The sequence below is a fragment of the Perognathus longimembris genome, chromosome 15, assembly GCF_023159225.1.
Source record: "Perognathus longimembris pacificus isolate PPM17 chromosome 15, ASM2315922v1, whole genome shotgun sequence".
Taxonomy (NCBI): Eukaryota; Metazoa; Chordata; class Mammalia; order Rodentia; family Heteromyidae; genus Perognathus; species Perognathus longimembris.
Window position 1 is genome coordinate 25,859,917 of NC_063175.1, and position 72,089 is coordinate 25,932,005.

Here is a 72,089-nt window from a genome sequence, read left to right on the forward strand (position 1 = left end):
GTACAGGAACAATGATTAGCTGGATTGACTCTTCTCTTGAGAACCAGTGAAATTTAGTAAAGGTGTCCACTGGCTGTTTTTATTCATAACATAGGAATGCACTCATATTGGCAGTTTACAGGAAAAGACATGGTTCAGGAAAGAAGCATGTTTCACTAGGATAAATAGCCTGCTTCAGATGAATAGGGAATCCCGTAACAGAGATTTGGCAGCCTTTGTTGGTAATAAATTAGTTCAATGGAGAGAGAGAGAGAGAGAGAGAGAGAGAGAGAGAGAGAGAGAGAGAGAGAGAGAGAGAGAGAGATTTAGCATTTTTTTCTCTTCCAAGAGATGAATGATTAAAATACTCTCTATACCAGGTGCTCTGTGGTGCTCTTGACCTTCATCCCCATGCACGCTTGCAGGTCTTCCTTCAGATTTACAGGAATAAACACTGTCTTCCTATGCCTCCGTAAGGTGTAATTTCAGTGGCACGCATTGTGGATGAATGCAGTCACTTCTGTTGCCATCACAGCTCAATTTTCAGCCAGAGGCTTCAAAATCCCATCTATAAAAGCTGGATATCTAGCAAGGGAACTGGAAAGGATGCCAGCCTTTGTATACAAATTATTCATTGGGTATGGACATGTAACATGATATTCACATTCATAGGGACTTAAAGGGAAAATTTAATAGAATATACTAGTTTTATATTGAGTGTTTTGCAATGATTCCAAAACTAAACAATGGTGTGAAGAATAATGTATTTAATAAATAATGTTCTTCTTGGTTGATATGACACTATAAATTACAGTTGGAAATCCACATGCTGATATAGTAAAATGATAAAGCTAATATATTGCTTACTGTGTCTGTGCCATGGAGGAAGGAGAATGCGAGAAAGGTAATTATGTGTGTGTGCATGTAAGTGACTATACTGCATATCTGCTGCTGAAACAGAAGAAATATTTTTTCACTCTGAATTGTTACTAACTTAACAGCAAGAGAGTGGAAAATATATTATAAAAAGAATAAATCCAACCCTGGTGTTTGTTTTTTATTATTCTCTATTGATCTGCATATCTACCTGTCTTTCATCTTGTCTATCTGTCATGTATTATGTGCAAAGAAAGCTGTTGTATTGTGTAATATGGAGTTATACACTGTATTTTGGAACTGTAAAAGTCACTGTTTGTCTAAGCTGTAACTTTTAAATTTGGTTTCCTTTGCCTGGTTTTGTTAACTTTCAAATTACTTCAGATGATTGTTATTGAATCTAATAGTTAGGGGAATTGAATTAGAGCATATTAAAAATAAGAATATACCAGGGCCTTTGTATTCTTTTTCAGCCTTTGTATTCTTGTTGGACTTAAGGTGCCAATCAAAAGTACAAGTAACTAGAATGCTTTCCTATCATATCATATGTGAGGCCTTGTATTTTATCCCATGAACAAATGAAAATAATAATAATAATAGCCTTAATAATTCTTTTTAATTGTTAGTACACTTCAAATAAAAGGTAAGAGAAGATGTTAAACTTCAAAAAAGTCATTCTCTTTTGTTTACTGTGTTTACAGACATCCTAGAATGTTTTAGTACTTTGGTTATTTTACTTTCAAAATTGTTTTTGCTCTAGTCACAATGGAAGAGATGAACTTCCTAGAACTGTAGAATTGATATCACATGATTACTATGCCAAAATAACCAAAAGGAAAAAGAAAATGGGTAACTCTAAATGCAAATAAAGTAACATATAAGACAGAGAAAGCCAGGAGAAAACTAATTGCCAATGTTATCTGTAACTTAAGAAACTGAATTTTTTTTCATCCAGGAAGACAATCCATCTTCTTCTATATTCCTCCTACTTATCAATGAGCATCCTCAGAAACTAGAAAATTGCCGAATCCGTGGTCTAGATTTGGAAGATAAAAATAAAAATTAATATCAAGCCCAGCATAGGTTTTTGGAAGAATTCTAACAACTAGTATTTGAAATTTTCCAAGAAGGCAAACAGATTAACAGGACTGGTGAATAAAGTTAAATGATTTGTGCATCCAAAGGATGATCAACCATTGCAGAATGTCTTGTGAAAGTCGTGAAATATAATCACTACTGGATTACAAATCATAATACAATTTACAAAATACCTATGGAAATTTCCTAATATAAATGAACATTTGAAAGCTTGTGTAGCTTAAAATACGGAAATATGCTAGTTTGTTTTAAACAGGGAGGTAAAAATATAAGTGAAATTAGTTATGCTAAATAAGTCAAAAGCGTGACATGATTTTGTTGGGGTTGAGGGAGGGGTTACCTCTCTGTCTTCTTAGTAGGAAATTGCTATGTAATTCTTTACTTTGTGACTCTTCAGATTCTGAACTCGCCATCTGTGTCAAATTAGGACAGTATTTTTGGACTGTCATTTTGATTTTGTCAATATTTCTGAGCCTCTGCTATGGAAAATGTGGTGCAGAGAGGTTGTACAAATAGCAATGGAGTGTAAATATCAGAAGATGCAATTACACTTTAGGTTCATTTCAAAGTTTTTTTTTTCTTCTAAAATCCATAATCAGACGTACAATTTAAGAATGTACTCTGGTTCACTAAAACCTACAGACCATGAAAAATGTACTATGGAATTTGTATCTACAAAGTAAAATAGAGTGGCATACTGTGAAAGAAATACTGTGATTATGGCAGGGGAAGCCTCTCGTTGTTTTGGCATTTATTATAGGAGCAGTAAAAAAAAAAATATGTGAAGCAATGTGTGGAAATTATGGGGTTTGAAGAAGATAGAAGTGACTGGAATAAAAAGACAATGAAATAATGTGGTAAAATTGTCTAGGCTACTGAAATATTACAGCACCTGGATATTGAAGTACAATTCAGTTAAGAGGAGGCCAATTTTAGAAGCAAAAGTTAGGCCATGGAAATGAGAGTATTTTCATGAGGAGAACTGTAATTAAAAAGTGGGGGAGACAAAGAAACAGCAGTAACCACAACTCAAGTTTCTTTTTTTTTTAATTAAATTTTATTGACAAGGTGTTGTGCAAAGGGGGTACAGTTACATAATTAAGGCAGTGAGTACATTTCTTGTGATATCTTACACCCTGTTTTTTTCTTTCCCTTCCCTAGATCAGGTAGGCATATATACAATATTCAGTGTACCAAAATCATATACAGTAATCACTTAGTGTATGGCAAAGGAAATTCACCTAGAAATTTAAAAGCAACATCAACAATAGAATATTCCTGTGTCCTTCTCTTGGAATTGTTTTTGCTTATCCTTGTCTCATATGATGATGTGTACATAGCTGTTGAGCTATTGTGACCCACTGAAAGGTCTATTCTAGACCTTTTTATGTTTAGTAGTTGTTTGGTTTTAGATGCATAATATAAAGTCGCTGACCCAAATATGTGGAAATACCATTTGACAAGAAGTGTGTTGTTTTGCAGACCTGGTCTCTACTGCCTCCTCCCACAACAGTCATATATGAAGGAGACCATGCCCCTTTGTTCTCTGTGTTCTAGGCTTGTCTCAATCAAGATTATTTGTTCCAGTTCTGACCATTTCCCGGCGAATAACAATATTTTATCATTTCTAATTGCTATGTAGTATTCCATTGTGTATAAGTACCACATTTTTTTAAATCCATTCACCTGTAGTGGGGTATTTGCATTGTTTCCATATTTTGGCTATTGTAAATTGTGCAGTGATAAACATGCATGTGCAGATGTCTTTATGATATCCTAAGTCCTGTTGGTCAGGATAGATGCCTAGGAGTGGTATGACTGGGTCATAGGGTATGTCTATGCTGAGCTTTTTGAGGAAGCTCCATACTGTTCTCCAAAGTGGTTGTACTAATTTGCACTCCCACCAACAGTGGAGAAGGGTTCCTCTTTCCCTGCATCCCCTCTAGCATTTGTTGTTGGCTGAGTCCAGAGTATAGGCCATTCTAACTGGAGTGAGGTGGTATCTCAGGGTTGTTTTTATTTGCATTTCCTTTACTGCCAGGGATGTTGAACATTTCCTCATATGTTTCTTTGTCATTTTTATCTCTTCTCCTGTGAAGTCTCTCTTTAGCTCCTTTGCCCATTTAATAATTAGTTTACTGGGTTTGGAGGGGGTTAGTTTTTTGAGTTCTCTGTAGATGATGGATATTAGGCCTTTGAGAATTCTTAGAGAAGTATAAACTGCCCAAACTGAATCAAGAAAAATAAATCAACTAAATAAACCAATAACCTACAGCGAGATACAGGATGTAATCAAGAGCCTTCCAATAAAGAAAAGTCCAGGCCCAGATGGATTCACTAAAGAATTCTATAAAACCTTCAGTGAGGAACTAATACCAATACTCCTCAAACTCTTCCATGAAATAGAAAAAGGGAGAAATCCCAAACTCATTCTATGAAGTTAATATCATACTCATCCCCAAACCAGGCAAATACCCAACAAAAAAAAGAGAATTATAGACCAATATCACTAATGAACACAGATGCAAAGCTTCTCAAAAAAATATTAGCTAACAGGATCCAGAAACTGATCAAGAAAATTATACATCGCGATCAAGTAGGCTTCATCCCACAGACACAAGGTTAGTACAACATCCACGAATCAATAAACAGAATTCACCACATCAATAGAGCTAAGCCCAAAAACCACATCATCCTCTCAGCTGATGCCCAAAAAAGCCTTTGACATGAAACTGTAACCTCTTGGTACATCACTTTGAAAATAAAAATAATTAACTTATTTAAAGAATAATTTAATAATTTATCAGAAAGAATGACATTGCTCCATTCATAAGGAAATGGAAGGACTTGGAAAAAATACACTAAGTGAAATAAGCCGACCCAAAGAAACAGACTCTGTGGTTTACTCCATAGGTAATAATTAGTACAGTCTAGGATATTCCTAGCAGAAGATCACAATAGCTAAATAGCTATCTACGTACATATGAACACATAAAATGATGCTAAGTGAATTGAATTCCAAGCTGTAAAAATAAGTGTTTTACCATTGTCATTGTTATTTTCAATCTACTATGTGAAAATATGCCATTTTCTTTTGTCTTTCTTCCCCAGGGTATTACCCCTGATATCACTGTAACTGATTTTGGTACCCTGGCTATTGTATATATGTTTATTGGAACTAGGGAAGGGAAGGGAAACACCAAAATGGAGAGACAAATGGCAAAAGGTGAACCAATGCAATAGCAATACTTACAATACTATATGCCCTAATCCAACTGTACAACTCATGGGTATAGGAGGTGGGGAGAGGGGAAAGAAGGAGAAAAATAAAGGAGGAGATAACAAGTTGGATAAGAACCATACTCTCTGCCTTTGTATGAAATTGTTATCCCTCTGTATATCACTTTGACAATAAATAAAGTAATTTTAAAAAGAAAAAAGATGATGCTGGACTGGGAATGTGGCTTAGTGGTAGAATGCTTGTCTTGCATGTATGAAGCCCTGGGATTGATTCCTCTGCACTACATAATCAGAAAAAGCCAGAAGTGGGTGCTACAGCTCAAGTGGTAGAGTGTTAGCCTTGAGCAAAAGGAAGCCAGGGACAGTGATCAGCCTCTTAATTCAAGCCTCAGGACTGGCAAAAAAAAAAAGATGATGCTAAACAAAATGAACACCAATACATGGAAAAGAGGTTTTTCATTGTTGTTGTTATTTTTAGTGTACTAGGAAATATTTTTTTCTTGCATTTTTCTTTCCTATGGTCCTCTTCCTGTCACTATATTTGATTTTGGTACACTGGGTATTGTATATACGTTTATCAGAACTAGTGAAGGGAAAGGGAACATCAAAATGGTGAGACAAAGAAGATATTCTTGTAGAACAATATGTAGTTCTATCTAAAAGAGTGGCTGGATGAATTTCTCCAGGTGATTGTGGTCAGAGTAATGGTGTCATTATTCACATGGTTTGTTCTTATTATGTAGTCATTTATATCTTATTGGCTTTGCATCAGATAGCAAGGTAACTGCCTTCTATTTGGGTGGGTTCATCACAAGCAGCAGTATACATTCTCTAAGTATTGGTCAGGCCTAAAACAAAAGTGATGTGTGGCATCAAAATAGGCCATTCTCCTACTGTATTGGAATGCCCTGCAGAATTTATCTCCCAATCTTGTTCACATTTTCTCCATTTGCTAAAACTGGATGCATGTTGCTATTCTGCTTTCAATAATGTGTAATATCTAAAGAAAATAGTCACTGTGCTTTTATTACGAAAGCATAGGACAAAATGATAATGATCTGATCATGCACATAGACTTCCTCTCTTTGTGGACCCATACAAGTGTCCAATGCCCTGATTTTTTTTCTGGCCCTATGGAGAATTCCAATTTCTTAAATGATACTTTTAATTCTGGACATATATTAGATGTCTACAATTCTTTATGGGGGGGGGGGGAGAGCGCACATGCACGTGCATGAGCACACTGTATATATATGGGTGTCAAATTTGCTGAAATACCTGGAGCTTGAATTCAGGTCCTGGGTGCTCTCCATGAGTTCTGCAAGCCACAGCTCCACTTCAACTCTTTCTCGTTGGAGGGGGGAATTAATTATACATAAGTCTTGTAGACTTACCCAAGCAGGTTTTGAAACACAGTCCTCAGAGCTCTGTCCTCCTGAGTAGCTAGGATTACAGACATGAGCAAATGGCCTATGGTCCCATTCTAACATTTTTATCTCAATAAGAATGGATAGTTTTATTTAAATAATAATACTGGCTAAAATACTGGTTATAGAAATCCATTACAGTAAACAATAAATGATGGAATGTGATTTTTATCTGAAGTACCTAGCAAAAAAATCCCTGTTAGGAAATGGCCAGGTCATGGCATATGGATAGTCAATTATCATGTTTCCAAATATGTACTGACAAGTTTTCAATTAATCTATAAAGAAACAAAATGTGTCACCTGAACATGATCACGACATTCTTCTGATTAGCTTTTTCACAAATATTTGTGCTAAAAAGATTTATCTTACCCTTCAGATCACGCAGAGCTAACATTCAATAAACTTGTAAAATATTTTAAAAGAGGTATTTCTCAGTACCAATATTGCAGATTGTTAAATTTCATACAAAGTCAATAATGTTGTTATTGAGTTCCATGTAAGATTTATTCAGATAATGTTCTATGAAATAATATTTATGTCTAATGATCTCTTTAATAGACTGCAGAAATTCATAATGACCTACCAAAGCCCTCACATTAGGAGCGTATGTTTGTACTGGTCTATGTTTACAAGCTCTATTTCTATGCTTCCTATTTATACTTTAACCCATTCCAAACTGTTATTTCTTTCACTTATTTTAATGTCAAAGACAAAATATTTGTTTATAGCTTAGGCTTTTTTAAATAAGAAAAAATTATTCTTATTTCACATGACATTTCAGCAAATGTGTCCTTCTTTGACCTTCCTGTTTCATGGGCAATTATATATCTGTAGTGTACAAAATGCTGGTCAGTTTAGGATCCAGAATAGAAATGATATAAAGAAAATGAGTAAAAAGAATGAAACACAAGAAGTAAGCAAGTTAAAGTACAGCTATGCAGGTACAAATCATAGTACAAGTGCTAATCATATTAAGCATATGTACTTAGTGAATGAAATGTACATTTTTCAAAATAACTGAATAATACTGATTAATATATTTGGGAAAGCAACATGACAGCATTGGAATAAGATTAGAACATGAAAGTGTCTCTTTTCTGCCAAAATAATAACTATTCATAAAAAGTGGTATGGGGGAAATATATTCAGTGTATTCATTGCACATTCTAGGAAACAAAGAAAATTGAGGAGAGGGTTTAACTTGCAAGGGATGGGAAAAGTGGTGAAAAGAATGACATCAAGTTGTCACCTGTTGACACTGTATTTGATTCTGGTTCCCTGGGTATTGACACTTATCTGAATTAGGGAAAGGAAGGGGAATATCAAATGATGAGACAAAGGACAAAGGGCAAACCAATGCAACAGCCATACTTACAAGACAATATGTTGTACAACTTGGGAGGGGGAGACTTGGGGAGGAGGGAAGGTGTGAGAAAAATGAGAGAGGATGTGACAAGTTTGACAAGAAATGTCCATACTACCTAACATATATCCGTAACCCCTCTGTACATCACCTTCATAATAAAATTTTAAAGAGAACAATCAATCAAGTTGATTGTACTTATAACCTGACTTATTTAATGGTAAATCCTTTGTATAACTACTTAAAGACAATACAGTTATAATTTTAAAAATTCATATACATGTTTGCCTATATATGAAACTATGCAATGTAGGAAATTGAATTGAGGAAATGTCATGGCAATCACATCACCTGGTATGGGTTGTCCTTGTCACTCATATCATAATTTAGTTCACACAGTACATCATCTCCGGAAGGTTAATAGCTGGAGGCCTGAGGATACTGCCAACCTCACAACGAAAGTCATAAATATTTATGAGCCCACAGTAGTTTATCAAGATACCCTTTGACAACTTTCGACAAGAACTGAGACCTTGTCATGATGTCAAAGATCATATGGTTGATGATTCTAGAGCTTTGTTATAAATATGCAGCATGTGTTTTGGGGGAAGGAGCATTTTCTGTTCACTAGATGTTGCCAATAGACTTTAGAAGCAGGTGTTTTCTCACTAATAGTATTCACTGAGGATTTCATTACAGCACCTTGTATGAGAAGCTGACATGAGTGCACTTGCATACATACATGCATGCATACACATATGCATATATATGTATATGTGTATACATACATATATAATGTGTTTGTATGTACATAAATTAAAGCATTTGTTAACATCTTGTGTTCTGAAATAATTGTTTGTATCTAGTTGTGTATCACTAAGATTTAAGTCAGAGTCTCAAATACAATGAGTCAGCAGATGCACTGTGATAAAATGCTTTCAGGTAAAATTTCAATGACCCATGTTTAACCAAATTCACTTTCCATAAGAAGATAGAAGCTTACTTTTAACAACAAGGTAACTTGTATTACTCATTAGAAATTTTTATTATTCATTACTCAATGGGGACAATGGAATATAAACCTATGTTTTCATGATCCTAGTAACAATAACATTGGATTTAAACTTTTTGAAAAGTATTTTAGAGTATTCAACAAATTAATATCCCAAATATTGGATAAGGTAAAGTGCTATGTAAAATGTTAAGGCAGCATCAGTTTTCTACTCAACAAGTGGAAATATTCTTAATGTCAAGGAGTAGAAGGATTATTTCAATTTATGGTAGATTTACATTTTCAAATATTCAAGTAACACAAAGACTAATCAAATAGATTAAATATTTATAAACTTTTATTAACATGAGCTTCTTCGGTCAAAATAAAGGTAAAAACAAATGTCAACAATACATATAGGTACCCCACATTTATAAATATAACTGCTTGATATAGATAGATCAGTTCCATGTTGAGTCAGTAAGAAAATTGAGTAATCCTAAAGCCCTGAATTCAAAAATTCAAATCTGAAGACCAGCAATAAAATGTCCCCTATCTCTCTTTCTCTCTCTCTCTCTCTGTGCATGCAGATTATAGTTCCACATAAGTCCACATGAGTTCATGAGATCTCATTCTCAACCAATAGCTGGGTGTGTGATACATTAGTGTAATTCCTTCTATTGAGAAATGTAAATACAAGATCATAAATGAGAATTGCTTTGGAAAAATGTGTGATCCTATCTCAAAAATAGGTAGAGAAAAAAGGTCAAGGGGGTGTGGTTTGGTGATGGAGGACCTACCTAGCAAGCAAGAAATCTTAGATTCAAGCCTTAACTCCAGGAAACATAATAATTGTAGAGCCAGGGTGAAGGACCAGAGTAACTCCATATTGTACTAAGACCCCATTCTGTACCTGACTGACCTTCCCCTAAGTCCTACCCCTCACCCCTCGCTTCCTGGTAAAGACCATATCCAACTGTGAGTGTGATTTCCAGTATTTGTGAGAGGAATTTCCAGTATCCAATTGTGAGTGCAATTTCCAATATCTAATCAAAACCCTGCAGCTGTGCACATATCCCTCCTTGCTACACCCCTATGGCTTAACCAATCAATTTTAAATGCGTCTGTTCCTTGGTCTGACCAATGACCCTTTCCAGATTCTTTCCCGCCACAAAATGCGCCAAACATGCTTTGGGATTATTTTTTTAATTTTCGCGCTGTGTGTTGATTTATTAAAAGATGCTATGATGTATGCTAAGTCCCTGCCTTCCCCCCCAATTATTTTTCTCAAATTTTTATTATCAAACTGATGTACAGAGAGGTTACAGTTTCATACGTTAGGCATTGGATACATTTCTTGTACTGTTTGTTACCTTGTCCCTCATACCCCCCTCCGTCCTCCCCCTTTCCCTCCCCCCCAGGTGTTCAGTTCACTTACACCAAACAGTTTTGCAAGTATTGCTTTTGTAGTTGTTTGTCTTTTTTTACCCTGTGTCTCTCAAATTTGGTATTCCCTTTCAATTTCCTGCCTCCAATACCAGTATACACGGTTTCCAATATACTCAGATAAGATTACAAAGATAGTGTAGGTAAAACCACAGGAAGGTAATACAAGAACATCATCAATATAGAAGCTACAGTTACACATGGGATGTTGAAAGTAGTTACAACTGTGATATAACAATTGTTTCCATAACATGGAGTTCATTTCACTTAGCATCATCTTATGTGCTCCTAAGGGTATAGCTATTGGGCCTTGTGATGTTCTGCTATGACTTGCCTAAACCTGTACTAATTATTTCCAATAAGGGAGACCACAGAGTCCATGTTCCTTTGCTTCCCCCAAAATTGTATAAAACAGCTGGGAGCCGGCGGCTCAGTTCCTCTTAGCGTCACCAGTGTGCTGAGTGCGTGGAGGACTGAGCTAGCTTGAAATAAATGCCCTTTTTGCTGCTTGCATTGATCATGGTCTCTGGAAGTCTTTCGGGGGATCTGAACTTGAGCATTTCATAATTATACATGAAAATTAATAAATTTTGTATGAAACATAGTACTATTAATGTAAGTACATACATATAAAATGGAATAAAATATTGATCTGCTCAATATTCTAGACTATTTAAATATTATTTATATATGTATAGAGAGATACACATATATGCCTATATGTGCATATATATTGTATATATATATGTATATATTGAGAGGGAGAGAATATTATATTACTGTTGCTGATATATGGAATAGAATTCAGGACCATAGGCTTAGTTTTCTTGTTTATTTAGCTAGTGTCTAATCACTTGATTTATGTCTCCAGCCTGGCCGTTTTTCTAGTTAATTGGAAATGGCGTCTCCACTGTTTTTTCTACCCAGTTTGTCTTTGAAGCACAGTCCTACATATATCAGAATATTGAGTTTCTAGGATTACAGCCATGAGACACCAGTACCTAAAAATAATATTTTATTATAAACAAACAGACTTTATTCATTCACTCACTTACTCATTCACTCTCTCATTCATTCATTCATTTATTTCTGGTCATGGGGCTTGCACTGTGGGCCTGGGCACTATACCTGAGTTCTTCAGCTCAAGGCTAGCCCTCTACCGCTTGAGCCACAGCACCACATATGGTTTTCTGATGGTTAATTGGAGGTAACAGCATCATGGATTTTCTATGAAAGTCCATGGCTGGCTTTGAATCATGATCTTTACATCTCAGCTTCCTGAATTGCCAAGATTAAAGGCATGAACCATCAGCACCCGGGAAGAGAGATGATTTTTAGAATCACTTCAATTACATAATAAAATATTTTATATTAGTAGTGTTCTTTAAAAAAAAAGAAATGCATAAAATCTTTAATGAAGTTGTTCATCCAATATAACCGGGGAAGTGTTCAGTAAACAGCCACATTTTATATTAAATATGTTCATTCAACTGACAAGAGCCAAATGAAATTTTAAAAGGAACTGTCTTATAACTTGCGCTTTAAGTGTGAAACAACATATCAACATTACTAAATATTTTTGGTAATAGTATTTGCTGGATGTGGACCCTAAAACCATGAGAATGGAGGCAGAAACCAAGAACCCATAGAGCTTGAGGCCACCACAGGCACAGGATCTGGGGACTTGTCCAGCTAAGGCATTTCCTACAGTCTCCCACTCTTCCACCAGCTCTAATATTGTGATGGGATTTCACCAAAATAGTTGAACCAATACAACTGATTTGCCTTGCTTGTCCTTTTAAGATTTGCTTTTGTGATGTTGTTTTGCCTTCATTGTTCCTTAAACAGCATTAAAAAGTAGAACATTACATTGTAAAATTCCCAAATCCTATCAACACATTAAACGTCACCATCATTGTGAGGTTCCTCAACTGAAAGAGCTCAAGGTCCTAACCAATGAGTTCTTTGTGAGTCATCTCAAAATCCTGGGGTGGGAGGCAAGTGGGAGGAGGTTAGACTCAGTAGGCTGGGTTCAAAGATCCAGAATGATCTCAAGCACTCCCTTTGTCAGAGACTATTTTTAAGTTACTTGAACATAAATTATAACAACTTGATCCTTACAAAGCAGCAAAATGTTTTTGTGAATTAATTAACACTTCAATATTTCTTCAGTATAAATCTTTAATTTTAAAAAAGAAAATACAGCTATTTTCACTGCCTCTTCTTTGAGTCTAAACTAGCCAGCCATTTGCTTACATAAATATAGATGCTCATTAATATCATACAGAGAGGCAGGCTGCTTTAGTATATCTTAAATGAAATTACTCAATTTAATCAATTAGAAGCTTCCTTGCTATCCACTATTTACCTACCTACCCACCAATCTATCATCTGTAGATAGATGACAGTTGGTGTAGCCTTAAGCAGAGTATTTTAAGTTACTCATTTGTGACAACCACAGGAAGGGGATACAAACAGAACATCAACAAAAGAAGCTACGGTTTTACATGGCATGTTGAAAGTAATTACAACAGTGATATAACACTTGTTTCCATAAAATGGAGTTCATTTCACTTAGCATCATCTTATGTGTTCATAAGGGTATAGCTATTGGGCTCTTGTGATCCTCTGCTGTGACTAGCCTATCTCATCTGAGTACCCTGGATACTGTATATAATGGTATTAGAACTAGGGAAGTGAAAGGGAATATCAAAATCGAAAGACAAAGGATAAAAAGACGAATGACTCCATAAACAATACTTGCAAAACCATTTTGTGTAAACCAACTGAACAACTCATGGGGGGAGAGGGTGAGGGGGAGGGGGGAGGGGGAGTGAGGAAAGTGGTAACAAATAGTACAAGAAATGTATCCAGGGCTGGGAATATGGCCTAGTGGCAAGAGTGCTTGCCTTGTAAACATGAAGTTTAGGTCCTTAATTTCAGCTACTTGTGAGGTAGAGGCAAGAGGATCCTGAGTTTGAGATCAGCCTGAAAGAAAGTAAAACCAAAAAGGTAGTGAGAACATGGTTACAACACACAAGGTCTTAAGTACATTCCCCATTACAAGAAAGAAAGGAGGAGGATTGGGAGGAGGAGGAGGAGGAGGAGGAGGAGGAGGAGGAGGAGGAGGAGGAGGAGGAGGAGGAGGAGGAGGAGGAGGAGGAGGGGGAGGAGGAGGAGGGGGAGGAGGAGGAGGGGGAGGAGGAGGGGGGGAGGAGGAGGAGGAGGAGGAGGAGGAGGAGGGGGGAGGAGGAGGAGGAGGAGGGGGGAGGAGGAGGAGGAGGAGGAGGAGGAGGAGGTAAAGATAGCATATATTCAAAGGGTAAAGGAACATTGAAATGTCTCCTCTATATCAGCAATACCTACAAGTACACTGTGAAAGAATAATAGTCAAGATCATAAAAGAAAGTCAGAATTTCAAGTATGAAAGTTCAGAAACTGACACAATAATAGTAACAAGTAGAACAAGAAATGTACTCACTGCCTTTCATATGAATCTGTAACGCCTCCATATCATACTTTGACAGTAAAAATTTTTTTTAAAGTAGGTAGAAGCCAAGCCATGTATCTGTGGACAGGAAGAATACCCCTGGCAGCACTTTCCCTTCATTCTTTTCTACCAATGCCACATACAGCCATACCAGGGAATAGAACAATTCACTGTTAGAAAATTTTATGCATAATTATATCCTTGAAACTCGGTCATATATATATATATATATGTCTGTCTGTCTGTCTGTCTATATATTTATAAAGCAAGTGAGTGTTCATTATCTATTACTTCTGTATATGTATATGATATATCTTTATAGTTCTTTTTTTTTTTTTTTTTTGGCCAGTCCTGGGCCTTGGACTCAGGGCCTGAGCACTGTCCCTGGCTTCTTCCCGCTCAAGGCTAGCACTCTGCCACTTGAGCCACAGCACCGCTTCTGGCCGTTTTCTGTATATGTGGTGCTGGGAAATCAAACCTAGGGCCTCGTGTATCCGAGGCAGGCACTCTTGCCACTAGGCTATATCCCCAGCCCCTATAGTTCTTTTTTTATTATATATCAGCATCACTCTTCAGTTTGTAGTAAAGTAAACTCTCTTTTCTTCATCTTTAAATATTAGTAGTATTGGTAGTTGGAAATTACAATGTTTTACAGAGAATAAAATTTCAAAAAGAAAAAGAAATATTAATCAATACCTGAGTATTTACTGAGAATATACTCTGTGTGGAACACTGTAAACTGTAAGAAATAAGTAGGATCCTTTTCCTGATGAAGTCTTATTGGGCAATCTGTCTTAACAACACATGAAATAATTAGAAACTATTAATTGCGTTAGTATTTTGCATAGATTATGTTTAATCTATAAGCACACCGAAAGTAGAGGAAGAAAAGATAACCTGTATCGTCCCTCTGTTGCTGGAATTTTACAAATAAATTACAAGCAACTGAGGTTAGGATAAGCATTGAGAGGAAGTGGTACATAGTTAAGATCTTAGTGGAGCACTGTTCAAATAAAATGAGGTTTTGGGAAAGCCTAGGGGAAAAAAGTAATAGTCGTCTTTTTTTTTTCTTCTTTTCATTGTGGGATTGATCTCTGGGGCTGTTCTTGAGCTCTTTCACTCAAGGCTAGCATTCTACCACTTTGAGCCACAGCACCACTTCTGGCTTTCTGGTGGTTGATTGGATATCACAAACTCTTACAGTCTCATGGACTTTTTTACCTGGGCTAGCATTGAATCACATGTCTCAGATTTCAGCACCTTGCCTACCTAGGATTACAGTCATGAGCCACAGGCACCAGGCTTAAAGTCTTTTATCCTTTCCTGGGCATCCTGAGCTTTGCTAAATTCTCTCTGCGCAGATTGCTTTGAGCACTGCCACAGGATCATGGATCTTGCCTACAATGTGCACTGCAAGAACAAAAAATCTGGCATGTGCTGTCTCTGATGGCAATTTCTTCCCCAGCAACCTACAGTAGGGAGTGACATCTTGAATCCCACCTTCTGGCCATTTATAAACCCAGGAAGATTGCCACATCAGGTCAATGATAATTAAAATTCCCCTTGAATGTTGTTTATGAAGTGATTTATACATGTATAAAGAAATACATTTTGATCTCTTCTAATATTCTGTGTAATTATTTAAGCTGTATGTACATTATATGAAGTTCTCACAGCTTTCAAATTAATATATATAAGTAAAAATTCACAAAGTGAAAATCTATGCTATATGTTATATGTATACATGTACAAATCCTGAAAGCAAAATATCCAGTCTTATTAGTGTGCTTAACCAATAAAATTTCATGCATTGTAATAATTTCTTAAATGGAATGTTTTATTGGGAACATAAATATCATTATTATAATATTCTTAGTATATATGTATTTTAATTCTGGACTGAAGTTGACCTAATAATGTCTTATACTTTAAAAACATCATTTATGATTCCAAATCTGTGGCAATACTCCCTGTGATTTTCATGTGAATATTCCATTTGAAGGAAAATATTACCTGTACTTAAAAGAAAAAAACACACAAAAAAACTTTTTTTCTTTTTGTGTTTGAAGGGTCAGTTCCAGGCTTGTGCTCCTGCTCACAGGCTGGAATTCTACATGTGAGCCACACCTCCAGCCCCTATACATTTATTCTAATGTATAATACTTTGTTTAGTGTTTACATTCCTTGCTATAGTTTACATTTTGTGTTTTAATGGAAGTACATAGAGTGTACTATCCCACACACAAATAAATGGAGAAAAACCAAAACAAGGATTAAGTTTTTAAAATCATACATTGACTATTTCTGAAATAGATGTGCTTGGAGCTAGTAATTTTATATCTTATCAAATTCAATGTACATAAAATTGAGTTGTGATAAATATGGAAGTCTAATAGATATTCATTGAGTGATAGTGCAGACATTTAAAATAAAAGAGATAATTTTAAAAATCAGACTTTTTTCCAAAACTTCATAATTTGTTTAATCTTTAAGTGAAATATGGTATTTAATACAGAAACCACCTCTGTGTAGCCACTTTCAGAGAAATAAAAGTGATAGTATTATCGAGGTGATTTCTTTAAATAGCAAGCAAAGCTTATCTGCTTATCAGCTTTCCTCATTCAGACTACTTATGGAGCATTTTACAATGTGTCATTCCCGTAATGACACAAAGCCACTGGTAGTAATTTTGTGAAGTTTGTGATGATAAATCTGTCATTTACCAGTGGTGAGCATCTAATTTTAAGAGATCCCTAATGCAAAACATATCCCATTAAGTTTAAAAATTCATTAACGTTTCTATGTGCCAGATGGCACAACCTAAGAAATGTTTGAAGTACACAGCAATTAAAATTCTTAAATATATAATAGCCCAGTAGGCAATTTGTTATATATATTGCATGTCAGAGTACCCCAATTTTCTGAGTTCATAGCATCCATCTGTGATTATGCAGTGTTTCTAGGAACATAAGTAAGTAGATCAAGTCTGACACAAATGTGCATTCTAATTCCTAAGGACCACAAAATCTTGCAGTTACTTCTCTAACATTAGAAGGCACAAGTACATTTCAAACTGGAAAAGCTCTGAAAGAGGAAGACACTAAACATTCAGACATTTATCTTCAGAGACTAAGTCCGTGATTTGGCTAGGATTAGAAATGCATTTTTTAAATACCCTTGCAAGTATCTTGTGAGGAGTGAGGAAAGTTTTTATTCAGAGAGCAAACACAGAAATATGTAAATTTTAAATTAAATATTGAATTTCATAACTTAGATCATCTGGATAATAGTTCATTTTTATGTACTGTGATTATATTTAGCAAAAAAAATGTGTTACTTATTTACTCACAGCAACAACAAACATCTCAATAATCTATTAAACATATTATTCATCTAATACACAATTCTAAGAATTATTTCAGGAATCTGAGAATTTGTAATGTATGCTATGCATTATTGAGCTCACCTTTTCCTCACGGACTAAAATACTGTTAATTCTTGAAAAAAGTTTCCACAGTTGAGATCATATTTGATCGTTTACATACTGTTATACTTGAAATTGTATTAATGGACTCTTAAAATCTTCTCAGTTTGAGATAAAAAGGTCTAGCTAGAATAGTGGATCACAATAGCTCAACAGTTATGAACACATGATCATATAAGATGAGGATAAGCAAAAACAACTCCAAGAGAAGGACACAGGAGGATTCTATTTTTGATGTTACATTTAAATTTCTAGGTGAATTTCCTTTGGCGTACCCTACGTGGTTACTGTATACAATTTTGGTGCACTGGGTATTGTATATACCCCTACCTGATCTAGGGAAGGGAAAGAAAAAATGCGAGTGTAATATATCACAAGAAATGTACTCACTGCCTTATTATGTAACTGTAACTGTACCCCTTTTGCACAACACCTTGTCAACAAAATTTAATTAAAAAAAAAAACTTCTTAGTTTGAGAAGGAGCCAGATTGTGGGGCTTGAACTCAGGTCCTGGGCACTGTCCCTGAGCTCTTTTGTTCAAGGCCATCACTCTACTACTTTGAGCCACAGCACCACTTCTGGTTTTCAGGTGGCTAATTGGAGATAGAAGTGTCACTGACTTTCCTGCCCAGACCGGTTTTGAACCATGATCATTATATCTCTTGAGTAGCTAAGATTACAGGTATGAGTCACTGGCACTTGGCCAATTTTTTTTCTTTTTTTTTTTTTTGTAATTTATTTATTAATTAAAGGAAACCTTTTTACAAGGTGTTGTGCAAAAAGGGTACAGTTACATAGTAGGGAAGTGTGTACAATATTGTGATATCTTACATCCTGGTTTTCTTTTCCTTCCCTAGGTCAGGTAGACATACATACAATACACAATATTCCAAGAACATATACAGGAGCCACGTGGCCTACGCCAAAGAAAATTTCGCCTAGGTCTTTAAATGTAATGTCTACAATAGACAGTATGTTGACAATAGTCTTATATGAACATACAAACATAGCTTTTGAGCAATTGTGATCCACTGAGAGGTCAATTTTTGACCTTTATATGTTGAGTAGTTGTTTGGTTTTAGTTACACAGTGTAGGGTCGCTGACACAAACCTGTGAGAAATACCATTTGATGAGAAGTTTTTGGTTTCACAGACCTGGTCTCTACTGTCTCCTCCTCCCCCCACCTTAACAGTCATATATCAGGGAGATCATGCCCATTTGTTTTCTGTGTTCTAGGCTTGTCTCGATCAACATTATTTGTTCAAGTTCTGACCATTTCCCTGCGAATGCAAATATTTCAACATTTCTAATCGCTATGTAGAATTCCAATGTGTATAGGTACCATATTTTTTGGATCCATTCAACTGTGGAGGAGCATCTGGGTTGTTTCCATATTTTGGCTATTGTGAATTGTGCAGTGATAAACATGGAAGTGCAGATGTATTTTGATATCTTGGGACCTATTGTTCAGGATAGATGCCTAGGAGTGGTATGGCTGGGTCATAGGGTAAGTCTATGTTGAGCTTTTTGAGAAACCTCCATACTGTTCTCCAAAGTGGTTGTACTAATTTGCACTCCCACCAACAATGGAGGAGGGTTCCTCTTTCCCCACACCCCCTCCAGCATTTGTTGTTGCCTGAGTTCAGAGAATAGGCAATTCTAACTGGAGTGAGGTGGTATCTCAGGGTTGTTTTTATTTGCATTTCCTTTACTGCCAGGGAAGTTGAGCATTTGCTCATATGTTTCTTTGCCATTTTTATTTCTTCTCTTTTGAAGTCTCTCTTTAGCTCCTTTACCCATTTCCTAATTGGCTTACTGGGCTTGGAGGGGCTTAGTTTTTTGAGTTCTCTGTAGATGACAGATATTAGGCCTTTGTCTTTTGCTGTGCTGGTAAAGATCCATTCCCATATGGTTGGCTATCTTTCTAATTTGGTGGCTATGTCCTTAGCTATGCAGAAATTTTTTATTTTGTAGTAGTCCCATTTGTCGAGTCTCTCCCCTATTTGTTGTGTCCCTGGGGCTCTATTCAGAAAGTTCCTTCCTGTGCCTATAAGTCTTAGCATCTTTCCTACTCTATCCTTCAGTAGTTTCAAGGATTCAGGCCTTATATTGAGGTCCTTGATCCATTTTGAGTTGATCTTGGTGCATGGTGATAGGCTTGGGTCTACCTTGAGTTTTCTGCATATGGCTGCCCAGTTATCCCAGCACCAGTAGTTGAAGAGGCTATGTTTATTCCATTGTATGTCTTTAGCTCCTTTGTCAAATATCAGATGACTGTAAGAGTGCAGTTTTATTTCTGGATCTTCTATTGTATTCCACTGGTCTTCAGGTCTGTTTTTATACCAATACCAGGCTGTTTTTGTTATGATGGCTCTATAGTAGAGCTTGAAGTCTGGTATTGTGATACCTCCTGCACTGCTTTTTTTTGCCTAGAATTGCTTTGGCTATTCTAGGTCCTTTGCTGTTCCATATGAGTTTATGCGTTGCTTTCCCTATTTCAGTGAAGAATGTAGCTGGGATTTTGATGGGGATTGCATTGAATTTGTATAACCATTTGGGAAATATGACCATTTTCACTATATTGATTTTGCCTACCCATGAGCATGGGAGGTCTTTCCATCTCCTTGTGTCTTCGTTGATTTTCTTTATTAGATTTTTTTAGTTCTCATTAAATAGGTCCGTCACGTCTTTGGTTAGGTTGATCCCTAGGTACTTTATTCTTTTTTTGGCTACTGTAAAAGGAATTATTTCCATAATTTCCTTTTCTGCTTGTATATTGCTGGTGTACAGAAAAGCTGCTGACTTTGGTGGATTGATTTTTGTAGCCTGCTACTTTGCCAGAATGGTTTATTAGGTGTAGGAGTTTGGGGACTAAGTTTTTTGGGTCCTTCAAATATAAGATCATGTCATCTGCGAATAGGGATAGCTTGATTTCTTCCTTGCCGATGTGGATCCCTTTGATTTCCTCCTCTTGTCTTATTGCTATGGCTAGGGATTCCATCACTATATTGAAAAGGAGTGGGGAGAGTGGGCATCCTTGTCTTGTTCCTGAGTTTAGGGGGAATGATTTTTATTTCTCCCCATTTAATATGATATTAGCAGTTGGTCTGTTGTATATGGCTTTTATTGTTTTGAGGAATATTCCATCTATTCCTGTTTTCTCCAGAGCTTTTAATATGTATGGATGTTGTATTTTGTCAAGGCTTTTTGGGCATCGACTGAGATAACAATGTGATTCTTGATTTTAGTTCTGTTTATGTGGTGAATTACATTGATTGATTTACGGATGTTGAACCATCCTTGTGTCGGTGGGATGAAGCCTACTTGGTCATGATGTATAATTTTCTTGATCAGTTTCTGGATCCTGTTACCTAATATTTTATTGAGGAGACTTGGATCTGTGTTCATTAGTGATATTGGTCTGTAGTTCCTTTTTTTTGTTGGATCTTTGCCTGGTTTGGGGATGAATATAATATTAGCTTCATAGAATGACTTTGGGATTTCTCCCTCTGTTTCTATTTCAAGGATGAGTTTGAGGAGTATTGGTATTAGCTCCTCACTAAAGGTTTTATAGAATTCGTTGGTGAATCCATCTGGGCCTGGGCTTTTCTTTGTTGGGAGGCTCTTGATTACTCCTGTATTTCGCTGTAAGTTATTGGTTAATTTAGTTGATTTATTTCTTCTTGGTTCCGTTTGTGGAGTTTATACTTCTGTAAGAATTGATCCATTTCTGTAAAATTATTGTTTTTTAGTGGTAGAGTTTCTGGAAATTGTTCCTTATGATTGTTTGAATATCGTGTGTATTTGTTGTAATTTTTCCAGTGGAGTCCCTGATTTTACATATATGAGTCTCTTCTCTTCTTTTTTTTTTTTGTAAGTCTTGAGAGGGGTCTGTCGACTTTATTTATTTTCTCAAAGAACCGGCTTTTAGTCTTATTTATTTCTTGAATGGCTTTTCTATTTTCAATCAGATTTATCTCTCCTTTAATCTTTGTGATCTCTCTCCTCCTACACTCATTTCTTGTTTCTCCAGATGTTTTAGCTTCATCTTGAGGATATTTACTTGCTCTTCTTCCATTCTTTTAATGTGAGTGCTGAGGACAATGATCTTGCCCCTCAGTACTGCTTTAGCTGTATCCCATAGGTTCCTTTGTGATGTATTTTCATTGTCATTGTGGCTTATGAATTCATTGATTTCATCTTTAATTTGGTCTGTGGCCCAAGTGTTAGATAACAGTGAGGGGTTTAGCCTCCAAGAATGTGTATAGCATCTGTGGTAACCGTTGTTATTGAGTGTTACCTTTATTCCACTGTGGTCAGATATAATACGTGGGATGATGTCGATACTTTTGTATTTTCTGAGGTTCTTTGTGTGGGCTATGACATGGTCTATTTTGGAGTATGATCCATGGGCTGCTGAGAAGAATGTGTATTGGGTCTCTGTAGGGTGGAAGATTCCGTATAGATCTGTCAGATCCATTTGGGATATGGTGTTACTTAGGTCCTCAGCTCCCTTGCTGATCCTCTGGGTGTTGAATCTGTCTCTTGGAGAGAGTGGGGTATTAAAGTCATCCACTATGATTGTGTTTGGCTCTATCTTGTTCTGTAGTTCTTTGAGAATTTGCTTGACATATGTAGGGCCTCTTTTGTTTGGTAAGTATACATTTATCACTGTGATGTCTTGGTTCTGGATTTTTCCTTGTATTAAAATGTAGTGTCCTTCTTTGTCTTTTTGAGTTGATTTTAATGAGAAGTCCAGCTTGTCTGAGATCAGGATGGCTACTCCTGCCATTTTGGTAGGTGTGTTTGCTTGGAAGATCTTGCTCCATCCTTTCATTTGGAGCCTGTTTTTGTCCCTTGCTGTAAGGTGGGTCTCTTGTAGACAACAGCTGGCTACTTTTTGTTTGCAGCTCCCCTCTGCCAGTCTGCTCCTCTTTATCGTAGAGTTTATACCGTTTATATTCAAGGAGATCAAGGATAAGAGTGTTTTTTCCCCTTTCATTTTCCTGTTAGGCTGTTTTTCCTCTGTTTTTTTTCTTGCCTTTAGTGAGCTGTTCTTTCTGTTGGGTTCTGGTTATTGTAGTTTCTTTCTGTTTCTATTTGTGTGTCCTGTATGATTTCTGTTTGGTGGGGTTCCCCTCTTAGAATTTACTGTAGGGCTGGTTTTTTTATTCACATACTCCTTTAGATCCTCTTTGCTATGGAAAGATCTGGTTTTTCCCTCAAATATGAACTCTAGCTTCACTGGATATTTTTTCTGGGTTGGCAGTTGTTGGCCTATAGGACTTGGATGGTGTTCTTCCATTCTCTTCATGAGTGGTAGGTTTGTGTGGAGAGGTCTGCTGTTATTCGGATCCTTTTCCCATTGTAATAAATTTCTTTCTTCGCTTTGGCTGCATTCAAAATTTACTTTTTATTCTTGAGATATGTAGTCTTGATTATTATGTTCCTAGGTGAGGATTTTCTAGGGTCTGGTCTGCCAGGCGTTCTATAGGCTTTGGTTACATGGGTGAGGTACATTGTGAGATTGGGAAAGTTTTCTGCAATCACTTTATTAAAAATATGTTGAAGCCCTCTGCTCTGGTATTCTTCTCCTTCTTCTATTCCAATTATGCGCAGATTATATCTCTTGTCTTTGTCCACTAGATCCTGGATTAGTCTGCCCTGGAGCTTTACCATTTCTTGGAGTGTGGTAATTTTCTGGTTCTTTTCGGCTACATCATTGTCCAAGAGAGAGATTCTGGCTTCAATATGGTCAATTTTTTGTGCTGTGGATTCAAGTGTGGAGTTTATGGATGTCAGGGAGCTATTTATGCTTGCCAGATCAGCTCTGATCGTGGAAATTTCTTCCTTTAAAGAGTTGTATTTTAAATCTATTTTTTTGCGCATTTCTTTTCATGATGTTAAGGTCTTCTTTAATGGAGGTTTCACTGGATCCATTTTTGCTTCCATTTCTTTCTTGGTTTCCTGAAGTGCCTTCAAGACTTCCATTCTAAAGTCCTGGAATTGTTTTGTGATTTCATTCCTGAAACTTTCTATCATTTCTGCTATTGTAGCCTCAGTTGCTTTTTTATTCTCCATCTCCTCTTTGGTCGTACTGGTTTTTAGAGCTGTGAGTTGGCTTGCCCTTTCATGTAGTTTGCAATATTTCTTTGTGATTTGCACATCTGGGGATATGTAGGTTGTTTCCTTGGGTTGGCTTTGTGCTGGTTCCTGCTGGTCTGTCAGTGGGAGACTCGTTTGTATCCTGGCTCTGGGTTTGAGTTTGGCTGTTGAACCTTACTGCACAATGGGTGAGTGTGACGGTCATGGTTGTTGCTGGGGTGGTCACCTCACTGCACTTGGGGGTGGGTAGGTTCTGTGTCTTTCTCTGCATGATAGTGTCCAGCTGCTATCTTGTGCTGACCCTAGTGTGCCCCTGGTGGGGGTTTGCGGGTCACTGATTCAGCCTGGCATCGAGGCTTTTCTCTTTGGTTCTTTTTTCCACTCAGTACCTTGGTCTGAGGGGCTCACCTCTCAGATTAAGATTTGCCGCTGAGAGGCAGTTCGCCCACCCGTGTCGGTTGCTCAAGAGCTGGTGTTGTTGAGGGGCAGCCCACCCACCTGTGCGAGATGCGCCTAGCAGAGTGTGCGCTGTCGCAGGGGGGCCCTTCCCACCTGTGTGAAGTGCACCCACCAGAGCAGGCTCTGCCACTCGGGGCCCCACCCACCTGTGCGAAGCTCCTGGGGAGGTTTGGGCAGGAGGTCCTCTTACTGGAGTGCTAGCACTCTGGCCCACGCTGGCCCTCAGGGGGGCGTGTGTGTGTGCACTCCTGTGCTTCCTCCGGGGGCGTGCTGCCCCAAGCTGCCGGAGGGCACTTGTGCCCTCTCACGAGTCTGCTGTGGGGGGTGATATGCACAAGCCCCAGCTGGACCAAGTGCCCGGCCACGGGTTGGTGCCCACAGACTCCACGCCTCAGCTGCGAGTGGGGGGGCATGTATTCAGGCCCAGTGAGCCTGTGACTGCTGTTCAAAAAGTCTGCGAGGACCAGGCGCCTCAGGTGGGGCTTCCAATGCCCACCGGTCCCCGGGCCCCTGTTGGGGAGGGTGTGGGGCACAGCTCAGGTTCCTCTGCTGCCTTGGTGCTGCCCCGCCTCTGCTAGCTCCTGTGTCCTCCCAGAGTCTGCAGGGACCCCTTGCCACCTGACTTGTGGCTGGCTCCTTTGTTTCCTTTGGTTGGGGGGGAGGGAAGGAGCTCTAGCCTCCTTGCAGGCCTTGGGTCTCTGCTAGAGCTGTTCTCCCATGGGGGGGTAATGGGGATCTTACTGATTCCGGATTATGTGAGCGCCCCGCGCTGCCGGGGACTCCTGGGGCTCTGGTGATGGGATGCAGCAATAGGTCATTTGGTGGTGGTGGCCCCGGCTCTCCCCACCTGCACCGCCAGGTTCCCCTGATGCCTATGTCCCATCCTGGGCATTTGGTCCCACTGCTCCGGTGTCTCTGTCGGTCTGCACTCAGTTCTGGGGTCCGTGGAGCTGCTGCCGTCTGGACTCTGTGCTCCTGGCATGACTTTTTGGCAGTTGGTTTTTTGGCGCTGGGTCCCCTTTCCCAGCTTGGCCCTGTTCTGGCCAGGGTCAGCAGGTGGGGGAGGGGTACCCCGGAGATTTTCCGGCTCCGTGCAAGCTACAGGCTCTTTTTTTGTTCTTTTTCATTTCCTGAGTTCCTCTGTTGCTTCTGGTTGTTGGATTTGCTGGATTTTTGATGGGGTGTTGGGTGCTGGAGTTCCCAGATCACTATTCAGTTGGAGCGAGTTGGGGTGCCTCCCTACTGTGGCGGTGCCATCTTCCTTTTATTTTTTGTTTTCTGTTGTTTTTGTAGCTGTTGTTGTTAAATGTGAAAATGATTGCTTCCTAGACTAAGGAATTCTAGCCTCAAAGGTGGCAATGATGGACAACAAGCTAGTGAGTAGAAATTTCAACAATGATTCCAGTTATATTTATATGTTGTAAAATAGTGGCAAATACCACAAACTTACATGAAATAAGGGTCTTGGCAGGTTTAATGAAAAAGACTAAATCATAATACGTGAAATACTGCAATGAAAATAATTTGTGCAATTACTATACACTAAAAAACAATGAATAGCATTTCTGGGTCTTTGTTAAGTAAGTTCTGTCCTGTGCCAATGAGGCCAACTCCTACTCCTTCCTTTAGTGTTTTCAGGGTATCTGTTTTAATTTCAAGGTCTTTGATCCATTTGGAATTGATTTTGGTGCAGGGTGAAATATAAAGATCTAGTTTTAGTTTGTTGCAGGTGTTTAACCAGTTTTGCCAGCACCATTTGTTAAAGAGGCTATCTTTCTTCCATCCTATATTTTTAGCCCCTTTATCAAAGACTAAGTAGGCATGTTCTGTGGGTTCATTTCTGAGTCTTCAATTCTGTTCCATTGGTCTTCAGGCCTGTTCTGGTGCCAATACCAAGCTGTTTTTTTGTTGTTGTTGTTGTTTTGTTTTACTATAGCTTTATAATACAGCTTGAAGTTGGGTATTGTAATTCTTCCAGCAAAGTTCTTTCTGCTTAGGATTGTTTTTGCTATTCTGGTTCTTTTATTATTCCATATGAATTATGGGATTGCTTCCTCTATTTAATGGTGTTGGGATATTAATGGGTATTGCATTGAATTTCTGCATAACCTATGCAATATTGAGATTTTGATTATATTAATCCTCCCAATCCAGGAGCATAAGAGGTTTTTCCATTTCCTTAATTCTGCCTTAATTTCATTTTTCAAATTTTTAAAGTTCTCATCATAGAGGTCTTTCATTTCTTTGGTTAAGGGAATTCCTAGATATTTTATGTTTTTTGAGGCTATTGCGAAAGGAGTTGCTTTCCTGATTTCGGCCTCAGTCTTCAGGTCATTAGCATATAGAAAGGCAGTTGATTTTTGAGGGTTTATTCTATATCCTTCAACTTTGCCAAAGCTTTGGATCAACTCTAGTAGCTTGGGAGTAGAGGCTATAGGGTTTTTTAGGTATAGGACCATGTCATCTCCAAAGAGAGAAAGTTTAACTTCATCTTTTCCTATTTGGATCCCCTTTTTCTTCTTGCCTAATTGCTCTGGTTAGGAATTCTAATGCTATATTGAAGAGGAGGGGAGAGAGCAGCCATCCCTATCTTGCTACTGATTTTAAAGGGAATGGGTTTAGCTTTTCACAATTTAGAATTATGCTTGCTATTGGTTTGTCATAAACTGCCATTATTATATTCAGGAGTGTTCTTGGGAATCCCAATTTTTCCAGGGCTTTTATCATAAATGGGTGCTGGATATTTTTGAATGCCTTTTCTGCATCCAGAGATATAACCATGTGATTCTTTACATTGTGCCGGTTGATGTGGTGGATGACATTAATTGACTTGCATATATTGAACCAACTTTGCATCCCTGGGATGAATCCAGTTTGATCGTGGTGTATGATTCTTTTGATGACCTGTTGAAGTCGATTGGCCAGAATTTTGTTAAATGCAACAAATCAAAGAAAGGATGGACTAATGGGACTGTATCAAATTGCAGACCTACTGCAGGGCAAAGGACACAGACTCACAAGATAAACAGAAGGCCCACAGATTGGGAAAAGATCTGTACTGGCCATACAATGGGCAAAGACCACATATCTAAAATATATGCAGAACTAAAAAAGTTACATTCACCCAAAACAAAATAGCAAAGAATCAACAAGCCCTCAACAAGTGGGCTCAAAACTTAAAAAGACACTTCTCTGATGAGGAAATGAGAATGGCCAAGAGACATATGAAAAAGTGCTCTACATCACTGGTCATAAAAGAAATGCAAATCAAAACAACATTGAGATTTCACCTCACCCCAGTAAGAATGTCCTTTATCAAGAAAATAATAATAAATTGTGGAGGGAATGTGGCCAAAAAGGAACCCTACTTCATTGTTGGTGGGAACGTAAACTGATTCAGCCACTCTGAAAAAGGTATGGAGATTCCTCAGAAATGTAAATGTAGAGCTCCCCTATGACCCGTTAGCCCCATTTTTGGGCATCTACCCAAAAGACCACAAACAAGAGCACACTAAAGCCACCAGCACAACCATGTTCATCGCAGCAGAATTTGTCATAGCTAAAATATGGAACCAACCCAGATGCCCCTCAGTAGACGAATGGATCAGGAAAATGGGGTACATATACACAATTGAATTTTACGTCTCTGTCAGAAAGAATGACATTGCCCCATGCATAGAGAAATGGATGGTCTTGGAAAAAATTTTACTAAGTGAAGTGAGTCAGACCCAAAGAACCATGGACTCTATGGTCTCCCTCATAGAGAATAATTACCACAGGTTTTGACTAGTCACAGCAAAGGATCACAAGAGCCTAATAGCTATGCCCTTATGAATGCATAAGATGATGCAAAATGAAATGAACTCCATGTTATGGAAACGACTGTTATATCACTGTTGTAATTAATTTCATCATACCATGTGAAACCGTAGATTCTATTGTTGATGATCCTCTTGTATTTCCTTCCTGTGCTTGTACCCGCACTATCACTGTATGTTATCTGAGTATATTGGAAACTGTGTATACTGGTATTAGAACTAGGAACCTGAAAGCGAATACCAAAATCGAGAGACAAAGGATAAAAAGACAAATGACTCCAAAAGCAATACTTGAAAAACTTTTTGATGTAAACCAACTGAACACCTCATCGGGGGAGAGAGCCAAGGAGAGGGGGGAGGAGGGAATGAGAGAAGAGGTAAAAGACAGTACAAGAAATGTACCCAAGGCCTTACATATGAAAAAACTGTTACCTCTCTGTACATCACTTTGACAAAAAATAAAAAAATAAAAAATGTTAAAAAAAAAGATTTCATGAGTCTAGTTAAAAAAAATGAATAATGAATGACAATAAAATATAGGAATCTCTCTTTGACAAACAAGTAACAGCAGGAAAGAGGAGGCTGAACAAAGGTGAACAAGGATGAAGATAATCAAAGTTCTTCATATGTATGCAAGTAACTAATATTCTGGGTCTGGCCACTGTTCCCTGAGCTCTTCAGCTCAATGCTAGAGCTCAACCACTTGAGCCACAGTGCCACATCCAGTTTTCTAGTGGTTAATTGGATATAAGAGTCTCAGGGACTTTCCTGCCCAGGCTGGATTTGAACTATGGTCCTCACATCTCAGCCTCCTGAGTAGCTAGGATTACAAACAAGAGCCAGCTTAATACTGTTTTAAGAAAAGTTGTAGAAGAAGAAACAGTGATGGAGGAATGAGTTTGATCTAAGTACCTGGTATACATATATAGAAATGTTACAATGAAACCCCTTTTATGATACTAACAAAGATATCTTTTGAAAACAAAAAATACAATCTCTGAAGGGCTGAAGATATATCTCAGTTGTATTTGTTCTTACTACCTTTGCCTTACGAATAGCTGAGATTACAATTATATTGTTTTGAACAAGTAGATTATTTTGAGGTAAGATCTTGATAAGTTTTGCCCCTGCTAATAACAAAGTGCAATCTATCTCCTAAGTATAGACTTATTTTTTCAAATAATTCATTGAGTTGAAATCCACACAACATAAAACAAGTTAAAATGAGCCATATTGTGCTTTCACTACCATATTGCTTAGCCTAATTATTTCTTCACTGGTTGTGATTTATTCTATTCAAAACAACACTCTCCCCTTGACCAATCTTTTCCTTTTACTTCATTTTTTTCCCACTTAGCAGCTGTTTTACTGTTTAATTCTTCTGGATCTAGCTTTTGTTCCAGTCATTGTATGGTCTGTGAATTTAATTCAAGGGAATAGACAAAGGATAAAGAATTTTAAGGGAGATGTTTATGAAGTGGATTAAGGAACACATCTGTTTTTGTTTATAGAAGGAAAAAAAAAACCTAAGGAGAATGTCAAGGAATCTTTGAGTAGCCTCCTTGTTTTTCCTTCATCCTATTTTTCACAGGCACATATCCAGACAGTCAAAATCCATATAGGAAGACTCCTTGGAGATATTCCTACAGGAGCCTTGTTCAAACACTATACATTGCACTTCAGGCCACACATTGCATTCTTCTGTGTTCTCTATTACCTTATGAAATGTGCCTTCTAAATGTAAGGTCAAGCATTGGAGCTTCCCCAGTTTTACGTTGAAAGTTGTGGGGAGAGAGGAATGTCTCCTATCCCGTTAATCAGTACCTCAAAAGAGGAAGCAGTTTGTCAGTGTGGAAATTGTCCTGGACTAAGAAAACGTAACCTGTGTTCTAGCTTAAGCTTAGGGTTCACCAACTGTATGTGAGTAACTAGGTTTTGCTTTCTGGATTTCTCTTTATAAACAAAATCACTTTTAAAAATGTGTTACCTAGTATCCATGGTGATTGCAAGTAAATATACATTATGAAATTTCAAACAAGTTTGGTGATATTGTTTGTAGTCAGTATAGATGCAATCAACCAATTTCTTTAGTATTGATTTGCTGTGCAAATGTTAGATGTGTCATGGAAATAACATAGCAAACTGTCGGCGCTTGAAATGCTTTATTTGAAAAATTGAGTTTCTTTCATGTGCCCCCCTCTCTCCTGATAAAATTGACCAGACTGAGGATATCACTTTAATATGTTAGAACATTAGATATGGAAAAAATTCAGACTACCTTGAACTACATAGTGAGGACATTTCTCAAAACATAAAATTAAAATTTTAAGGATCATATATCAAAATTGAAACATAATATTATGAAAACAGTCTTCAAATTGAGAAGGAAAATTAATTCCATCATAGAATTCATCATAGAATACCAACATGAATTAGTCAATAAACAAAATCTCAAAACATATTTTCTTCTACAATATTCCAGATACTACAAAAATATTAATAAGTAATTATGATGGTTTACAATCTGGATTATGTTGAAGGAAATCTCTAAATGATAAATTAAGGTAAAACTGAAACAATGATGAAAGGGACAGAGAGGAATACATCTTTTATCAATATGACATTTGTAACTAGGTTATAATCCATCTCTATTTGGATAATGATAAATTTAAGACCACTGGTGTATAAACCAACCATATATGACCAAAAATATTCAGCCAGACAAGTAAACTAATGTGTAGAAGTTTCCTTGTATTATGAAACTCAAAGTGGAGAGATAAAACCATATTTTGCTTTTCATTAAAAGTTTTATAGAGGGCTGGGGGTATGGCCTAGTGGCTAGAGTGCCTGCCTCATATTCATGAGGCCCTGGGTTCAATTCCCCAGCACCACATATACAGAAAATGGCCAGAAGTGGAGCTGTGGCTCAAGTGGCAGAGTGTTAGACTTGAGCAAAAAGAAGCCAGGGACAGTGCTCAGGCCCTGAGTCCAAGCCCCAGGACTGGCCAAAAAAAAAAAAAAAAAAAAAAAAAAAAGTTCTATAGAAAATAAGTCTTCTAAACTATATGTATGGACAACTTTAAAAAAATAAATTTTAAATATTGCATATACATTTTATAATTAAAAAATTTGAAGCATACTATTAGACTCTTATCCGGTAGAATCTGGCCTCCTTAATAGAAATGTAAGTGGTGGTGGTGTATTTTATGTAATTTCTCTGAACATTGAAACTAGACAAATTTACTTTTCAGTGGGAGAGGTGAAAGAAGACACATTTATTAAATGACCATATCTGAAATCAGAGGAAAATACAAAAAGTAAAAGTAGCTGAGAAGTCTCTAAGAATGGAGTATGTTTCATGGAGGACTTAACAGATGCTCAGAAGTTAAATGTAACTATTCACAAATATTCAGAAGATTCAATTTAAATAGTTACATCAGTGCTTAATTGAGCAATGACTACTCAAAGTCAGAGAAGGGAAAGGTCTAAAGGACTTAGGTAACAATGTGTGGCTAACACAGGATTGAAAAAAAATGCCTAGTTACAAACAGTAGTTGTAAAGGATACATACAATATCTAAACATGAGATAGCATCATTTGAGAAGAGTTATAGACTTATAAATCAGTAGCAAGAATTGCCTTCCCATCATGCATGTTATGAATTAAAAATGATGAGTAACAAATGTATTTTTGTGCACATGATATCATTTAATTCGTCTTGCAATGTTTACTATTACCTATAGATTTGTTTCTGTATCTTTGAATGCATCAAAACACTAGTGCAAATTTCTTGAGAAGTTTTTCTGTGCAGTTGATGTCTATGTAATTCAAAAGGTAATTTGTCCATTCATCCTGAGACTCCATGGAATATTGTCTGTAAAATAGATATACCTACCCAAAAACAAAAGAGATCTACTTTTTTTTTCTCAGCTATTGCCAAAGAAGAAATTTGAATGCATTAAAAAGAAAAAGGCAAACTAATCAAGTTTACCTTTCAAACTAGGGATCCTCACCAATCTTCAAACATTTTTTTGAACATGTCTTTTTGCAGAAATATTTTTAATCAAACTAGGGAAGTAATTGTTCAGTTTTTAGTTAATCTAATCATATTTTGACAGTAATTATAACAAAGAAAAAAATCCCTTTGCAATTGGGATATTCTCTCAAGAAAAAGGTTTGCTTACAAATCTAGGACAAGGGGCTAGGAATATGGCCTAGTGGCAAGAGTGCTTGCCTTGTATCCATGAAGCCCGGGGTTCAATTCCTCAGCACCACATATATAGAAAGGGGCCAGAGCTGGTGCTGTGGCTCAAGTGGCAGAGTGCTAGCCTTGAGCAAAAAGAAGCCAGGGACAGAGCTCAGGCCCTGAGAACAAGCCTTAAAACTGGCAAAAAAAAAAATTACCAAATCTAGGACAATAATAACTCTTGCAATTACGTCTTCAAAACATAAGCACTTTTTTTCCCACTAGTCCTGGGGATTGGATTCAGGGGCTGAGCACTGTCCCTGGCTTCCTTTTGCTCAAGGATAGCACTATACCACTTGAGCCACAGAGCCCACTTCTGGCTTTTTCTGTTCATGTGCTTCTGAGGAATTGAACCCAGGGCTTCATGCATGCTATGCAAGCATTCTACCACTAAGCCACATTCCCAGCCATTAGAACTTAAACAAACAAACAAAAAACAGATATGCTAATACAGACTCCATTACTAAGTTTGGAAGTATTTGGAAAACTAATGTATTTATTGTCAACATAATATAAATACAGAATCTTTGTAAAGCTTTTAGGCAAAAAGAACCAATGTTTATCCAGGAATGAAGGTAATATAGAAGAGTTCTCTTGAATGTGTGAAAATTCTGACTCATCTAAACAACACTACTCACAATGTCTAATAACTTTTCTACTGATATTGAAAAAGTATTTGTCTGTCTTATTTATTTATTTATTTATTATTCTAAGCTTAAATTTATATTTTGAAATTAAAATGCAAAATAACAATTATTTATAAAAATACTCATGTGGAAACAGTTTAAAATACCATTGCATGCTATAGTTACTTAGAAAAAGTTAACAAGTCTAATCAAAACAAAATAGTTATACATTACACACATGAGTTCTGTCTTTTGAGTAGGAAGCTCCTGTGACCTGTCAGACTGACAGTCAGTGAGGAAGGGCTCAGCCCCTCAGGGAGGGAGGGAGACTGGAACCCTGCTTCCTGGAAATGCTGAGATCTGACCTAAAGCTTCCTACTGCACCTGGAAGGACTCTGACTGGAAGCTTCAGAAGTCCTGAGTGCCTTCCTCCTTTCCACGCAAGTTACAGCATAAACATTAGCAGACTGTTCTTTTTATTGTAATATTCAATAGAAAAACCACAGGCTGACAGTTTTACAAGCATTGATGTTTTCATTGTGATTCCTGCCACCTTTGGAAAGGCTCCTCTACAGAAGTTTCTGAGCTGGATACTTTATTACATGGGGATTTGTACCTTGGGACACGCTCCACGCCCACCTATACATGTGTTTCTGCAGAGGTCAGCTGAGAGTCCTTCCCCGAAGTCTAGCTGGAGCTCTGTTTCTATTAAGTAGGTTAAGCCATGTATTCTTCAGGCTTCTCATATTACAGTGCTCAGTGGATCCATTTATAATTGCTTTCCCGATGTTCTTTGATGTATTGTACAAATGGAATAGTCATTTGTGCATGACAAATGTCTTAGCATCTTAAATAATCAAGTTTGAGTTTTGTGGTTTGTTTTAACCTGGCTGGTCAGCACATCTCATCTGATTTGTATAAAGACAGATGAGAATAAAGATACTGGTAGAATATCTTAGCACCTTATAGTTAGGGTTCTCTGATTAGCCTTAAAAGAATCAACTTAGTTTACTCATAGGTTCTCTTAAATAAAATACTTAGTTTCTTTTCAAATAGTAAACAGTTTTTACAACATGCTCCAGACAAACATCACAAAATCATGAGTATGATAACACAATCTACAAATGCAATTAATCCATTTCCATAAATCAGTTTGAAAAAGAAAGTTCAAGTGTTTACCAAGTCCATGATTCCACATCTCCACATCTACAGTATGCATAGTCGTAATGTAGGGAGAGAAGATCATGAAATTCATTAGTGCTGTGTTTAACTTCCTCACAATTACTTGACAGTGCATAGTATAGCACCTTCAAACCTTGCTATCAAAGATAAAAGTTTATAATTGCTACCTTTCATAATAATGGCAACATACTTTATATTTATTTATTCGTATTCACATTCAGTTTGACCTACCTGTGACTGAGTTTGAGCTATGGTGACTGTGGTTCTGGGAAGTGGTATGGTAGAAATATCATCCAGAGTATCACATAACATGTAAATGGGAGACAAGTACAGTATTATCTTCTCACTTTGCATAGAAACTGAAAAAGAAAAAAGTATCAGCATCTCTTCAGTGATAAAAATACAGGTCTTTTATGTTTCTTAAAATGTATTTCTATTTTTTTTCCAGATTTTCCCCTTTATTGTCAAAGTGAATTACAGAGGACTTACAGTTTCATATGTAAGGTAGTGAGTACATTTCTTGTTCAACTTGTTACCTCTCCCCCTGCTCCTTCCCCTCCCCCGGCATGCTCTCCCCCATGAGTTGTGCAGTTGGTTTACACCAAATGGTTTTGTAAGTATTGCTTTTGGAATCGTTTGTCTTTTGTGAGCATGGACACAATACATGGAATCTGTTTCTTTGCATGAAAAGTGGAATCCAGGAAAGAGGCCTCAAGTTCTATTACTACCTTTACTTAAGCGGCATAAGAATGTGCATCAGTTCAAGGTTGTTTGCATGAAGTTAAAGCATAGCACAAAGGGACTTATGAACCAGAATCCAGCCCTTGAATTTCACCAGGAATACCAACTAGGTGTCCTAGGTGCCGTGGAATAGATACGCAGGAAGTCAGCCTCTCCTGGAAGTTTCTGGCACACCATGTCATCATCAGTATCAATCTCTGTCTCAATGCCAGAGTCTAGTTTTGTACCCTGGCAGGCCTGAATGATGAAAAGCTTAGGTTTCCCAGTTAGGCTTCTGCAATAATCTCCTCAGAAAAAAAAATTGTTATTTCTTTTTTCAGGTCAACAGGTCCATTTGTTCCACAAATTATTTTTTCCTCACCATGGTTCAGAATTACACAAATAAAGCCAATCCCTTTGCTATGATCTTCTTTAGAAACGTGCAATGATTCAATCTGTTATTAACGTGTAAGGTCATTGTGATTCTTGACTTCGTGTTTTAAGGTCAGGAGTGTTTCCCTGAGGGTTATTTCATCTGCACCTGTACCAGGCCAAGATGACATCCCAGTGCTTTTATGGAAGTTATTATATATACATTTATTTCCGGATAATCCATTTTGTAACTATTATCCAAGGATATCTCAGAGCCCATTGATTTGCTCCCATGGATGATCTCTGTTTGAAAAGTTTTAATGGATTTTGAATTCCCTGAATTTCCATGTTCTCTATGTCTGCTTTTCTTAGTACACAGATTTCAATGATCCACCGAACAGCAAACCCAGGTCCGCTTGCCGTTTGCAACTTCCTGATGGCAGCTTGGCTTTTATTTCAACTTTAACTAACTAGAAGAGTTTTAATCATCCATTAGAAAGAATGATAACATCTAATTTGTGAAGAAATGGAAAGACATGGAAAAATATGTTAAGCAAAGTCAGGTCCAGAGAGACAAAGAAACGCATGTGTTTCCTTATAAGTGGAAACTAGTTTTAGCACATATACTAAATAAATACATTGGGTGATATGCAAATGTATCAAATGTATTCACTGAACTATGGGAAATTCAAGAACTCAAGTTCTGAACTACTTTAGAAAGGCAAAATCACAATTCAACAAAATAAACACCAGGAAGCAGGTACTTGAAATATGTGGTGTGGGGTCATGGGGTATGTGGTTGAAAATGAAGAGGAATAGAGGTTGAAAACGCAGTTAAGAATCCAATGAGTGAGAGAAGGGATGAGAAGGAAGGGGTGATTGAGATTACCGAAAGGAGTAACATTGATCAATATGTATTGTATTTACAATCGGATTTATTGAACGCAACTCCTTTATAAAACTACTTAAATAATTTTAAGAGAACCTTGTGAGTTTGCTGACGTTTTGTATTCTTAAATCCTCTTGAACTCAAAAGTCATTTTTTCTCTTTAACAAATTCAGTGAACCAGTTATACTGATACACTGAAATTATGCTTCTAACTACATAAATCCCTAAAATAATAACTTTTAAAAATATGTTGAGAAAAAGGTAATGATTTCATATATAAAATGAATATGAATAGCAACAATATATGAGGATTTTATAAATTGGAAAAAAACAACTTCTTTTATTTAAAAATTTCATTATTTACTTTTTTCAGATATTTATTATCAAACTGATGTACAGAGAGGTTACAGTTTCATACGTTAGGCATTGGATACATTTCTTGTACTGTTTGTTACCTTGTCCCTCATACCCTCCTCCCTCCTCCCACTTTCCATCCCTCATACCCCCCTCCCTACTCATCCTTTCCCTTTCACCCCTGAGGGTTCAGTTCACTTACACCAACCAGTTTTGCAAGTATTGCTTTTGTAGTGTTTGTCTTTTTTTACCCTGTGTCTCTCAATTCTGGTATTCCCTTTCAATTTTCTACTTCTAAAACCAGTATACATGGTTTCCAATATACTCAGATAAGATTATTACAGAGATAGTGTAGGTACAACCACAGGAAGGTGAAACAAGAACATCATCAATAATAGAAGCTACAGATACAGATGGGACGTTGAAAGTAGTTACAACTGTTATATAACAATCGTTTCCATAACATGGAGTTCATTTCACTTAGCCTCATCTTATGTGTTCATAAGTGTATAGCAATTGGGCTCTTGTGATGCTCTGCTATGACTTGCCTAAACCTGTACTAATTATTCCCAATAAGGGAGACCATAGAGTCCATGTTTCTTTGGGTCTGGCTCACTTCACTTAGTATAATTTTTTCCAAGTCCTTCCATTGCCTTACAAATGGGGCAATGTCATTTTTTTCTGATAAAGGCATAAAATTTCATTGTGCATGTGTACCACATTTTCGTGATCCATTTGTCTACTGAGGGTCATCTGGGTTGGGTCCAGATTCTAGCTATGACAAATTGTGCTGTGATGAAAATTGTGCTGGTGGCTTTACTGTGATTTTGTTTGTGGTCTTTTGGATAGATACCCAAAAGTGGGGCTGCTGGGTCATAGGGGAGTTTTATATTCAGCCTTCTGAGGAATCTCCATACTGCTTGCCAGAGTGGCTGAACCAGTTGACATTCCCACCAACCATGAAGTAAGGTTCCCTTTTGGCCACATCCCCTCCAACAATTGTTATTGTTAGTTTTCTTGATATATGACATTCTTACTGGGGTGAGATGGAATCTCAATGTTGTTTTGATTTGCATTTCTTTTATGGCCAGTGATGTAGAGCACTTTTCATATGTCTCTTGACCATTCTCATTTCCTCATCAGAGAAGTCTCTTTGTAAGTCTTTAGCCCACTTGATGAGGGGGCTATTGGTTCTTTGCAGTTTTGTTTTGGAAGAAGGTAATTTTTTTAGTTCTGCATATATTTTAGAGATGAGGCCTTTGTCTGCTGAATGGCCGGTAAAGATCTTCTCCCAGTTTGTGGGCTTTCTGTTTATCTTGGGAGCTATGTCCTTTGCCGTGCAGAAGCTCTGCAGATTGATGCAGTCCCATTTGTCCAAACCTTCTTTCATTTGTAGCCTTTCTGGGTCATTGTTAAGGAAGCCCATCCTGCGCCAAGGAGCCCAAGTATTTCTCCTACGCCTTCTTTTAGTGTTTTCAGGGTGTCTGTTTTGATTTCGAGGTCTTTAATCCATTTGGAATTGATTTTGGTGCAGGGTGATATATAAGGATCTAGTTTTAGTTTGCTGCATGTGTTGAGCCAGTTTTGCCAGCACCATTTGTTAAAGAGGCTATCTTTATTCCAAACTATTGTTTTAGCTCCTTTATCAAAGATTAAGTAGGCGTAGTTCTGTGTGTTCATTTCTGGGTCTTCAATTCTGTTCCATTGGTCTTCAGTTCCGGTGCCAATACCAACCTGGTTTTATTACTATAGCTTTATAATACAGCTTGAGGTTGGTAATTGTAATTCCTCCAGCACTGTTCTTTCTGCTTAGGATTGTTTTTGCTATTGTAGATCGTTTATTGTTCCATATGAATTTCTGGATTGCATCCTCTATTTCATTAAAAGATGGTTTTGGGATATTAATGGGTATTGCATTGAATTTGTAGATAGCCTTTGGCAATATTGCCATTTTGGTTATATTAATCCTCCCAATCCAGGAGCATAGGAGGATTTTCCATTTCCTTGGTTCTGACGTAATTTCATTTATCAAGCTTTTAAAGTTCTCCTCAAAAAGGTCTTTCACTTCTTTGGTTAAGGTTATTCCTAGGTATTTTATGTTTTGGGGGGCTATTGCAAAAGGAGTTGCTTTCCTGATTTCAGCCTCGGTCTTCGGGTCGTTAGCATAGAGAAAGGCCGTTGATTTTTGAAGGTTTATTTTATATCCTGCAACTTTGCCAAAGTTTTGGATCAGCTCTAGTAGCTTGGGGGTAGAATCTATGGGATTCTTCAGGTATAGGATCATGTCATCTGCGAAGAGAGAAATTTTAACTTCATCTTTAAATATTTGGATCCCCTTTATATTTCCTTCTTGCCTAATTGCTCTGTCTAGGAATTCTAGTACTATGTTAAAGAGCAGGGGAGAGAGTGGATATCCCTGCCTTGTTCCTGATTTTAAAGGGAATGGCTTTAGTTTTTCACCATGTAGAGTTATGCTTGCTGTTGGATTGTCATCAACTGCCTTGATTAATTTCAGGAATGTTCCCTGGAATCCCAGTTTTTCCAGGGCTTTTAGCATAAATGGGTGCTGGATTTTATCGAACGGTTTTTCCCCATGCAGAGATAAAACCATGTGGTTCTTTACCTTGCTCCGGTTGATGTTGTGGATTACATTAATTGACGTGCATATATTAAATGAATTTGCATCCCTGGGATGAATCAAGTTTGATCGTGGTGTATGATTTTTTTGATGACCTGTTGAAGTCGATTGGCCAGAATTTTGTTGAGAATTTTTGCAGGGAAATCCGTCTATAGTCCTCTTTCCGTGATGAGTCCCTCCCTGGTTTTGGGATGAGAGTTATACTGGCTTCATAGAATGAGTCTGGTAGAGAATATTCCCTTTCAATTTCACTGAAGAGTTTGAGAAATATTGGTGTGAGTTCTGTTTTGAAGGCCTTGTAGAATTCCGCAGTGAATCCGTCTGGACCTGGGCTTTTCTTGGATGGGAGATCATTTATTGCTGTTTCTATTTCAATACTGGATATGGGTCTGTTTAGAAGGTTTAAATCTTCAGGGTTAAGTTTGGGGATATGAATTTTTTCTAGGAAATCATCCATTTCTTCCAAGTTCTCGAATTTGTTGGCATAAAGTTTTGCAAAATAGTCCCTTATTATTTTCTGAATTTCGGTTATTTCTGTGGTGATGTTACCTGTTTCATTTCTTATCTTGTTTATTTGAGTGTCCTGCCTTCGTTTTTTGGTCAGGTTTGCCAGGGGTCTGTCTATCTTGTTGATTTTTTTCAAAGAACCAACCCTTTGTTTTGTTGATACTTTCGATGGTTTTTTCGTCTCTAATTGATTTAATTCTGATTTGGTTTTAATTATTTTCTTCCTTCTATTGACTTGAGGTTTGGCTTGTTGTTCTCTCTCAAGGAAATTAAGGTGCTTCCTTAAATCATTAAGTTGCTGTTTCTCCAGTTTGTTGATGTATGCACTCAGAGATGTACATTTTCCTCTGAGTACTGCCTTTGCTGTGTCCCAAAGGAGCTGGTACTTTGTGTCCTCAACTTGGTTGAATTCCATGAAGATTTGTAATTCCGTTTTAATTTCTTCAATGACCCACTGATGGTTCATCAGTGTGTTGTTTAGTCTCCATGAATTGTAGGATTTTCTGTGGTGGCTGATTGAGTTGAGCTCTAATTTTATTCCATTGTGGTCTCCGAGAATGCAGGGAATGGTTTTGATACTTCTGAATTTGTACAGGTTTTCTTTGTGCCCTAAGAAGTGATCTATTTTGGAGAATGTTCCATGTGCTGCAGAGAAGAATGTGTATTCTGTTGTTGCTGGGGGGAATATTCTGTAGATGTCAGTTAAGTCTAGTTGGTCTATGTAATTATTTAGTTCTGTGGATTCTTTGTTCAGTTTTTGGCATGTTGATCTGTCCAGAGGTGATAGTCGAGTGTTAATGTCCCCAACTATCAATGTGTTTGGGTCTATGAGTGTTTTTAGAGTCAGTAGTGTTTGTTTGATGAAGTTGGGTGCTCCTGCATTTGGTGTGTAGATATTTAGAATTGTTATATCTTCCTCTAGGAGAGATCCTTTTACTAGTATGTAGTAACCTTCTTTGTCTCTTCATACCTTTTTTAATTTGAAGTCAATTTTGTCTGATCCTAGGATTGCAACTCCAGCCTGCTTATGGGGGCCATTTTCTTGATAGATTTGATTCCAACCTTTCACTTTTAGAACATGTTTACTTTTGCTGGATAGATGTGTCTCTTGGAGGCAGCAGAAAGATGGATCTTGATTTTTGATCCAACTTATGAGCTTATGTCATTTGATTGGAGAATTAAGTCCATTAATGTTCAGAGTTAGGATTGAGAGATGACCGTTTGTTCCTTTCATTATCACTATCTTGTTTAAAACTATGTCTTCCCATTTTTTGATCTGATGTTTACTATTTAGGGTTCATTTCTCTGTCTGTATTGGGAACTTGATTATTTTCCGTGTATAGTACATCTTTGAAGATTTTCTGTAAAGCTGGTTTGGTGGAGATATATTGTTTCAGTTTTTCCTTACTGTGGAAGACTTTTATTTGACCTTCGGCTATAAAGAGAGCTTGTCTGGGTACAGTATTCTTTGTTGGTAGCTATTTTTATTTAGTGTTTGGTATACTTCATTCCAGGCTCTCCTTGCTTTCATGGTCTCTGCTGAGAAGTCTGGGGAAATTCTGATTGCTTTTCCTTTATATGGGATTGTTTTCTTCTCCCTAACAGCTTTCAGGATTCTTTCCTTGTACTCTACTGATCCTGTTTTGATCACAATGTTTCCGTGGGATGTCCTATTCTGGTCTGGTCGGTTTGGGGTTCTAAATGCTTCTTGTATCTGTATAGGCCTTTCCTTCTGGATATTTGGGAAGTTCTCTGCGAATATTCTGTTAAATAAGTTGCCTATCCCATTAATCTCTTTCTCCAAATTTTCCTCAATACCTATTATCCTTAAATTGGACTTCCTGATCATGTCTTGAATCTCCTCTAGCGATCTGTTTTGTTGATTGGACTGGATTTGTATTGATTTTTGATCTTTCTCCATAGAATCTAAGGAATCTTCAGCTCCTGATATTCGATCCTCTGCTTCAGATAGTCAGGACTGTAGTCTAGCTACTTGATTTTGAATCTCTTTTCCTTCTGACTGGTCTTTCCTGATGATTTCCATGTCATTTCTTAGGTCTTGTATGGAGTTCTTTACTTCATTAACTTCATTCATTTGGTTTTGTGTGCTGTTTCTCAAATCTTTAAGCTGGTTAGCTGTCTTTTCATTTGACTCTTGAAGTTCATTTATCTTTCTATTTGTGGATGCCATGAAATTCTCCATTAATTTTTGCTTTGCCTCCTCACGCTCTAGAATAATTGACTGAAGAGATTCAAACTTTTCATTTGTCATGTTTATCAGTAGACTTTGTAAAGCATTTTGGGGGTTCTCTTCTATGTCTTAGATTGACTGATCAGCTTCCTGCTTGTTTTGTGTGGGGGATAAGACTTCATTGTTTGCCATCTTTTTTATGTTCCTTCTTCCCATTTGGATTGGGAATGCCAGTCTACCATCACCTGTGAGTACCGTTTAAGATCCAAAGCAGCCCTTACCAAGGACTGTTGTGTAAATCTTACAAGTTCACTATTATATACACATACCTTTATACCTGTCTATAGAATTAGATTTGGTGTTCCTAAAGAATACAATTTCAATATAACAACCGATCCTGGGCCTTGTATTCAGTAGTTACTTATTTACTGTTACAACCCTATAAGCAATTCTTGTTTTTATATTAAGTTCTTTTAGGACTTGCTTTCTCTATGAACCCCTTTGATTCACTCAGGTTAAGCTGGGATACCCTCTATCCAATAACTAGGAGTCAATGGAAACTGGAGGTCCAGGCAGTAAATCAGGAGAGTAATTTGGAGGTAGTAAAGAGAATTGAGTAAAATGTTTTGGGGGGTGGGGGTGATTTTGGTTTAGTTTCTGTGATGCGGAAATGTGGAGAAGAGTAGAATCAGTAGAAAGAACAAGGTTAAAATGATAGACAATGGAGAGTTAGCAGAAAAAAGTGGAGGTGTTATTCATAGAAAAGTAATTTTTAAAGAAAGAGAATGCAAAGAGAGAAATAAAGTAAAAATAGTGGAAGACAGATGCACAAAACAGTGAAAAATTATTTTAAAAAGGAAAGAAATAAAAAGGAAAAAAAAAAAACAGAAAAGGAACAACCCAAACAAAAAAGAAAAAAACTTGATGAAACAAACAAGTAAAAATGGAGAACAAAAAACCAAAAAAAAACAATGACGTTTCAGAAGTGAAAAAAAAATTGTTTTTAAAAAGTTTAAAAAAATGTTTGAAAAGAAAAAATAATGGATTCCTCCTTGTTTGGGTGGTCTTTCCCCAGTCTATGGTTTCCTTGTGATGGTCTGCAGTCTATTTTCCTGATTGGCTGGGTTTGACTTGATTTCAGTTAGCAAGGGGTGGATCTGTTCTGACCCTTCTCCCCTGTTGGTGCAACCCTGGGTCTCTGTGGTTCGCACAGCTTGCAGGGAGGCCTTGGCGTCCTCTGTAGATGGGGACTTGAGCAGTCTCGGGAACCATGGCTCCTCTGTCTGCTGTGGGGCAGCTGCCTTTAACGCCTGGCTTTGAATAGGCTGTGGATTCAGTAGGGGGGGCGCCTCTGGCCTGTTCTACCTGGCTGAGAGTTGCTTGCCTGGGGAGGCTCCTCCCTCCTGGGTGGGGCGGCCTCCTTGGCAGAGGTGGCTATGGAATGCAGCTCTGTTTTGGGCTGGAAATTGGGCTTCCTCTGTGAAGGGACTGTTTAACTGTCTCAGGAACTGTTTCTTCCCCCGTCTGGTGTTTCCGTGCTGCTGGGAGCTGCTTGCCGCTTTCACTTTAAATTTAGAAATTCAGGTGGGCAAGGCGGGGCACCTCTGGCTAAGCCGAGGCCCAGGACATGCCCCCCCCCCCTGGGCAGGGGGCGTTCTCCTGGGTGGAGCTGGCTCTCACTGGTCGGTCCCTCTTGCCCTTTTCAAAGATGGCTACTTTGACTTCGCTTTCCCCAGGCCCGCTTTAGTTCCAATCTGGTCTGAACCTATGCCAGTGGCAAAGATGGCGCTTTGCTCTGGAGGTGAGGAAAGGGCTGCCTTCCAGAAACTGCTCTGTGGGTGCGAGTGAGAAAGATTTTGTGGGGTACTCATGCTTTCTCTGAGATTTCAGGTTGTCCGTGCTCAGACGAGTCTGGAGGATTTCTAGGGAGAAATGCTGTGTGCTTTAGCCGCGTGGAGTGAAGGTTGCTGTGCCAGGTGCTGTGCCGGCACCCACACTGGCGTGGCTGCGGGACGCCGCCCGGAGCGCAAATCTGTGCTTTCAGATGAGCAAAGTCGATTTTTCCTCCCTGGCCAGAATCCCTGTACTGTTAGAACTTACTCTGGCTGTCTTTCTAGGAGTAAAAGTTTCTTTGGAGTGAGAAAACTGTGATGTCAGATGGAGCTCAGCTAGGGCTCTGCAGCTCCTCCGCCGTCTTCCCATTATTTACTTTTTGAATGTAAAGAAAGAAGATGTTTTACAAAAGAATGAAAGAAAACTATTTGTGAAGACCACCCTTACAAGAGAAAACATTCTTATCATTAGGAAATGAATTCAAATTTTTATGTCTATTATTTCTATTGTGGCACCCTTTGAAGAAATGGGTTATTTTACATGGTTTTTACTAAATAGTATTCCAACATGGAAGCAAATAAAATTGTTATATATATTTATTGAAGAAGAAAGATTTAGAAATAGATGACAATGCTCTTTTCTTGGTCAGTCAGTACCGTTGGTTGAAAGATTCTGCATAATACTGTAAAAAGAAACAGTCATTTCATAAACAATTATGTATATATGTTTACATATATACATACATTTATGTAATACATAAAATTTGAAGAATAATTTTCAGATTTGTTAAACGTATGCCAGAAAATTCAGCATTCCATTGATACTAACGTTAAGATGTTTTATCATTAATGAATGCTTGGTAGCCACAAAAATAAACTAAACTAGAAGTAACTATTTTCAGTGTAATACAAGTCTTTAACTGAAAGAAATTTTATACATCAATTATGCAGAAGAGAACATTTAAAGAGGGAAAACACCTTTGAGAAATTAAATTAAAAACATATCAGTGATTGAGAAAATTGTAATTTGTTTCATATCAACAAGGGATAAAATTTAATCACAGGTGTAATATTATTTTACTTCAGTGAACATATACATAAGCAATTAGAAATAATCCTAGTTTAACTTCTGTGTGCTATATTTTTATTTGTTACATGTGGCTATCCAATCTTTGCAAGAGTGATTGTAATGACTTTGAATTTACTAGCAAAATATATAAACAACCAAAACATCAGTAGTGTTAGTCTATTCAGACTATCATAACCAAATACTAAACACAAGATGGCTTAAACAAGAAAAATAATTTTCTTTAGAGTCCTAGAAGTTGGGATGAGTAAGAACAAGTTCCTGGTTTGTTTAGGGTCTTGTAGAGATTATCTTTTGTTTTTTGCACACGCACAGCCACCTTCTCCATAGATATTCACTTAGTGCTCTAGGAAAATTCACTGGTGTGTCTTCTTTCAGACTGCTGCATAACCCTGTCCATAGAGAATAATCAATCAGTTGTCCAGGGTCTCCATCTCCGAATATACCAACAATGGAAGAAGTTACATCCTCAACAGATGAATTAAAAAGGCCTTATATATTCCATCTATAATTCCCATTAGCAAATAAATGGATCCACAAAAGGTAACACAATCAAATGACTCAATGCTATATGTAAATTCAAAGAATCATTTGAAAAATTCTATAACACTAATGACTTTTTAAATATGCTAATGAAAGAAGTCAGATTATTACATGATTACATTATTATTGCATTTATGTAAATGTCTAGAGAGTGAAGCCAATCAATAATAATACAACATTAGTGATGTAAAATGTAGATGGTAGAAGTGCACAAGGTAAGAATTATGAAAGAGAAAGAAAACATTTTTAGGAGAGAGGAATACATTCACTGTCTTCACTGTAGTTTTATATATTGATGCATATTTATTATAGAACTATGAAACAGTTTATGAGAGTCAACATCAAAGCTTGAACCTTGCTTAATGTACTTGCTTATAGTTAGGAGGATGGGTCTGCCTCACACAGGGCAATACTGATTTTTATTTTTTCCAATGTCCAGAGATGCAAATTGGCATTGGCACTGTCCTTGGTACCTGAAGTTATCTCTATTTAAAACTACACCTCCTCTAGGCTAAACACCTGTTTCGTTCATGTTTCCTCACAATTGTTGAGGCATCTGATTCTTTCTAGTTGGCATAATTTCAAGACAAACAACTTTCATTTGGAGAAGTTACTTTAAATAGCGACGAGTATAAACAAGACAGAGATACTTCAGATGAAAATGCAGGAAAATCAAAGGTTCTAAATTCTTTAATTGGATTGAAGAGAATTTAGAAGTTAAGCTGCACTCAAATCTGACTCAGTAGGGGATACAAACAATGAAAATTATAAAAAAAAATTTAAACTGATTTATTTTCTTAATCTATCTGCACACTATCCCCTTCCTCTTGTCCCATTCCATTTTCATTTTGGTCCCCTTGTTCCATTCCTCTTGCTCCTCTTTTCATTGTGTTCCACTTCTTGTTCTTTCTTAGCTTCTTAGCTAAAAGCATTTTTCATTGACACTTCAGACTGCAAGGAGACATTTCTTGTCCTTGTACCATTGGTAAAGGAGCTGCCATTTAATAAAAAATATTACTGAAGTCATCACATTTTTTCTAGGGCTAGGGCACTAAATTCAGTCAACCACATGTTAAAGAATTTCAAATAACACTTAGTCAAATGATATAGCTACTCTGAAAGAGGCAGTTGTCCTAATTGTAACAATATAAATGCTGATGAATTTTTAAACAGCAACAACATATAAGAAGTCAAATATTATTTTTGTTTGAATTAACATTCATATAAGAATATATATTCACATATGTGTGTAGAATATTATGCATTATTTACAGAATATTTAATACATACAAGCTCACATTCAGCAAGTGGAGGAAATAATGGGCCACACTTAAAAAATAACATGTAAGAAGACTCAAAATTCATGAGCTTTCTCTGACATTCTTTTTTTTTGGGGGGGGGGGGGCAGTCCTGGGCCTTGAACTCAGGGCCTGAGCACTGTCCCTGGCTTCTTTTTGCTCAAGGCTAGCACTCTGCCACTTGAGCCACAGTGCCAGTTCTGGCTGTTTTCTGTATATGTGGTGCTGGGGAATCGAACCCAGGGCCTCATGTATACAAGGCAAGCTCTCTTGCCACTAGGCCATATCACCAGCCCTTCTCTGACATTCTTAAATCTTGCTCATGGTCATTGTTTTATGTTTTTTTTCTGAATAATTAATTTTTTATTGTCAAAGTGATGTACAGAGGGGTTACAGTTTCATACATAAGGCAGTGGGTACATTGCTTTTACAATATATTACCTCCTCCCTCATGTCCCTCCTCCCCTCCCTCTTTCCCTCTCCCCCCATTAGTTATTCAGTTGGTTTACACCAAATGGTTTTGTAAATATTGCTTTTGGAGTCATTTGTCTTTTTATACTTTGTCTCTCAAATTTTATATTCCCTTTCTCTTCCCTAGTTCTAATACCAGTCATGGTCATTAACAAAAAAGAATTTATTAAGGTTTTTCTATGCTAAAAGCAATCAGAATAATAATACCTACCATAATACCAGTTTTGTAAAATTTTTACTAAAATATACTTGTATGGAAAACAAAATTTTTAACAAATGTTTATGCAACTTTGTACAAATTAAGCATATTGTTACTATTTTAAGGGCACTTGTAAACAAGTGACACAAAACTTTCATTTAACCACTGCTATTGTAACTTTTATTGACAAAAGAATATATACATGTGTTTTCTATTAAAACTACAACTATATTTATTGAAAGTGCTTTTACCTTTATAGTACTCTCAATAGCATATTCCTTGAGAAAATGATTAATGTTCTTTTTAAACATAATATTGTAAATATAGCTGACTCATGGCTTCGGCACAGTAAAACTCAGTTAGAAATTTACAGCAGCTTTTTCATTCTCACTTCTGCTCCTACACAGAAAATGCATTGGCTTTTCAGGCATTTTTCCTCTTCCAAATTTGTCTCTTTTCTGATACCCAGCGATTTCTTCTGGGCTTACACAGGTTGTCTTCTAGTATCTAATCTATGAGTAACCTCTAGAACTATAAATGTGTGTGAACTCCTTTTTTTTCCAATCACAATGTGTCTTTTGCTTTTCATTTTCTTTCTTTTCTCTGGGCTCTTCATTGCTGACCCCTTTCCACTGAGTTTCAGCCAGGCTGAGCTTTTCATCCTGTGTCTCTTAGCCTTAATCAACCTTTTTCGCTTTGTTGCTTAATTGGTCCTCACTTATTTTCTCCAGATCTTTTTGGACAAACACACTATCTTATAGCTTTGTTAACTGTGTGGTACCTTAACATCATTTTTGGTTATTGGGTTTAGTCTTCACAGATTCTAAATGGTTATAGATTGTTTGACTTATGAGACTACATAGCAGGTAGTTATAACTATTTATTCAGAGTCCAAACTACAGACATGCATTAAATGCAGTATTGATGTAAACTTCCTAAATGTTAAGAAGAAAGAGACAAGTGAATTGTAAAAATATGAGCTCTGTTCATGTGATTTATGCAATACTATCTGATAAGAATGTTGAGTTTTCAACAGTCACGGGAGGCTAGAGCAATAGAAAGCAATCAAATGGGCTATAAAACATCCATTTATAAGGTGTTACGGCATGTACTAAAATATTGATAAATTACTACTTAAGTTTTATACTTTAAATTATTTATTATTCTTTGTAGAGATTTAAATTTCCCTAGGATCACTAGCTCCAGTCCTGATCCTTGTTCCATTCCAAACATATTGGCATACACATTCATATACACAGTATGCTCCTCACAATGTTACAGTAGCTTATAATATTTTTAGCTTTTTATTTTTACTTCTGAATAATTTTATTATCTTTAAGTAAAAAAGATTTGCCCTTCAATAAAGAAGTTTATAAATACAGTGCATTTGTTGGTAAAAGTCACCCCTTTCAACATTTTCACCCATCTCTCCCAGACCATTTCTTCCCTCATTTTTCTTAATTTTTAGGATATTATTGATTACCTTTTGCCTTTTAACAAATCAGTTTATGTATACAATTCATCAGTGTCACCAATACTTTTATTCAGTCTATGACACTGGAATGTATTTTCTGTTGAAGCAAGCAGTTCTTAATATGTGAGAGGCAAAAGAAGTCTCATAAAACTATAAAGCAAGATACAGAATTGAGTTAAATGTTTATTTATGAGAAAGATTTCTACACATGTATAGCCAATTCTGCCAACATCATTATTTGAAGAGCCTGTATTTCTTCCATTCTGTGTTTTTGCTCCCTTATCGAATATTAGGTGGCTATATGTCTTTGTGCTCATTTCTGGGTCTTCTTTTCTATTCTACTGGTCCTTAGGCCTGTTTGGTGCCAATACCAAGCTTTTTTTATTTACTATGGCATTTTAATAAAGTCTGAAATTTGGTATTGACATTCCTCCAGCACTATTCTTCTTGTTGATTATTTTTGCTATTCAGGGTCATATATTATTCCATGTAATTTTTTATTGCTTCTTCTATACCACTGAAGATTGTTGGGATTTTGGTGGGTATTGCATTGAATTTTTGATAGCTTCAGGCAGAATTGCCATTTTCACAATGATAATCCTTCCAATTTGGGATCGTTGAAAAATTTTCCATTTCCTTAAATCTGCTTTAATTTATTTATTCAGATTTTAAAGTTTTCATCATAGAGGTCCTTCATATCTTTGGTTAAGTTAATTCATAGGTATTTTATGGGGTATTTCAAATAGAGTTGCTTTCCTGATTTCAGTCTCACTCTACTTGGATCTCCTTTTTTTGGGTCTGCTTTCTCTGCTCCAGCTCAAATGCTTATTCCTTTCTCTCTTATTACCCTCGTATCATCCTCTCCCCTAACCCTCGGCCTGCAGGTCTGTCAGGGTGAGACGTAGGAGCGGCTCCGGTCTGGCTTGCGCGCGACCCGCGTGGCAATGTGACCGCTATCCTACCCTGGGAGCTAACGTACATAGACCACGGAGTAAGCTTCTGAGAGCAAACTAACTTTATTGAGAGAGGGACAAGGGGAGATGATCCAGGGGAAGGGGGTTGGCCAGGATTCCCATAGGCCATGAGCTGTCACGTGACCTCCAAGGGGCTACGTCACTCTGAGCGCGCCAAACCACGGCGGGGCTGGTAGGCGCCAGGCTGGCTGCCAGCTAAGTCGGGGGTCTATTTGCCCAACCGGTTTCTCCAGATTCCAATGTAGAGAGGATGGAAGGGCCGCATTCCCCAGCTGGGGGAAGTGCCTCAGGCCCCTTCCATCCAGGGGAGAAGATGGACCCCAACATCCTTTTTTTTTTTATGTTTTTCTCTTGCCTAGTGCTCCTGCTAGGAATTTCAGTACTATATGAAGAGGCATGGAGACCAGATATTCATTTCTCATTCCTGATTTTAGAGGACATGGTTTTAACTTTTCACCATTAAGTTTAATGTTGGATGAAGGTTTGTCTGATACAGCCTTTATTATATTGAGAAGTGTTTATTGGCTTCTGAGATCCTCCAGAGTTAATTACTTACTTCTTTCAGAAAGAATACTATCACCCCAGTTGTAAAGAAATAAAGACTTGGTAAAAAATATTAAACAAAATAAGCCAGACCCAAAGAAACATAGTTTGCATTGTTTCCCTCATTCATAATAATTAGAATCTGTACAAGTAAATACAATGGATAGTAAAAGACAAAACAAATTATACCTGGACATGGTAGATTAAACAGGGCTCTAAACCATCACACAGTAGGACCAAAGGAGGATATTCTTAGGAGAACATCATAGAGGCTCAATAGCTTTATGCATATAATCATTTAAAATATTTATCAAAATGAACTCCCAGAAATGGATACAAGAGATTTTGTGTTATTTTACTTTCTGTGAGATCCGCCTTTTCCCGTCACCACTGTTTGTGATTCCAGTACTTTTTACCTTGTATGTAAGATTATCTGATTTGGGGAGGGTTAGGAGAAACACAGAAATTGTGGGACAAATGGTGAATTAATTCAGCAGAGATATTCACTAGACACCACAATGGAAATCAACTGTATAAGTTGTGGGCAATGGAGTAGGGAGGTAAAAAATCAGGGGAAAAACAAGGGAAGGAGTGAAAGTGTACTCATTACCTAATTTATGTAACTATAACCCCTTTGTATATAGCCTTTGCAATAAAAAACATAAACTAATGCAAAATACTAGACAAAATACATCTTAGTGCAACCAACAAAGTAAACGAGCCTGTATCAAGAAGAAATTCCAATAATTTTCATGTTGGGTATGGATTTCAATGGATACAATGAAATTGACTTGTGCATGAAAGTGGGTACAGACCCAGACAGCCAGGCTATCTTTATTTATCTAGAAAACCTTCAGTTTTAGGAACTAAGAGCAACTTAAATATGAGTAATAAAGAAAGAAAACGCTTTCAAGATTTAAATCTATGATTTAATTTTTTTTTCAGGTCTGTGTGTTTGCAGATAAATAATACAATGTTTGCACAGTGTTTGATCTCTGAAGTCACATATTAATAATTCTAATAATAAGTAATCCATAGCAGCTTTGAACTGTATAAATAAATACTTTATTAATACTTTATACTTTTATAAATACTTTATTAATATGTACATAATGTTAAGTAAAGTATTAAGTAAAGTGAGACAAAATAAGTTTCATTAAATTTTATTAAAGGCACATGATTTGAAATGGAAGATATAGACCTTAATATCAGACAACCTATATCATCTCCTACATAGTGATTCTTAATGCTTTACTATCCATATACTGGACACACACGTATAACATATATATATATATATATGAATATGTGTACATATATATGTGTGCATATTGCAAACATATGTGTGAAATGCTCTGAGAGTAGTCCAAGAGAACCTGGTCACAGCCTTGTTGTACAGATGAAAAAGTTGAGGCACAAATACTATGTAAATGTCCCAAATTTGTACTAATAAATTGTAACGAAAAATATCATGTCTCAACCAAGACTATTGTTTTGCTCCTGACACCAACCATACAGTACCTATCCCAAGTAGGAAGCTCATGAAAAATATCCAGTGAATATACATTATTTTATTTGTAATTTCATATTCAGATTTTCCATATAACTAGTTTCTAATTAACCAGTCCATTTCTTGGTTCAGTCTTATTTACTGGTCTGTTGGCATGTAATAGTTATACATATTTATGGGGCACACTGTGATAATTTGGTGCATGCACACAGAGGAGAATGATCAAGTCAGGATGAGGATTTCTTTAAACTCACATTATTTCTTTATGTTGGGAAATATGACATTCCTTTCTTCTACAGTTCATAAAATATAATTTATTGTGAGCTCTTCCCACAGTTCTGTGATATTGAACACAATATCTTATCCCTATTATCCAATGCCATTGTTGTACCTATTATCCCCCTTTGGTCTGTTCACCTACCCTGTGCTTCCTAGAGTCTGGTGGTCACCATTCTACTCTGTAATTGTATGCAACCAACTTTAACTTTTGCCAGTCTCGGTGCTTGATCTCAATGTCTTGCTCTTGCTTAATTTGCTTGCTTTGCTTGGCTGTAAAAGCCTAAAACTGTAAAAGTTGAACTAGGCCCACTTTCCTTTTTGCTGTTTAACTGGAGAAATAAGGATGTGTACATTTTTTGTCTAGGCAGGGTTGAACTCTGAACCTTTGGATTTCTTCTTTGACTAGTGATGATTAGATATGTGAGTCACCAGCTCCTGCATCCACATATGAATGAGAATGTGTGCTATTTTTCTTTCTGCAACTGGCTTATTTCACTTAACATAATTTACCCTAGTTTCGTCTATATTGGTATGACTGAATTTCTTTCTCTGCTGAAGGCAAGTAATTATACTCAGGACATGTCAATTGACTGAATAGTAACATTACATTGGCTAGAAAAGATGTGTTTTGTTATCTCACTTGAATTTGAGATATTATGTTTCCTATTTTATCAGAAGGGAACATATAAATTCCTATTTGGGGAGAGTATAAGAATGTCATCTGTGTATTAATTTCACCACCATTGTAGCTTCTTATCAAATATGAATCTGGGAAACTATGCAATCACATATGCTCACAGCTTGCCCAATAAAACTGAAGTAATCTCAGATTTTACTAGATTATATTTTTATTTTTAATTTATGAAAAGTTGAAAGCAAAAGCCAGTAAAGTCTCCTTCTGAGTTTCAGTGCTAGACATAGTATTTTGTACCAAGTTGTCAGGAATAATTATCCAACTTTTTCCCAAAAATAAGTGTATGCTAAACACATTATCTTAAGCATATAAATATAAAGGATGCAGGATTAATGCTGGAAAGTGAGTCAGTACTTTCAGATTCTTGAAGGTGAAAGCAAAATTGATAGGAAAAATTAGAACATTTAGGCTTTAGCTCATATACAGAATGCTCAATTCAAATCTCAGTTTTTCGGCTGGCAGATAGCTGATCTAGTGTGACTTAAACGTCTGTCATATTTGATCTAGTGTGACTTAAACGTCTGTTTTGATTCATACAACTATAAGATGATAATATTTATGGAGCTCTTATGAGTAGAATTTCAATATATAAGTAAGCACAAAATAAGAATTGGCTATGAATCATTCATAATTTTAAGTCCTTATTTGATTATATGATGATCTATTTGCTCAATGTATTTTTGTGCACATGTATGGGTGTGTGTATGTGTGTGTGTATACACATTCTGTGGGCAAGATACTGTCTCTGTATTTTTGTGCTTGAGGCTAGAGCTCTACCACTTTGATCCACAACTCCACTTTGAGCTTTTTGGTGGTTAACTTGATATAAGCACTTCATGGATTCTCCTGCCAGTCTGATTTCAAACCCTCATTCTCAATTTCAGCATTTTGAGTAGCTTGGATTTTAGGCCTAAATCATTGGCTCCCAGCTCTACTGTATTTTTTCACTCAGCTTGCTTAAATATTTTATTTCAAAATATAAATCACTTGTTAAGGCCAATTTAAGTTCCCAAATTAATTTAAGAGAAAATCTGCCCTCTTATTTTGCTAAAATAAATTATCTCAGAATCAAAATCCTACTTCTAAATGTTATTTTAGACTCCATGGTTTCCCTCATAGGGAATAATTAGCACATCTCTAGGATAGTCATAGCAGATCACACTAGATCAATAGCTATGCCCCTATGAACACAGATGATGCTAAGTGAAATGAACTCCAAGTTATGAAAGTAAATGGTATATCATTGTTGTAGTGATTTTCTACATGCTATGTGAAACAGTACCTTTTTTTCCTCTCTCGTATTCCTTTCCTGTGGTTTTTACCCCTGCTTTATTGTAACTGATCTTAGTGCCCCAGATACTGTATATATGTGTATTGGAACTAGAAAAGGGAAAGGGAATACCAAAAACTAGAGACAAAGGATAAAAAGACAAACCAGTGCAATAGCAGTTCTTACAAAACCCATTGATATAAACCAACTGAACAACTCATGATGGGGGGGAGGGAAGTGAGAATAGGGGAGAGGGGAGGGTGGGGGTAATAAGGGAGGAGGAAACAAGTTAGATAAGACATGTACTTGCCTCACATATGAAACTGTAACTCCTATCTACTTCACTTTGACAATAAAGAAGTAGAAAAAAATTTTATTTTGTTTCATCAGGGCTATTGCATACCAATATAAAAAAAAAACCCTGAAAACAAAACCACAAAAACAGAAACAGAAGGCTTTCTATTGTCTCACATAGAAATACTTACATCCTGTTCCATATTGTACACAGAGAAGTTACTATCATTTCAATTTCCTCTCAGTAGAATATCTCATTCTCAGAATCTACAGGAAAGACATTGTTGTCTAACCAATTTCTTGTCAAATTATGCTAAAACACTCTTAATGTTTTACGATCTAGTTTTACTGTTTGACAAAAGCACATATTTAAGTCATACACATTTTGATTTGTATTCATAAACATCATAACTTTGCTAATTTTACCTTGCCATATTTGAAATGACCCTTTTGAATATTATATAAAACAGACATTATCTTCCTTTCATGAATACACTTTCATCTCACATGGGAATCAAAACACATGAAAAACACAAGGTGCTTCTTTTTATATATGACCACCAAGTAAATCTAATTTTGTAACCAATAGAAGAAACTAAGAAATTTTATACCCAGTACACTATGTCTTAAGTTTCTATCAGGTAATTTGCATCTAAGATTTGAATGTTCCTGGAGCATACTTTCTAAAAAACAAATCACAACAGGCTAGAAATTCTTCCAGTGTTACATGAGAAAAACTTGAAATTCTGTCATTTGGCAGAGCAACTTCAGCTTTCTTTTTTCATTGAGAGATGCAAGTCATGATGGTATTATTTTATCCTGTGTCTTTTTTGGCCTGCCTCATTCATAAACTCAATCTTCATCTTTTCTGTATCCTTCATGGAAAAAAAAAACAATCAGATAATGTATGAATTTGATCATAATATTTATTCAACTCCTTCTGTGCTTGTAAAACATAACAGTAACTAAAGCAATGCTTTTGTTTTTCTTCCCAATAAATGAATAATTTGAAGTTCCAGGAGATACCTTTATTTGGTGTATAAAGTCCAAGTTAAACTATTTCTTAAATCTCTTTAAAACATTTGGCAGAACTATAATTTGCAGTGATAATATTTCTAATCATAGTAGAAACAGCACTTTTACTATATACTGTCACACAATCTGTGCTATTACTTTCCATGCAATGTTATTCACACATGACAGATTGCAAATTATATTATGCAGCTCTATCATATATCAGATACCATTAACACACAGTTATGGAAATGGTGGGAACATTTCCACAGGGTTCCATTTTAAATGGACATGAGAAAACAAAGCAATGTATAAAAACCCTTCATCATGTATTTGATGCAATACATCAATGTATTTGATGCAGTAATACTTACAAGACAACATGTTGTAAACTAACTATATAACACAAAAGGTGGGGGGAGAGGAGGGATTAGAGAGAAAGGAAGGGAGGAAAAGAGGGAGGATGTAATGAGTTTGACAAGAAATGTTTTCACTATCTTATGTATGTAACTGTAACTAACACCTCTGTACATCACCTTGACAATAAAAATAAAATAAAATGTTGAAAATTTTAAAAAGAAATATAAAAACTAAAGGACAGAGTATTATTTTAACGTTTCAGTCACTGGTTCATGTCATATTTTAGTAACCTTTGGTTTCTAATAGTTTATATCTTTGTTTTCACCTCAATGGCATACAAATTTTTAAGTTGATGTTTTCATTCTCTCTCATAGATGGGGATTGGGAGAATTTTCTGCCCATTTCAAGTTGTAAGCTGTTCACATCAAGGAAAAGAGATTACTTGCATTCTGATATGTTATTCTTCATGTACAAATAAGACTTTTTTGGTCAGTATTAAGTTTTTCCCATGAAAAATAAACAGCCTCAATAAGTGGTTCCTGGAGAAAGTGAGCTATTAATTTGATTACATGTCAGCTTATTTCTAAATGAGGTTTATAATAACATTGACAAAGTGGTTTGTAGTAACAGTACTATTTTATGCTAGTTGGCTTAGTACTATTCTGAAGAGTTTGTAAAGGATCTTCAGAAAAAAATCTCTTCCTTCAAGTATACTTGCATACTTTTTCCAATGATTCCTACTGCCCCCTGCTGATACAGTATAGAAAAAGACTATTGCTTTCCTGTGGAAATTTACACAATATGCCTTTCAGTCACTGAGAACTATGTGAAAGGTATCCATTAACACTTAAATCTTTACAAATCTTTCTCCGCCAATAAGCACATATAGGAAATATTTCCACTGCTCAGACATGGCTCAAATAGCTAATACCTAATAAAAGGTAATCCCTGTGCACAACCCTCGTACAATAAATGAAAATAAAAACAATATTTACAAATCTAAATTTTGAAGTGTTCCATTCTAATATCTTTCCTTCAACCCAGAAGAAAAACTTATATTATAAATACAAAGGTAGAGGAAAATAGTTAGAAGATCCCTTGAAATGTGAAGAGCTTAATATTTTAGCAAAATTGAATGAGATTTATTAGCAAATCAGAAATACATATTTCTCCCCCTTTTCCCTTTTGTGTTTCTTTCTTTGCTTTCTTTGTCAGAACTGGGGTTTTTAATTCAGTAATTCACATTTGCTAGACAGGCACCTTACCACTTGAACAATGACATCATTCCTAAAACTGTTTTTACAGCTAGTCAGGGTTTAGTGGAATTTTCCATTTGTTAGACGCTATACAATATAATACGGTTTTAATATATTTATTTTTTTATTAAAGTCATATTTTCACATGGATAATGAGAATTCCAACATAAATATTATTAAATAATAACTGAATTATTTATTTTTAGTTTCAGAATATTGCAGCAATTCATGAATTAATTCCTTTTTCATCACCCATGTATTTCCTAATAAATTAGAGTAGATTGTGAAGACATTAATGAGGCTTTTGTAAATACAAAAATTAAATATGAAAAGATTTCCCTCAACACTAGTTAATCTGTTAAATGGAGTTTACATAAACTATTCTAGGAATGAGGGAGAATGACAAAAATGATGAGAGTGCTCAAGATGCATTGTGCCCTTAAACTGACATGTTGAATTAAAATTCCTTTGCACAACTAATTTCAAATAACAAGAAGAGGGGTTTTTGTTAAAAGATACTACTATCTAAATAGGAGACATAAGACTATGCTCCAAAAGACAGAAGTTCTGGCTAATTACTGATGGCATTTTTAAATAATAGGGCTTAGATGGAATTCATTTTTAGAAGATTATATTCTCCTGGAACTCCTAGAAGTCAGTGACAAATTTTAAGCTGAAAATATAATCATTTATTATCTCTTCATTCTGAGTTGTTAACCACAAAAACTGGATTTCATTAACTAAGTGAAAACAATACTTGTAGTTACAGATCTTTTAGGTTATCTGTTTCTGTATTGTCCCTGATTATTTACGTAAAAACCTGTACAAATATATAGTCAACATTAGGGGAAAAAACACAGTTGAGTCCCTAAAAGGAATTATGATGTGTGAATAGCTATGAAATTTTAGGTGAAATAATTGCTTTCATTTTCATGATTTATTTGTGTATTTTATAAATTCAGTTTTTACTTATGGAAAAGTAACAATAAATGAACACTCCCTAATACAATATATAAAGACAAATTTTCTTTTAATGTAGCAAATTATATTGAATTACTATATATACTGCTAAAGGATTATTAAGGTATATTCTGATAAAGGATTATTAAGGATCTCAGAATTTTAACAAAGAGGTAGATAAATTTTTATTTGTATTTATTATAATTACTGTATATAGTTCTAGTGTGTTCTTAGAGCAAGACAATTACATAATTAGGAGAAAACTCTGCCAGAAGCATATATTTTAAACTTCTAGAATTCATATTTATGTCACTTTATTTATTTCATGAAAGGGAAAAAAACAACAAACTCTTGACTCAAAATGTACAGTCATGGTGACCCATGACTGTAATCCTAGCTATCCAGGAGGCTGAGATTTTGGATCACTGTTTGAGTAAAAGGGGCAGAAATGTCTGTGAGACTCTTTTCTCCAATTACTCACCAAAGTAGCCCAAAACTGAGCTGTGGTTTATGTATTAGAACACCAGCCCTGAACCAAACAAGATCAGGGGTAGTAAGTAGGCCTGGAATTCAGAACCAGCACACACACACACACACACACACACACACACACACACACACACACACGCAATGATTTAAAAATGATCACATATTTCTCAAAGTCCTACTTTTCCCAAATATAAAAGGAAATATAAATACTCACACAACCAGAAATTTTCATTTGACTCTGAATATAATGTTTCAATTTAAGGAATGTTGAAAACAAGGTAATCTTTAAACTCATAATAATTCATTATTCTCAACATAATGAAGACTATTTAGATTGATTTTTTAAAAACCAGAGCTTTCATCCTTGATTTAGAAATAAGGAGACTGAACATTCTGATTTCTAACAAGCTTTATAGATGTCCTTGGTCTTTAGAGAAGTCTAGAAGGTTTTAAGAGTCCCTTGTAGTTTGCTATGTATTTTATTGAACATGAGTAGAATTCCGTAACTGGTCCACTACCTCCACCTCTGCTCTCTTAATTGGCACAATCTGGATAAACTCATTTACCCTAAGAAGAGGCTTATGAAGATAACACAAGTATTTCTAACTTCAATGAGAAAAGCTCCTTGAAGTTTACACAGATGGTAAATGACAGAACTAGGTCTCTATTCATAACAATGTAAAACAACAGTGTCAGTGAAAAACTGGCTTTATCAGAGATGTGTCTGTATTTAAAGACATTGTTCTCAGAACAAAAATAAATGCACAGATGGATCGTTACAATTATCATTTCAGTTTTCAGTGAGTATTTTCTTATATGGATACAGAGAGATAGGTGGAGACAGATGATAGACAGATAGACAGATATATTGATTAGTTTTCCAGAGTAGCCTAGCGAAACAGAAGCATCAGAATGGAAATTGGTTAGTGTGATTATGGAACTAGAAATTCTTTCCAGAGTAGTTTGCACACTTAAATAATCCTGATAGAGGATGGTGATATAATTTAGCCCATCTAAGATAATGCTTTCATCTAGCCTATCTCTGTTTTGAATGACGTGAGAACCAGAAGAGAGATTGGAGGTAGAGAGTTTACACTGGTGTAAGTTGCAAAGCCTGAAGTAAAGAGATACAATTGAATAGAGTTGGAGGCAGAAGACGGATGTACCAATTTCACAAGAGACAGAAAGTTTACCTTTCCTCTCCATTTTTTGGTTGTTCTATTGGGATTTCAACAGGTGATGACAGCAATATTAATAAGGATAAACTTATAACTCAGACTACCCCTCCTAAAAATAGAAATTACAATCTCCCCAGAAGAACTCTCAGAGACATACATAATATACTGTGTTTTCTTCTACTTGAGCATTTTTTCCCAGGTAGTTGAATTCATAAAATTAACTATCATCTAAATTAATTAGAGGATAGATTATTGACAAATAAGTAAGTAGATAGATAGAATGAGAGATGAATATTATTTGCATCAATAAAAACTCTTATGAGACTTAAAAATATTGTAAATTCAAGAAAGTTGTCATTGCCTTATATTAAAAAGCAATGTTATTCATTTTCATAAAAGATAACTTCAGTGGCACAAAATAAAAATGTTCTCATTTTATTTAACCTACTACATGGATGAAATTGATCAAAATGGACTGTGGCCAAAACAGATGCATAGTCAGGATCTGGGTGTGTGAGCATCACTGTCTCATAGCATTGCTTGTTACTTAAATTATTTCTGTCATTTAATGGATTTTTCACACCATGGTAGAAACTCATTACGCTTAATTGCAACAAACCTGAAATGTTACCTTTTAAAATGGACTTTTCTCTTTATCCCCAACTCATCTTCCCTGAACTTCCATTTCATTTGCAATGCTCTCTTTTTGGTCACTGAGGATCTCCGCCGCGAAGTCCAGTTCATTATATGCCTCATTATCACCGATACCATAAAACTATTATTGTCATTTACTCCAATGACCTTTGATATCCTTAATTCAGTCTTATTCAGAATAACCCAGGAAATGCTACCAGCAAATGACTTGGACCATTTTCAAAGCACCGACTGATTTGCTTCTGATTAGACAGCAAACCCAAGAGCATCTAGGAAGAACACAGTGAACTTGGAAAATTTTACTCCTCTTTTCTTGGTCCTGGAATAATTAAATAAGGCTTATATACTTTTGGTTTCGTGGTTGATTGCTGTTTGTTTGATTGGATTGTTAGTTTGGTTTTCTGTATAACTTATATTAAATATTAATCCTTATTTAATTGATAACTGTCTTAAGACAGTTCTCAATTTGTCTCAAGATGGTAACCACTGTACACTTAGATTTCCACATATTCTTTTTTTTTTTTTGTATTTGGTCTTACATCAAAACAGACAAGCAATGTATTTGAAAATCCCAATATGATATAAATTGAGATATTTTTGTTCTATAGCAAGAAAAAATATTTGACATGGATATATTTTTCTTTTGCATTAGTCTCATCAACACACTGCAGATTTGATGGAAATGCAGTTTAAATTAATTATACTTTGTTAATTTCTTTTAAATGTTGTAAATCATGGTCACCATCGGTATTTGACCCATTTTTAGGGCTTTACTATTTAGAAAACTCAGAGCGTATCCCTCTTGTTCAGATTTTTTCCTTAGTGTTGACACCCTACTACTTTAGCCATACCTCCAAGCCAACATTTTTGCTGGTTGATCACAAAGAGAGTCTCTCAAACTTTTAATTTAGGGCTGACTTTGAACATTGATCCTCAAATCTCAGCCCTCTTAATAGCTAGGTTTACAGGAATGAGTCACCAGTGCCTGGCTAATATTTTTTTTAAATAAATAAACATTTTAAAATATTTTCCAACTAGTAGACAATAAAACTCTATGTTTTTCTAAAAGATATTATTCAGTGAGATTTCCATGATTATATAAAAAAAGAAAAGGATGTACTCTTGTGTACACATATTTATAAGTACATTTTGAAATCTGAAGGAAGTTTTAAAATGGGTTCTTTTTAGCCTTAGTATTATAACATTACAATTATAGTTTATGTAACTCAAAGTATGTACTATATATAGATCAAAGAGTATTTAAAAAAAACTGAGGTTAAATTTGGGCAAGTTAATTCAGCTACTCTTTACCTGACTTGTGTAATTCTAATCCCCCTTCACATACCCTTCATAATAATAATCATAATTTTTTAAAAACAAAATTATTGGGGAAGGTTTTTAATTAAGATAATATGATCTCTTTTTAAATTAAATATTTGTATTGTTATTATGAAGATGATATACAGAAAGGTTAGCATTTTAGTCAGGTAATCTTTTGGACTTTGGACTTTGTCTTTTGGACAATGCCATCCCTTCAATCACTTGATCTATCTTTTTATTAGTGGATAAACTTTAAAAAAACACTTGAAATTACAAACTTTTCTCTGAGCCTTTGAAATGTGACTACTAAAGATTTCTATTAAGAGATTTAATTTTCTCAAGGACATGGAGCCATACTGTGGGAATATAGACTTTATGAGATGTGAAATAAGTAAGTCATTATCCTCAATGTACATGTGTCATAAAGGACACAGGAAATGTTACATGGGTCCAGCTCGAAGTAAAAGGGGCAACACGGGGGAAAATAATGGAAGGAATTACTCTAGAGATATAAATGGACATATTAAGTTGTAATTCACTTGTAAAATCAATGAAGATTGAAAATAAAAATTTCAGTTTTTCATTGTTAATAAAAAGAAATACATTAAAATAAAAATGAAAAAAAAAACACCTATCTCATTTTCCGTGAGAGGTAGAAGCCAACTTCTGATAAGTACTTAATAAAAAATATGGATAACTGAGGTCAGTGGACCATCACTACCCTATCTTTTTAGTGCTTTGCATAATTTGCTTCTGAGTATTAACTCCTGCTTCAGGTTCTAAGGAAGCTAGGCTTACTTTCTCCTCCCTATCCCTATGATCTTGACACTTATTTTAATAGTCTTAAGAAAGTAAATCTCACTGTGCAGTGCAGTTTGTCTTTCTCAATTCAATGATTAATTGGTTTGCCTGAAAAATGGATCTCTATATCTGTGTTTCATAAAATTGACACTGGATCCTCAAACATAGTTCGCCATGCATATGCATTCATAGTCACCTCCAAAGGCATTGGTTTGATTAAAAAATCTCAGGAGCTAAAGCTCAAGTTGCCAATTAAATCAGATCCCCAAAGATACGTTTGGATGCTGTTTTCTCTTGTGTATTTGAAAAACCACATTAGGTTTAACCGGGAAAATATTTTTATTAGAATCACATGCAAAATGCTGTCTTCATTCCTGAAATTTTGCATTTAAGGAAGACATTGCTTATTTCAGATGTGCTCTTATCCCATAACAATTTCTGATGTGCTCTACACTTTGCATTTGACTTCTCAACAAGGAACCATTTACTTGTGAATGTCAGAGCTAGGATCCCGCCATGACTGAGCCAATGTGAGTGTCCTGGACTAACTTCAACTTTTCAACTTTTAGTTTGAGATTTGTTGGGTACAATGACTTGGAAGACTCATATGCTGTGAACTAAATGAAGAATCATCTGAAAAAGGAAAATGTATAAGCTACCAAGATACCTGGAATCATTTTTATCTCGGTTGCTTACTTGTTGCTAGATAATATGTTCTGTTTCTTCTTTTCTTTTTTTTTTTTTTAACCATTATTATTATTGCTATTGTTATTGTTATTAGTTTTAAATTTTCTGTGAAATACACATAGAAATAATTCTCTATTTCAGAAGTATTATAAATAAATGCTCTTTTAAAATGATGTCTTGGAATCAAGTACAAAAACAAAATGAACTATTGTTTGACTATGACATAAACTTACACAAAAATAAGAGAGTATAAGGAAAAAGGTATTTTGTGTAAATAATGCATCTGTCAAATATTTGAAAATTTCTTTGTATATTTGTATATAATGCATCATACTAAATGTATTAAATTACATTAAAATATTGATTTATATACTTAAGAAAAATACCAATGAGTCTAGGAAATTCAACAAATAATTTAAAAAATTCAAGATAAATTGCTACCAAACTATAAATTACATTGATTATACAAATAAACAAAAAAATACCAGTGATCCCTAGTTGTTTATGAGACAACGGAGAAATAGTATAAGATGATACTTCTTATAAATCAATAGTATGTGAAGAAACAGAATAAAAAAACTCAAAAGGGAAATCTAGGGGCTGGAATTATGGCCTAGTGGCAAGAGTACTTGCCTTGTATATATGAATCCCTGGGCTCTATTCCTCATGACCGCATGCATAGAAAAGGCCAGAAATGGTGTTGTTGCTCAAGTGGTAGAGTGCTAGCCTTGAGTAAAAAGAAGCCAGGGACAGTGCTCAAGTCCTGAGTCTAGGCCCCAGGACTGGCAAAAAAAAAAGAAAAAAAAAAAAAAAGGTGTAGGAGGGAGCTAATTTGGAATAAGAAACCAAGGATCAGTTCTGAAAAGAAGTGCCGTGTACAAAGATCAGAGTCAGATGAAGAATAGAGTGTAACGGTTCCATATGGAGAACCTCATGTATAAAAATTTAGAGTTGGAAGCAGGTCTTGGTACAATTTAGAAATCCTAGATTTATAATTTAGAACATTGAAAATGCACAGATATTTGTGAACTACTCCTAACATTCTAACCTCAGAGTTTTTTTTTTTTGTTTTTTTTTTTTTTTGGCCAGTCCTGGGCCTTGAACTCAGGGCCTGAGCACTGTCCCTGGCTTCTTCCCGCTCAAGGCTAGCACTCTGCCACTTGAGCCACAGCGCCACTTCTGGCCGTTTTCTGTATATGTGGTGCTGGGGAATCGAACCTAGGGCCTCGTGTATCCGAGGCAGGCACTCTTGCCACTAGGCTATATCCCCAGCCCCCTAACCTCAGAGTTTTAATAAAACTTTTTTGTAATTGCCACATATGCAAAAATTTAATGCAGACTTTGGATAATATTAGATTAACATCACCAGGATGAGAAAAATGTCTCTACTTACCCAAGTTCTATAAGTAATGGATGAAATTTTTCTGACCTTGACACATTTCCACTCTCTTTAATCATGATAAATTTTACTGAGTTAAAAAATTAGAGACCATGAAAGATACTTATGTTTATATTAATGCAAACATTTTGTACTGAGGTATTCATAATATTTCTTAATTACCAAACCAAATTTCACCTAATATGCTACACAAAATTTTCAGATAACTTAAATTTCAAAATCATGGTACAGACACAGCTTTGTCTCTACAACATCTCAATGAAAATGCACAAACAGGTACAAGAATTTCAGCTTAACACAATATAAGTTTGTTTTAACTGATTTGCAATGAAATTTTTAAGCAATATGGATTCAACTGCATCTGGGGAAATTTAACATAACCATGATCACAACATGAAAATATTTATGGAAAAATGATTAAAGTCATGTCCACTTTAGAGTTGTGGAAAATGGTAGGAAATAATGTGAAGAAAATGCTAATCTAGAGAAAAAAATTCATTTGAATAGAGTATTTTCTTTGTGCAAGAAGAGCCCCTGTTAAAATAGTTACCTGTAACTTTTTAGTCCAATCTTCCTCACAGTTTAAGTGTAAAGTTATCTTAACTGCTGCTGCATTTTTCTGAAGACTTTAATTGTAAGCTTTACTAGCTTTTCCCCATTCTCACACCTGGTATTTGGTTTTCAGTCATCCTATTGTATTGTCGGTATGAAAAATGAAGTCTCAGTTCTGCTGGTTAAAAAACATTGTACAGAGGTAAATCCACATATAATCAACACAGCAGTAGGGGTTCATGCCATTGAGAAAGTGTGATATTGTATAAAATACATCTTGTGAAAAAAACAAAAACAGACACAGAAACATGCTCTGCTTCAAGGAATCAAAGACAGAAGATACAGAAGTCAAGATATCTGTGTACAACACAGAAATCTTACATTACAAACAGCTTTGAATAACAAATATACACAAAACAGATAGGAGGAGAAAATTTCAGGAAAGAACAATAGTGAATGACAACTGTATTGTTTTGCCAGAAAGATGAGAAGCAGCATGGTCTCAGCATGAAAGAAAACTAGTAGGTGTAAAGGGTCAGGAAATCTAAAGGGAAGACTGTTTAAAAACAAAAGAGAAGTAATGCAGAAATGTGTTTGAAATGGTGAAACTTTGATATTGACTTTTCATGAAGAAGATGGCCAAAACACAGCTGGGTAGGTAGAATAGGACTTTGTCAATAATGGGGTATGGGATGGAAAAATTGAAGAAAGGGAAGGGAAGGAAAAGAAATAGAAAGGAGGAAGGAAGGAAAGAAAAGAAAGGAACAGGGAGGGAGGGAAAAGGGAGTGGAGGAAGGAGGGAGAGAGGGAGAGGGCTTAGAAATAGAATGGCAAGGTAAAGAGGGGAAGGGAAGGGAAAGAAAGGGAAGGGAAGAGAGGAAGGAAAACAAAGAAGGAAGAGATGGAGGGAGGGATGGAGGGATAGAGGAAGGGAGGAGAGAAATAGAAAGGCAAGGCAAACAGGGGAAGGGAAGGGAAAGAATGGGAAGGCAGGGTAGGTCATGGAAGGGAAGGGACAGAGCAAAGAAGAAAGCAAAGGTAGAAGAAAGGGAGGGGGAGGGAAGAAAATTTAAAAAAATGAATGGAGATTAAAATTGTGAGTAAGGACAAAATTTCCATTGTGCGGACCAGATTGATCAAACCCAATGTAATTTATTTTTTTCATACAGTATAATATGTTAAGATGTGACAAAGGAGAGGGATATATTTTATGTTATCATTAAAAGAAAAGTACAATACTTTACATTCATAGATATAGAAAAGGATACTTGTTGGAATTGTCTTAAGAAGGTGCAAGGAGTGTGTGATCAAGGTTAATGTATGCACGTATGCAAAACTTACAATTAAATCACCATCGTAAAACTCACAACATGAAAATCAAAAAATATTTTAAGGAAATTATAATAAAAATGGCTTCAACATTCATAAGTGTTGATATAGCTATGGCAGTAGGAATTTCTCACTTTATTTTTGTGGAAATTGTAGATATTTATGCAAGTTTTCATATTTTATTTTTCTTTCCTTGAATTTTAAGTATCAATTCTTTGTTGATTATAATAATTGAAATAATATGCTGAAATATGATTCAAAAGTAAAAGGTATTATTCATTCAGCCTGGAATATATTATCTTCTATATTGAATTTTGTTTGGAGGCTATTTTTAGTTTTGGATTCAGGAAGACATAAATCAAATAAGCTATATGTCCATAATCTTCCCTCCATAAATATTTTGGTGTTCTGAAAATTTCTCACATTTTGTACATCTGCCTATAGATATCAGCTTTATAATTTTTTTTCTGCAGGCACTTCTTATTCTTATCTCTTCCCATGCTTTATAGAGCAGTCCTTATGTGCATCACAGGTTTAAGTCTTCTCATCATTATTCACACTTGACACAAATTCCCATTGCTTGCAGCTCTCTGAATGTTTCTTAAGATGGTGCGTGTAATCCTACTCAGGAGTTTTAGATCTGAGGAATGTGGGTCAGAGCTAGCCCTGGCCAAAAACAAACAAACAAACAAACAAAAAACTACATGAGACTTGTAACTCTGATAACCAACAAAAATCTGGAAATGTGGTTCAAGTGGTAGTGGGCTGGACTTGAGTGAGAATGCCAGCCAAGAGTGCAAGCCTCTGAATTCAGATCAAGTTACCACCACAAACACATGCACACAATTCTTTATTCAGGATTTATCTTCATATAGATTGTCTACTCATTTTACAATTTTCCATAGGTTGTATCTACTTCATTTTTCCTCTACCTAGATGTTCTTAAACTTTACAAAATTTTGTATGTTGCATTTTTATAATCTCTAGTTTTTCCATGTCTCAGTCATCTGATCATATCCTACATTTTATACCATTTCCATATACTGCATCATCTCCCTAATCTTTTCCTTCAGTTCCACTCTTACCTCTGCCACACCTTAAACAGTTTATCATATGCCTCATCTTCAGCATCTTCTTACACACAAAAATTCTGTAGCAAAAATTGCTCTACAGAATTTGTGGTTTTCTCATAACTTTTGGCATTTTGTACATTTTCCAACATATTGCATCTGCATCATCAAGCCCCCCCCCCATCACACACCTGTTTAGATCTTCACTTGAAGTTTTCCTAATCATTTCCAACACTATATAATTCTCCCCTACTTCAACTCCTTAATTTTTCTTTTTGATAGGTATTGAGCATTTTATCCTTCCTATATTTATATGATTCTTCAAACTTCTTCATGTTTCTTCTGCACAGATCATTGTTTTTTCCAAGATTTCATAGACTTAATACAAATTCCTAGACACTATGTATCTCTTGACTCTGCTGTACACATGCTCTTCTTCTCTGCATTGCATTGTCCACACATTCTACAGGGTCCCACAGGTTGTGTCACCTTAATATTGCTATTGACCTTTCTCATGTGTTTTGCATTTTATGCAATTCTGATGTACTCTGCTTTTTCGTCTTCTCCCTCAAGAAATTTTTGCTTTCAATTTTGGTTCATTAGTTCAATTTTTCTTTAAAAATATTTCTGCATATGGTGACTCCTGCCTATAATTGTAATGATTCAGGAGGCATAATTCTTATGGATGATGCATGTCCATGGTCCCAGCAGTGTGGAGGCCATAGCTTCATGCCCATGTACAAAACTGTGCCACCCTTCCCAGAGAAATAACCAAATCACAAAAGCTCTGGGTCATGGTTCCATTTATGGAGTCCTTGCCTTACAATCATGAGGCCTTAAGTTCAAATGCCAATGAGAAACATGGAAACTTAACATGGAAAAATGAGAAACAAGGAAACTTAAAAGTATGAATTGTAAAATATAAACACATCAAAAGAACAATTAAATGATTACTACGGTGAACACAAGGCAAATATTACAGATTTTAGTTTTTATTCTCTTGCAAATTTTTTTTTCTTTGTGGCCAGTTCTGGCGCTTAGACTCAGGGACTGAGCACTGTCCCTGGCTTCTTTTTGCTCAAGGCTAGCACTCTGACACTTGAGGCACAGCGCCACTTCTGGCCAATTTCTATATGTGTGGTGCTGGGAAACCAAACCCTGGGCTTCATGTATAGGAGGCAAGCACTCTTGCCACTAGGGCATATTCCCAACCCCTCTCTTGCACAACTTTTATACCAGGGCTGAGCTAATATACTTTTCTGTATGTTTTGCTTATCATTTCTCTAAATTAAACTATAATATACATGAGAATTATATTTCATGATGCAAAATTGTTTATGGCCTGTGTTATAACCTGGCATATATTCTTTTGGGTAAATGGTCAAATAATAAGTGATGAGCTGGGTCACAGTTCCTCATATCACATTATTATGTTTTCAACATTTGTAATAGATATCACACTTACAATTTAATATACTGACCAAAAATATAAATAGAAAGACTATTAATGCTGTGCTTGAGTACATTTAACATTAGAGGCACCTAAGGCACTTTTTTTTAGCAAAAGCATAATGAAATAATTGAGAAAGAAAGGTAAATAAATGGAGATGTTAAATGAAGAATTAGGTCAATTACACATTTTCTGAATGTTTCAGGACTTGAATTACTGTCTACAGGTAGAACAGAATGTAAACAAACTTCCCATCTAATCCCTTTCTTACCAAATGCATTCAATGTATTGCAGGTTAGCTCTCAGACTTTGACTTGAGTAGGTCACAGAAAGATGCCAAGCCATGTGACTATGGAGGTCATGTCCACTCAGAGCTCTCAGTCTAGGAATTCATTACTAGCATTAACAGCAACAGCACATAGCAGACCCAGTGGCACAACATTTTCAGCTTTTTCTCTCACATACAGAAGCTATAATTCATTTATAAATGTATAAGTAATTACACTGCATGGTATGCAAGTGTGCACAAATGTATTAATAGAAATATAGTAGATTCCAGGGAGAGGTCAAATTCTGTAATTGTTTGAAAGACAAATTCAAAGTTCAACAAAGTAAACTGGTACTTGGAAGGAATGGGGTGAGGTCAAGGGGAGGACGTAGAAAAATGAAGAGAAGTGGGAAAGAAAGGAGTCGAGAATTCAGTCTATATCCTACAAAATTAAGAAAAGAGAAGAAAGGAGTGGATTGAGAGGTTAGGGTGAGAATGATGAAAGAGGTGACATGGATCAAGATGCATTATATTTATAAATGGCTTTGTTGCATGGCAATAAGACCCTGTGTACTATTAATCACTCCTCAATCAATGCTTTTAAATTACTCTTTAAAAAGACTGTGTACCTTGAAAATATATCATCTTTAAACTATTTTTAAATAATTACGTATTTATTGTCAAAGTGATGTACAGAGGGGTTACAGTTTCATATGTAAGGCCATGGGTACATTTCTTATACTATATGTTACCTCCTCCCTCATTCCTCCTTCACTCTTCCCCTTTTCCCTCTCCCCCCCAAGAGTTGTTCAGTTGGTTTACACCAAATGGTTTTGCAAGTAGTGCTTTTGGAGTCATTTTTCTTTTTATCCTTTGTCTCATTATTTTAATACTCCCTTTCACTTCCCTAGTTCTAACACCAGTACATACAGTATCCAGGGTACTCATATGAGACACAGTGATAGCACAGGGACAACAACAGGAAGGGCATACAAGAGGATCATCAACAAAAGAAACTATGATTTCACATGGCATGTTGAAAATAATTAAAACAGTGATATAACACTCATTTCCATAACATGGAGTTCATTTCACTTAGCATCATCTCATGTGTTCATAAGGGCATAGCTATTGGGCTCTTGTGATCCTCTGTAGGGCTCAAGACCCTCGTCTCCCCGCTTCACCCAGGGAGATGCTTGATCCCAAATTGTGAAAGAAACTCAGCTCTTTCTTCTCCTTCAGCCCACAGAAGGAGCAAAGCCTGTCTTTATGGACTACGCTAAGCTGAGGAAAGATGCCGAAACCTTCCCCCCCACCCCTGTCCTCCCCTCACGTGTCCGGAGTAGACGCAGGACAGAGATTTCGGGGAGGCAGTTTGGATGTTCCACCAGTCTCAAAGAAGTTTAATCAGGGATTGGTTAATAATGGTAATGGCAGGCAGGAAGGGGAGGGACTAATTGAATATTAATGATTGGCTAAATGGGCTGTCCCTCGGGTGATGTCATGGAACTTCCTCTATGGGCAGAGACCACAGGCCCCCCCCCCCCCCAGGACCGGGTTTCTGGGGTCTCCGCCGCCATAATGGCACACACGTGCTCGCCCCGAGGGGTGGGGGATTCTCTTTCTGGTTGAAGCCGAAAGAGGTGGGACGGGCTAAAGTCAGCTGTCCCTCTTAAAGGCACAGCCATCCCCGACAATCCTCTGCTGTGATTAGCATAAACTTGTGCTAATTATTCCCTATGAGGAAACCCATAGGGTTTCTTTGGGTCTGGTTCACTTCACTTAGTATATTTTTTCCAAGTGTTTCCATTCCCTTACGAATGGGGTAAGGCCATTCTTTCTGATAGAGGCATAAAATTCTGTTGTGTATATATACTACATTTTCCTGATCCATTTGTCTACTAAGGGACATCTGTCATTTTAGCAATGAGATGAACATTGTGCTGGTGGCTTTAGTGTGTTCTTGTTTGTAATGTTATAGGTAGATGCCCAAAGTGGGGCTGCTGGAAAGCCCACAGATTGGAAAAAGATCTTCACTGGCCATACATGGGACAAAGGCTTCATATCTAAGACATATGCAGAACTAAAAAAAATTAAATTTCTCCAAAAAAAACCCTCAAAGAACCAACAGCCCCCTCAACAAGTGGGCTAAAGACTTAGAGACTTCTCTCAAGAGGAAATCAGAATGGCCAAGAGACATGAAAAAATACTCTACATCACTGGCCATAAAAGAAATGCAAATCAGAACAACACTGAGATTCCACCTCACCCCAGTAAGAATGCCTATTATCAGGAAAACTAATAATAACAAATGTTGGCGAGGATGGGGCCAAAAGGAAACCCTAATTCAGTCATGTGATACCACTGCTAATATCTTGTATTTATTTAAATTTAATTTTTATGTCAAGCTGATGTACAGAGAGGTTGCAGTTACATACATAAGGTAGTGAGTGGGAGGAAAAATGAGGAAGAAGGTAGCAAGTTTCAGAAGGTACATACCTTTTATTTGTTATTTGCTTAATTTTTTTTGTTTTATATTTTAAAGGGGGTCCATTGTAAGGAGTAAGGTTTTTATTTTTCAGCAAAACTGAAATCATTGCATATTCACTATTGTAATTGGTAATGATAATGTCTTCAATGTAATCCTGGCAATTTCACTTTGCTTCCATGTTTATGGAAGATATAACAGGTGATTAATGCTTGGTTTATTGTGGAACAGGCTTGCGAAATTACTTAAATAACACTCTGTTAATATCTTACACTGTAATCACTAATGGCTTATATAACTTGCAAATGATCCAAATCATTTTTTATGAAAATATTTAGCAAACTAGTAGCAAAAAAGTTGCCTTAGGCTAAAAGTGTCATTTATTTATTAAGGATATTGCATAACTTCAGCTAATTATGACTGTTAGTTTTAGATAAATGCATGTCTAAACTTCCCTTTGGTTCTTATTATAAACATTCTTCAAATCAACTCGTCACAAAAAATCTTAATGTAATTCTATTTAAAAGCCTTGAGATATAAAAATATATTTAATAAGCTAAATATCTTTCCAGTTTTCCCTTTGCTTGCCTTATGGCATTAGTCAGCACAGGTTCAGTGAGATGAAAATGAACTTGAAAGCTAATAGAATCAGAGATATGTGTGAAACTATTTCAACATTGAATTTTTTTCTTTTTAAAAATTTATACATTTTTATTGTCAAATTGATATACAGAGGGATTACGGTTTCATATTTAAGGCAGTGCCTACATTTCTTATCCAACTTTTTCCCTCCTCCCTCATTTTCCCCTCACTTCCCCCCTCCCCGTTTCCCTCCCTCCA

The 72,089-nt window shown here is 36.3% G+C and overlaps 1 pseudogene; it reads right to left on the bottom strand.

Moving 5' to 3' along the window:
• Positions 1-23,920: 23,920 nt before the first annotated feature.
• On the bottom strand, positions 23,921-35,264 carry LOC125363921 (annotated as a pseudogene).
• Positions 35,265-72,089: the final 36,825 nt, after the last annotated feature.